The sequence below is a fragment of the Peromyscus californicus genome, unplaced genomic scaffold, assembly GCF_007827085.1.
Source record: "Peromyscus californicus insignis strain IS unplaced genomic scaffold, ASM782708v3 Scaffold_5__1_contigs__length_169319896, whole genome shotgun sequence".
NCBI classification, from domain to species: Eukaryota; Metazoa; Chordata; class Mammalia; order Rodentia; family Cricetidae; genus Peromyscus; species Peromyscus californicus.
In genome coordinates, this window is record NW_026294573.1 from 13218968 (window position 1) to 13289526 (window position 70559).

The 70559-nt window shown below is 51.2% G+C and overlaps 1 protein-coding gene and 1 long non-coding RNA gene across 2 annotated transcripts; one reads left to right on the forward strand and one right to left on the reverse strand.

Annotated features, from left to right (window-relative positions):
* Positions 1 to 1305: 1305 nt before the first annotated feature.
* On the reverse strand, positions 1306 to 45316 carry Padi2 (peptidyl arginine deiminase 2). The gene is made up of 16 exons (XM_052716143.1): positions 45129 to 45316; positions 34618 to 34801; positions 33172 to 33244; positions 25587 to 25648; positions 23711 to 23828; positions 22939 to 23064; positions 17789 to 17967; positions 17131 to 17234; positions 16267 to 16378; positions 14938 to 15045; positions 12979 to 13130; positions 11823 to 11967; positions 11458 to 11551; positions 7147 to 7232; positions 4553 to 4681; positions 1306 to 4174 (listed from the first exon to the last, which is right to left on the reverse strand). The coding sequence occupies exons 1-16, from the start codon at positions 45218 to 45220 to the stop codon at positions 3941 to 3943; spliced, it is 1998 nt and encodes a 665-aa protein (XP_052572103.1). The 5' UTR covers positions 45221 to 45316; the 3' UTR covers positions 1306 to 3940.
* Positions 38001 to 42594, forward strand: LOC128096516 (uncharacterized). The gene is made up of 2 exons (XR_008213663.1): positions 38001 to 38399; positions 41996 to 42594. It is a non-coding gene; the product is annotated as an uncharacterized LOC128096516 (long non-coding RNA).
* Positions 45317 to 70559: the final 25243 nt, after the last annotated feature.

A 70559-nucleotide genomic window follows, 5' to 3' on the forward strand; every position in this document is an offset into this window, starting at 1 on the left:
ACCACCATCTAGCTAGGTCTTTATTATTATTATTATTATTATTATTATTATTATTATTATGCATGTAGACTCATATGCCACAGCATGCATGTGGCAGCCAGAGGCAACTTTGTATAGTCCATTCTTTCCTTCCATCTTTACAGTAGTTCCAGAGAGACAAAATTCAGGTCGCCAGGCTTGCAGTAAGCACCTGTATTTGGTGAGCTATCTCACTGGTCTCACTACATTCTTGTTAAACACGAATTTATCATTTTATTTATTTATTTGTATGTACATGTGTGTATGCAGGTGCCTAAAGGGGCCAGAATTGGTAGTAAGCCACCTTATGCGGGTGCTAGGAACCAAACCCGGGTCGTCTGGAAGAGTAGTAAGTGCTTTGAACCACTGAGCCATCTTCCCAGCCATCCCCCTTCCCCACTCTGTTCTTTTTTTTTTTTTTTTGGTTTTTCGAGACAGGGTTTCTCTGTGTAGCTTTGCGCCTTTCCTGGTACTCGCTTTGGAGACCAGGCTGGCCTCGAACTCACAGAAATCCACCTGCCTCTGCCTCCCGAGTGCTGGGATTAAAGGTGTGCGCCACCACCGCCCGGCCCCACTCTGTTCTTTTTTTTTTTTTTTTTTTTTAAAGATTTATTTATTTATTATGTATACAGTGTTCTGTCTGCATGTATGCCTGCAGGCCAGAAGAGGGCACCAGATCTCATTACAGATGGTTGTGAGCCACCATGTGGTTGCTGGGAATTGAACTCAGGACCTCTGGAAGAGCAGTCGGTGCTCTTAACCTCTGAGCCATCTCTCCAGCCCCCCACTCTGTTCTTAATGCCGCAGATACCTTCTTTAGATTTTGCTGTGGGCTACTGGTGGCTCTGCCCATCAAGTACCAAAAATAACAGATTTAGTGCCCTGTGGGTCAGATGCAGTGGGACCAGGGCTCCATGGGCATCAGCTTCCAGGGGCCATTGGCACACAAGAGCTCACGGAGGGTACTGGGATGAACTAGCCCCTGAAATTACACCCTTGCTCACTTCTTCCTTTCCAATACCCCGTTCCCCTGGTTCCTGGACCCGTTTCTCCTGGAGACACGTTCCTATCAAGTCATTGGCTCCCAAATGCTCACCTCACCGTCTGCATCTAGGGAAACTCACCTTTAAAACATGATTACATCACCGTAGATACTGCTCATGACCTTGGGTAGTGGCACATAGAGATCAACAGTAGGTATTTCGTGACCATGATGGGCCACGTGTGACCCAGATCACTTGTGATTATGTCTAGGAAGTCGAAAAGAATATCACACCCAGAGCCATGGACGGTTCATTTTATTGCTCTTTATTTCGGCTCTTCCCCAAACACTTTACAGTCCCCATCTTGGCTCCTTTTCCAGGAAGCTGAAACTGCCTGGTTCTCGCCATCTTCACGCCATCCCTCTGCCCTTCACAGACTATTTCAAAATCGACACTGAAACAGGAACTAGTACAGCCCAGAAGCACCTAGGCCTATGTTAAAGAAAGTGGGGGTGAGGAAGAGCAAGGAGTCCCCCTGGGGGGTGGGGGGTGGGGAGCATCACACTGGGAGTTGTCACACCGGAGGGGAGTCACACCGGAGGGAGTCACACTGGTGAGTAAGTGTCATGGGACAGGCAGTGTCTGAGTCCTGGAGTTCCAGAAATTTCTGAAACAACCAACGCTGCCAGGGAGAATCATAGCACAATCTACAAAGACAAGCCGCCTCCGAGAGGGAGGCGCTCACTTCCCCTTACCATAGATAAAAATAAAACCCACAAAGCCACTCTAACTGAACACTACACATGTCAAACTCCACATCCCCACAGCGGCTCCCGCGGAGAGGTGCATGTGCTTTCTGCTCTAGAGCTGGAGGCAGGATTTGGGGCTTTACCCCCAAGGGCAGGGACCACTGTCTGCAGAGGCAGAGGATGACAACTTTGGAGGCTCTGTGGCCTGACCAGACATGGTGCTGTAGGCCCAGCTGGATAGAAAGGCCAGGGGTCTGTGTACAGAAGACACACTCTTATTTCTTCAAGGCAGTGACTGGTGTCCTGGGTGCTTTTTCAATACACTGAGGAGTGTTTCTAAAGAGCCCACCACAGCAAGGGCAAAGGGTTTAAATGTGGATCTTGCCTGTCGGGGACAAGCCGAGTCCATGGCTAGCTCGTGTTGTCAGAGCCCAAGTCTGTGCTTGTGGCTCAGTAGCATGCAACCAATGTTGTTTGCATAGCCAAGGGAATAATCCAAGGTAAAAATCCTGTTTCCCTAAGAATGTATGACTGTAACCCTTTCTTCGGTTATACGGGACTGCTTAACCCTTCAAAGTAGAATTAATATTTCCTATATTCCTGCCCCTAAAGGACCTTCTTTATCTAAATAATTTTAAGTTTTAAATATTATTTACTTGTATGTGTGCATGCCTGAGTGTATGTGTACCATCTGTGTGCCGAAGCTCATGGAGGTCAGATAAGAGCATTAGATCCCCCAGAATTGGAGTTATAGGTGGTTGGGAGCCACCATTTGAGTGCTAAGAACTGGACCCAGGTTCTCTGCAAGAGCAGCAAGTGCTCTTAACCAGTGGGCCATCTCTCCATACCCTAAAAAATTTTATTTTTAATTATGTATATGGCTATGTGCACACGTGTGCAGCGCCATCAAGGGCCAGAAAGGGTATTGGCTCCATTGGATCTGGAGTTACAGACAGTTCTGAGTGTTGGGAATTGAACTTGGGTCTTTTTCCTGAGCAGCAAACACTCTTAATTGTGGAGCTCTCCAGCTCCAGGGACTTTTCTAATTGAAGCAGAGGACATATTTACTGTATCTGGATGGAAGGACTATGAAAAGTGTGCTGGGGATTTCCATCTCCCAAGCAGTAGCTGGCTGAGAACTGATTGCTGAGGCTGGAGCCTGACCATTGTGGCCAACATCCAAGAGGAGGGATAGGTTATTTCTCAGGCTCTGGGAAGGCCCAAATCTGGCTAGTGGAAAAGAAACTACGTAGCTGTCTGGAGGAGAGAGTGTCCAGAATAGGAAGGATGGTGGGAAGAGGGGCCCATGGACTGGCTAGAGAATCGAGGACCAGATAAGAAATGGAATAGCATTGACAGGTAAGGGCATCTTTACATACTGAACTTTGGACCACATATGCTGGTCTGGGGAGAGAGCTCCCTAAAGGCGTGTGCCACCACTGCCTGGCTCCGTTTCCAGTGTGGCCTTGAACTCACAGAGATCCAGATGGATCTCTGCCTCCTGAGTGATAGGATTAAGGGTGTGTGCCACCACTGTCTGGCCTCTATGTCTAATCTAGTGGCTGGCTCTGTCCTCCGATCCTCATGCAAGTTTATGAGGGTACACAATATATCACTACAGCACCCCAAATTTGGGCAGCCTGCATCCACAGCGGGTGAAGAACTCTCTTTGGCTAAGATCTATTTCCAGAAGATTCTAAGCAGAACAATTGGACCCTCAGGGAGTGGGGACTCTGTGTCCAGGAAGCCTGGAGAGGGTGAATGAGGAATGAATAGTTGGAGGGAGGCAAATGCGAGATGATGGTGCTGTCCAAGGTACACCAGGACCCTGGGCCCCGTAGTCTACCTATCAGAGAATGGCGCTGGAAGACCCAGTGACCTCAGAGCCTCCCTTCTTTCTCCCTTCATTCTGATCTAGAACAGAGGCTGAGAATTCTTGAGGAGCGGTCTGACTACATGAAGTCTGTTTTACCTGCCAGAGCTCTGCACACTAACCATGAGTCCAGCTATTACCAAGGGGATGGTTGGGCTTCCTGGGGATGACTCCAGTGGACATAGAGGCCCTTAGCCAGGGACAACAAGGCACAAGTACCCCCCCAACCCCACCCACTTCTTGAAGGGGGAGGACTTGGGGGCACAGGAAGGACCTGGAGATTACAGGGGAAGAGGGAGGGCCAGGGCCCTTGCCAGTCAGGGCACCATATGCCACCACTTGAAGGTGAAGGGCTTCCTGCGGACGTTGGTGCCACAGTGCACCTCTCCCAGGAACTTGTGGTAGGCAGAGATGTCGTCAATGAAAGTGCAGGCAAGGCCCAGGGGCTCCAGTAGGCTCCGAACATGTGTCTCCAGGCAGCACTCCTCCTCTATCTGGGGCCCGAAAGGCTTGGGGATGCCCAGGTCCTTGTCCAGCACAATCATGTTCACCTGGGAGGGGAGTGGGTGTTTAGGGAGCAGCCACTGTTTGCCTAGAGGTGTCAAGCCCTCAGATCCCTGTTACTGTCCTATGCGGGAAGTGTTATCAGGATCTTCCTTTAGAGGTGGGGAAACTGAGGCTCGGATTGAGTTAAACCGGGTTTGTGCTGTGACTTTTGTAAAGTACTTGCCTATCTGCTAAAGTAAAGGGTCTGGACACACTTAATGAGAAAGCAAGGTTAAGAATATCGTCACCAACAGGGAATGGAAGACCTCAGAGAGGGCAAGTGCCAGACATGAGGTCACACAGCAACTCAGCTGGGCCTTTCTGGAACTGGCTGCATCCTGCTGGGGGTAGCATAAGCAGGGGCTGGGGCTGGAGGGTCTCACCATGTTAGGGAAGAAAGCCCTGGCCTGGCGGTCTTCATCCATCTTAAACAGAGCGGGCAGGTCAATGATGTCCCTTTCTGTCAGTGCCAGCTCCTTCTTGAGGATGTCACGGTTCCAATCCAGGCAGCGCTGGGGGAGAGGGAGACAGGTAGCATGGAGATTAGGGGAGACATACCTGTCACTTTGCCTGCATTCCAGAGAGATTCCTACTTAGCTGGTGTCCCTAACACCTCTCCAGCATCTCTCCACCAGGGCTAAGGGACAGTAGTAACTTTTTTGTGTGTGTGTGAGATATGGTCTCCCTGTGGAGCCCAGGCTATCCTGAAACTCTCTTTGTAGACCAGGCTGCCCTTGAACTTACAGAGATCTGACTGCCTCTTCGGGCGCTTGGATTAAAAACATGCACCATTATGCCCCCTTAATGGGGCTTGAGGCCCTGCTACAAATGAACAGGAAACACTACACTCCTGCTAATGCCTGCTAGTCCAGCTACCCCCCCCCCCACCAAAGCTCTATTAGCCTAGCGCCCCAACTTAAATTTTACAGTAGAAAATTGCTAGCAGCCGAGCTTGCCTGACAACGGGCAGACTTGACAGTTATGTACCTGACAAACTGTAAAATAAACAGGGTGGAAAACACAGACTGAAGTCCTCAGAGTCCTTGCTGAAAAACAGACAAACTTAAGTGGCAGAGACTCAGGTGACCCTGGAGGGCTGTGTCCCCGATTACTCGGCTAATAAGGAAGATGGGGAGGAGCTGGCCTTGGGATTAAAAGCTCTCTCTGCCGTCAACCACTGCACCTGCCATCTGGGCTTTGCAAAGCTGTAAGATAAACTGCCTGGCTTCCGATACTCGGTCTCCAGAGCTCTTATTACAGAGTGTGGGTGGGTGTGTCTTTGTGTCTCACAGGGATCATGGAGGGATAGTCAGAGGTCAGCATCCAAGCAGCCAATGAGGCGTTGGCACAGCTTCAGTGGGTCCTGTGTAGCTCCCCTGGGACTCTGCTGTCCCCTCGACCCCCACCACACTGCAGAGTGTGGCTGGGTTGTGCCAGATTCTCTGACCTTCTGGTGAGAATTAATTGATAGGCTCTTGCCACGGCTACCCCAGTGATTAGGCCAGGGGTGAACAGTGACTCAGGGTTAGACAAACTGGTGCTTGGAAACTCCCTGTCCACAGTGATCAGTTCAGTTGACCCAAGTCAGAGTGAGATCAAGTTCTTGTTCCAATGCTGTGGGACACCTAAGTCTTCGTAGATGGTGTGCAGTGTCTACGAGAGGCTTTGAACTTCTATAGCCATGAGGGCACCTGCACATACCAATAAACACAGAGCAGGAAGAGCCGGAGCCCTGATCAGCCTGTGCCTGAGATCCACACAACCGCAGGGTTTTGTGTTGGTATAAACTTTAAACAAACTCTGCCCGACTCCAGCCCCTCCCCCTTTTACCACCTTGCTCAACTCTGTTGCCCACTATGACCCACATCCTGGTAGCAAGGGCAAGACAGGTTCCAAAGATAAAACTGCCTTGTCTGGGTTTGCACAGAGCCTCAGAAGCTGCGTTTAACTCCTCACTCCCCAGACTGCCTATATAAACCCCAAGCATCTCCTTCAGCAGATACCCCTTTCCTGCTACGTCTGCCAATCACTGTTTGAAATAAACAGTCCAGTCTGTTGAGACCAGGCTCCAGTCTATTTTCTGTCTCTTTAAATTGCCTCAGAAATCGAACACCTTGAACTTCTTTTCATTTGTGTTTTCTTTTCTTTTCTCTTTTTCTTTTTTTTTTTTTCTTCCAGTTTTTCAAGACAGGGTTTCTCTGTGTAGCTTTGGAGACTGTCCTGGAACTCACTTTGTAAAGCAGGCTGGCCTTGAACTCACAGAGATCCGCCTGGCTCTGCCTCCCGAGTGCTGGGATTAAAGGCGTGCGCCACCACACCCTGCTTTGTTTGTTTTTTCAAGACATGGTTTCTCTACCAATGTGCAACTTTTAAGACTCAGGCACCCAGACTGTCAAGCCCAGATCCAACCCCTCAAAGGTGTGAGGTGCTGAAGCTCCCAAGTGAGGGGTACACTCAGGCCAGCATTGTCCTGGACGGCAAGTCTGAAGCTTTAGTGAGTTTTAAGGGGAGTTCTGTGAGCGCTTGTCTGAGAGAATGCTGGTGCTCTGGACTTGTGCCCACCTTAACGGTTCATTTTCAAAAATGACTCTTGCTAATGCCTGCTAGTCCAGCTACCCCCGACAAACTCTATTAGCCTAGCGCCCCAAGTTAAACTTTACAGTAGAAAATTGCTAGCAGCCGAGCTTGCCTGACAACGGGCAGACTTGCCAGTTATGTACCTGACAAACTGTAAAATAAACAGGGTGGAAAACACAGACTGAAGTCAGCACGATCCTTGCTGCTTTCCCAAGTCTCCTGCTGGGACCTTGAGCCCTCTGTCCCGTCAGTATGTGAACACAGCAAGGAGATCCATCATGGAGGCTCCTCTGGACCAGAAGCCCCAAGCCCCTGACCTTTCTCCACAGAACCAGCACCCCCCACCCCCAGGCAGCCATGTCCCTGTCCCCTCCTGCCCTCCCGCCGCCTGTTCCCGCACCTGGAAGTACTGGTTTTCCTGCGTGAGGCTCTCGTTGGACAGGATCTTGTTGATGGTGATTCGTTTGCTGCTCATGCCCCCCAGGCCTGTGGGGACCAGAGGATGACAGGAAATCTTAGCTAGCGGCTGGGGGTTCCATCTGAGCCACCCAAGGAAGCAGCATACATTTCTCTCTCCATATCCACCATGGCCCTAAGCCAGGAAGGGGGTGTGTGGGGGGTGTTAGGCATCTTGTTCTCTCTGGCAGGAGGAGCAGACACCTGGGTGCCCCATTAGAATGTTAGTAGCTGATCCAATACCGGACCCTGGAGAGAGCCTGCCTTTGACTCCAGCTCCATAGCCTCGAGGTTTTAGTGACACCCAAGTGCCTGCGATTTGTCCTTTGGTCCCACTGCTAGGGATGGAACCCAGGACCTCATATACACTAGATAAGCATTCTGCCATAGAACAACATCTCCCAGGCAAGAAAGCAGTCTTTTGAAAGTTTAATGTGGATTAATTTAGCAGTACCCCTCCCCCTCACTGTGTCCCTATGAGGTACCAGCTGAGGCACAGAGGTTCTGTGAGTCTGAAAATTCCCCTCACGCCGGGCGGTGGTGGCGCATGCCTTTAATCCCAGCACTCAGGAGGCAGAGCTAGGCGGATCTCTGTGAGTTCGAGGCCAGCCTGGGCTACAGAGCGAGAGCCAGGAAAGGTGCAAAGCTACACAGAGAAACCCTGTCTCGAAAAACCAAAAAAAAAAAAAAAAAAAAAAAAAAAAAAAAAAAAGAAAATTCCCTTCACACTACAAGTGGCCACACAGGCAGACTGACTGCAATATATATACATATATATTGGTTTTTTGAGACAGGGTTTCTCTGTGTAGCCTTGGCTGTCCTGGAACTTACTCTGTAGACCAGGCTGCCCTCTAACTCATAAATCTGCCTGCCTTGTATATTTGATTAAGTTTTTTCCTTTTAATTTTTTGTTTATAGAGTCTCTCTATGTAGTGTGGGTTGGCCTGGAACCCACAATCTTCTGCATCAGCCTCCCAGGTGTTAAGATCTGTTATATTTGATTTTTGTTTGATCTAGGAAGAGCATGCCAGCTCTTGGCACATCCCAGACTTGAAGCACCACGGCACCAAAGAGATCAGGGCTATGGGACCTTGCCCCTAGGCTGCCGCCACATCATGGCTCACCTGTATCAGTACCTCTAACCATGGGGTACGTGGGCAGCATTTGAGAGAAATTTAAGATAGAAAAGAAGGTCCTAGAAAGCCAAGCCTCATGCCTGGCAACCCAGGAAGAACTCCCCATCAGGTTGCTAGCACAAAAGGATGGGGGGCTTAAGCGGGTCTATCCTTGACACCAGCAACACTCAGTTGCATTCCTTGGACGAGGAGGATGATAGCATAAGCATTAGCCAGTGGACTTTGAGCAGCAGGATACTAGCCTAAGATGTGGCAAAGAGTCACTTTAAAAAATGCCCAGCGGGACAAAGACCATAGAGGTTATTATTTAACGCTGTAATACATTGGATTCTAAGTGGTGTGTCTATTTTACCACAGTAAGAGAGGGCAGAGGTGCTGTGGCCTCTCTCACCTTGTTGGCTGGCGGGTTTCCCCAGTGGATTCTCTTTCTCATGATTAATTCAAGTGCAAAACTCATCCCCAGGTCTGCCCCACTTAGGAGGGAGATCGAGTCTCTCTCCAGGCCCTGCAGGCACGATGTCAGCTGAAACCACTTCCCTTTCCAACATCAGTGGATTTCTCTCCTCCTCTTTACATTTCTGGGGGAGGGCAGGAGGGGGATGTGGCTTAGCAGTACATGCATGACCATCGAGGGAGGTCCTGGCTTCCATCCCACTGTTTTGAAAACACAAGCTCCTGCGTGCAGATCACATGGCAGTCTGGGGTCCTTTAGTCCCTCTCTAGGTTTGGTGCCCTTTCAAGCACTAGTTCTGAAGACATACTTCACCCTTCTCCCTTTTGGGATGACCTTGAAGTTAGGACCCTTCTGCCTCCACCCCTGGAGAGCTAGGATTACAGGTGAGCACTACCACACTTGGGTCATACACTGCTGGGGATTGAACTCAGGACTTTGTGCATGCTAGGCAAGCACTCTATTAACTGTGCATCCCCAGCGATGCATGATTTTTGGTGGTAGAGCTGGATGCTCAGAGACAAGGTCCTGTTGAGGGCCCCCTGGGGCTTCCAGCTAAGGGCCTATGATCACTCACTGTGGTAGTTTGAATATAATTGGCCCTCATAATATCATAGAGAGTGGCACTATTAGGAGGTGTGGCTTTGTTGGAATGGGTATGGCCTTGTTGGAGGAAGTAGGTTACTGTGGGGGTGGGCTTTGAGGTTTCCTATGCTCAGGATACTGCCCAGTGTGTCAGTTGACTTCCTGTTGCCTGCAAGATGTAGGACTCTCAGTTATACCTGCAGCACTACATCTGCCTGCACACCACCATGTCCCTGTCATGAACCTCTGAAACTGTAAGTGAGTCACCCCAATTAAATGTTTTCTTTATAGGAGTTGTTGTGGTCATGGTGTCTCTTCACAGCAATAAAAACCCTAAGACAGAAGTTGGTACCAGGGACCGGGGTATTGCTGTGATAGGCCTGACCATGCGTTTGTTTGAAGGAATATGGACCTTGGGACTGTGGATTAGAAAAGCAGTTGAATGCTTTAAGTGCTGCTTAATGGGCCAGACTAGTAGGAGCATGGAAGACAGTGGTGCTGAGTGTGATTCCATGAACTGTGGGCTGGCTCAAGAGGTTTCAGAGGAAAGTATTAACATGTGGCCTGGAGATCGTTCTTGTGATATTTTGGTGAAGAAAGTGACTGCTTCTGTCCTGGTCCAAAGAGTTTTCCATTGGCAGAGGAAATCTCAAAAGAGCCTAGTATAGCCTCTGTTTTGTGGTTACTAGTGTTAACTCTAATGAAGATTTATAATGAAAAGGAGCAAGCTGGGCAGGGTAAATTACAAAATGCAAATTTTGAGGGGAAAAGGAGCACCAGGAAGTGGAAGGGAGCTAAGTCTTGAGTTCAAGGAGATAAACGGGTTAAGAGATGGAATAAAGGAACCTCAGGGCAAGATCCCACCCAGCTAAGTTTCCAACTTGTGAAAAGGAACTAAAGAAAAGCTTAGAGTCAGACGTGGTGATGCACACCTTTAATCCCAGCACTGGGAAGGCAGAGGTTGGTAGATCTCTGAGTTTGACACCAACCTGGTCTACAGAGCAAGTTCAAGGACAGCCAAGCTTAGGCAGTGAAGGGAAACAGAAAGCTGGGAAAGACGTAATTAAACAAGGGGGCCATGTTCCAGCCCCAGCAAACAGCAGAACCTGGCAGTTTGGCCATGTGGTTCCGGAGTTAAGGATAGAAGAAAAAAGTTATGGAATAAAGCTGCTGAGGCCAGGCATGTGTCAGAGAGGCCACTGGGTGAAGCTGTGAAGTTGAAGCCTGGATTGCCTTGGAGAACCCAAGATGTTAGAGATGCCAGAGTCGTGGGATACCTGCCGAGGAGAGCTGCTAACAGGGAGTGGATCCAGCCCAAGAGAAAGAAGTGTGTTGCAGCCAACAAAGGTGATCAGAGTTGGAGATCTGCAGAGCATTTTGACATCAGACATGGAGCTGCAGGGTTTGGAGTTTGCCCAGCTGGTTTTTAATCTTGCTTTGGTCCAGTATTTCCTCACTGTGCTCCCTTCCCTATGTATTGGAATGGTAATATATGTCCTATGCCATTATATGTTAGAAGTATGTGATCTGTTTTTTTGTTTTGATTTTATAGGGGATTACAATTAAGAGATTACATGAATCTCAGAAGAGACTTTGAACTTTGGACTTTTAAATGTTGTTGAGACTGTGATAGACTATGGGGACTTTTGAAACTGGACTAAATTCATTTTGCATTATGATATTGTTACAAGCTTATGGGGGCCAGGGAGTGGAATGTGGTAGTTTGAATGTAACTGACCCCCATAACCTCATAGGGAGTGGCACTATTAGGAGGTGTGGCTTTGTTGGAGTGGGTATGGCCTTGGAGGAAGTGCGTCACTGTGGGGGGTGGGCTTTGAGGTTTCCTATGCTCAGGATACTGCCCAGTGTGTCAGTTGACTTCCTGTTTCCTGCAAGACATAGGATTCTCAGCTACACCTGCAGACCACATCTGTCTGCACGCCACCATGTTCTCTGCTGTGATTATAAAGGCCTGAACCTCTGAACTGTAAGTGAGCTACCCCAATTAAATGTTTTCTTTATAAGAGTTGCCATGGTCATGGCATCTCTTCACAGCAACAGAAACCCTAACTAGGACACTCACCCTTGAACATAACGGCCTCCCCATGGCCTTCCTTCTGCTTCTCTCGGAAGAGCTGGTAGCAGGCTGAGGTGCTGGCCATGAGCAGCCGAAATTCCTGCAAGAGACACCCCAGTGGATGGTACTGTCGGGGGGGGGGGTAGCCAGGACGTCAGAGGGACCAGGGCCCTGACTGCAAAGCACTTCATGCCTCCCATGCTGAATGTCTTGGTTTCCTGGGAGGGTCTGTCTGTCTTCAGATTGTGTCTCACATTTCTTCTATCCTGGGCAATAACATCAGGTCAAAGTATGGACCCTCTGCTGGGAAGGCCCGGCAGCACATGGATTCTTGGCTATGCAATTCACTCTAGTCTTGGGGATCAGCTCACCTTTGTGCCTGGGATGGGGACGAAGGTCATAAACTCATCTACGTGGCCTACAGTCAGCCAGTCGGAGTAGAGTTCCACGGGAGCCTGCACCTGCTGGGCCTGCAGGAAGTCTCGCACCACCTTGGTCATCCTCCGGCCTCCGGACCTAGGGCAGGATTGGAGAAGAGGAGACTTTTAGCAGGTTACCCTCGTGGTTATTTCTGCACCAGAGCAGCCCCAGGATGAGACGTTCAGCATCTGGAACCCACACCAGATCTGGGTGTTACCAGCAAGGGCACAGGTGGAAGCCTGAGCTGAGACCCTGGAAGAAGGTACTGGAGCCCCGGGTGGGAAGAGGGCACGTTGGCCACAGTCAAACCGATGTGGAGGGCGTAGAGCTCAGCCTTTGCCCCGGAGTTTGCCAGTGAGCAGCTAAAGTCAGCTTCCATGCTCAGCATGGAACTGACATGTCTGTGACTTTCATTGTTTCCTCTAAGGCAGGGCAAGGGCTCGGTACTCCACTGAGGCACAGGAAGTAGCTGCTGAGCGGATGAGTGACCAGTGGATTAGGGGACGGTGGGCTAATGGTCATTACCCATGTCCCCTAGATAGTAGAACATTCCATGTGGGTCAGAGGGACTTGATACTCAAATCCTGGGTGACCTCAGGTTCCAGGCAGCTCTTCAGAAGTGAGTACCCAAGCTGCTCACTTTCTCCCAGCAACTGTTTAGATCAAGGTAGAATCTGCCTTTCATTGGCTGGGCAGAGAGTACGGTTATTGTGGACAGCCAAAGGAGCCAGGGACTCATGCCTGTGAGGCAGGGCATCCCTTGTCTCTCTTCCCTTTCATTTACAGGCAGCCCCCACTCTCCCACTCTCCTCTGCCAGTGTCCTTCACTAGGCTCCCACGGCCCTGCCCCACCTGACCTACGTCTCACTATACACCTTCCCATTTGTGGAAGACAATTATTGGATTGCATATTAGGTCTTAATTTATACTGAGGTGTAAAGGCTGACTTGGCTTTCTTTCCATCGGCGTCTACTGATTTACAGTGCACTGCATCAGGGGATCTGTCCCCCTTACATTCACTCTAGGCACATACACTCCAGGCCACTCCTAAAGAGACAGTCGTGCTCCTGTGCCTGCCACCCCCAGGCCCACCCCGGGTTATCTTACAGAGGGAAACTGCTCCCGATGAGGATCCGGCCAAGAGGGTATGTCTTGCCATTCACCGTCACGGGGGGGCTGACCTCCAGATTCCCAAAGGAGTCGAGGCTGGTGACATTCTCAAAGAGGGGCTCCCGGGTCACATAGCCGAAATCTGGGCCCTGGGCAGAGAGAGAGGGGGCACATCGGCCTTTAGCCTCCTACAGCCGGGAGCCCTCTTCCTCAGCAGCCATTCTACGGTGACACTCTGTGCCACCTGCAGTCTGGCGCTCTGGGTTCTCAGCCTCAAGGACGGCTGTTACCTGAGGCTAGCTTATTGCCATTGGGGAGTCTGTGAGCACACTGACACAGTGAGGGAGTCAGTGTGGGTGTGATGTGTGTGCACCCCATCTCAGCCTGGGCTCTGCCCCCTAGGCACAGGCACACAATGTGATATCAAGATCTGGCCTCACCCTGGCCATCTCAGAATTTCCCTGGCCCTCGGTTTCCATCTCTGTGAGAGGGGTTTCCAACCAGGAGGCCAGAGGTGAACGGATTATCCCCAGGGATTTGCTAGACTTGCCCAGAGAGTGAACTGTGCATCCGAACCCACTATGAATGACTTCTGGCATCTCCCTGCCAGGAACTGGATTTTAAGATTCCATATATGTGTGTGTGTGTGTATATATATATATATATATATATATATATATATATATATATATATTCTTTTTTTTTGATAAAAATGTAAAGATCTTCTTTGGGAGTTTGTACTAGAGCAGGGAGTAACTTGCTTGACTCAAAAAACCAAACCAACCAACAGAAAGACCCTGTGTGGTAGGCAGCCATGGTTTACTCAGCCTCAGCTAAGAGGCCCCGGGACAGGCGCGCCTGGTGGGGTGGATGGCAGCAGCTTAGCGCTTTCTCGCCTGGGGGCCCTTGTTGGCCATGTGTGAGCTGGCCACAGGTGGCAGCTGGGGCTTTACAGCATCACACAGGGCGGCAGGCACGCAGCACAAAGCCGGGCCTGGCCCGGCCTCTGGGAACAATGCAGCCGGGCCTTGGCACCAGGCCAGCCTGGAGCACTGAAGACAGATGGAGCCCAGGGAAGAGAAAGGACAGGGCAGGGAGCTTGGTTCTTATTCCCGCTGCCTATGGTAGTCCTGGGGTGGTCAATTTGATGGCCCTGTCCCCCAGGGTCAGGGAAAATGGACAGTACCCACATGGAGGGCGACTGAGGGCTGTCTACAGGCTGGGGCAATGAACAGGACCATGATGGCCGCTGATGAGGCATAGTGCCCATGCGTTCTGCATGCCTCAATTGAGTAACAATCTTGGCGACATCTCCCTGTTTTACAGAAGCGCACTGAGGCTTATGAAAGTTCAGAAGCCTGCCCAAGGTTCCCTTTCTGCTATGGGGGTGCTGTTCAAGACCAGGTTCCTCTGTCATCCCAGAGTGGGGCTCACATGCTGCTTCTGCCTCCTCTCCAGAGAAGACTTGGGAAGGGTCACCTCTGAATGGCCTGACATCTACAGCAGGATCTGTCCTACACGTGACTGTGGGAAAGCCAGATCTGCCGGTGTCTCTGTAACATGCTCCACACTGGCTTCCGGCTCAGTGTGAAGAGTGAGGACGCAGAGAGGCGTATTTCAGTCCTCCACATGGCTTGGAGGCCACAAGTGGGGACGACAATGGCTTCCTGGGATGGGAAGGAGCCAAACTGCTTTAATAAACCCCATGACACTGAGAGTCACATCCACAGAGTTCCGATGAGCGGTGACATCTATAGACTTCTGCCTTGCCTTTTTTGAAGCTTACTTAGCTGCAGTTTAGAGATGGCTTTGGACCTCAGGGCCCACTGTCCCATCTTGCAGATGAGAAAACAGAGGCCCCGAGTGGAAGACTAGCTATTCTCGTGTGCCCCACATGACCTGACTGTGCTGTCCTCTATCCCCACTGTCACCCCCAGGTGACCCTCAGCATCTCACCAGGAGCTGCTTAATAGGGAAGTCCTTCAGATTTCCATCTCGAGGGGAGTCCAGCACCACTGGGAAGCCTTTGTGGGGTGCCTCAATGTAGCCAAACTCGATTTCATCCTGTGGAATAGAATAAGGAGGGCTTTCAGCTGTAGTGGTACCTAGGGGTGTCTGGAGCAGGATGGATGGGGGTGCAATCCCAGATCTCAGGAGGCAGAGGAGGAGGCTGGAGAATATGAGGCCAGCCTAGGCTACATAGGAGGAGGCTGGAGAGTATGAGGCCAGCCTGGGCTACATATTGAGACCCTGGTATAACCCAGGCGGTAGAGTGCTTGGCTAACACACATGAAGTCCTGGGTTCAAGCACCATTGCTACATACATCGAGCATGGTGGCACATGCCCGTGTAATCCTAGCACTTGGGAGGTGAATGCAGGAGGATCAGAATTTCGAGGTCATTCTCTATGACACGGTGAGTTCGAGGCCAGCCTGGGATACGGGAGACCTTGTTACAGAACAAACCAACATAAAAAGCACAAACAAACTAGGCATGGCTGCATACCCCTGTAATCAGAGCTCAGAAGGCCGAGGCCAGGAGCCTGAGAGTGTAAGGCCAGCCTGGGCTACATGGTGAGAACCTGGCTCACAAATGAAAACAAAAGAGAGCCAGTGAGATGGCTCAGCTGGTAAAGGATCTCACTGCCAAGCCCGATGACGTGAGTTTGATGCCCCGACCCACACGATGGAAGGAGAGGACTAACTGCTCCAAGCTGCCCTCTGACCTCCTCCACGTGTAGGTTGTGATGTGTGCACCATCCCCAGCGAATCAATGTAATGAGAAGATTTAACACAAAATGAGCACACTTGAGCCCAGCTTGGGAAGTGTGAATCGTTCACCGCCTGCCTCCAGTCCCCAACTCTCCTCCTAACAAGCAAATGATGGCAGGGCATCTTTCCACGGATTGCCCCTCGCAAAAGTCACACAACAATCGCTTAGTGACACCAACCTCATTTAAAAAACATAAACAGCTGTATCGTAAACATATTTCCTTCCAAGTAGCAACTCAAGCGTATTCTGTGTCTTTAGTCACAGACTGGCCTTTTTCTTTTTAATTGCCACATAGTACTCCCCGTGAGGGTATCACCAGCCTCAAAGGATGGATACAGATGGTTTCAGTCTAGGCCTCCACTAGAAGCCACACCTATTCTCGCAAGTCTCTGTGCACATGAGCAGACAGGAATCCACACACACGCAGGCAGCTGGGTACCAGGGTGCACACAGCAAGCCTCTTTGGGCCAGAGCCCTTGCTGTGTCTTTCCCGTGGGCCCGGGCCCCTCTCACCTGGATCCAGCGGTCTCCGCGATTCATGTACTGGAAACAGACTTTCAGTTCACAGTTGGTCTTCTCCACCAGGTTCTTCACCTCTTTCAGGAACAGGTAATTGTCCTTCATGCTGAGGAGCATCAGGAAGAGGCCGAGAGGAAGAGTGAGGGGGAGCAAGTGCCGCCCATCTTGGGTGGTCACAGCCGCTGGCACTCTGGACTGAGTTGTGGTGATGAAGGCCCGTCTGTGTCCACAGCCACTTTGTAAAGCCTGCTGGGGCCATGGGCCACGGAACCCCACCCACTTACGCAGTTTTTATCAAGGTCACACGGATATAAGACAAGGGAGGGACCTACTACCCACACATGCTCTCTGACTCCCCAGATTTTAGACAGTGCTATGCCTGGGATGTGGGAGAGCCTGACATGAAGGTTAAGGGTGGGCAGAGGGTCCCTTCTGGAGCTGTCAGTCATACACTTTAGCTGCTTCTTGCCCTTCCTGCTCGTCTTGCTGTGCTAACCAAGCACACGTTACACACTCAATAGACACCTGCTGGAGCAGTGAGCAAAATGAGCTGGGAACCTAGCCCCACACAGCAGAGGCTGAGAGGGAGAGGAGAAGGGAGAGACATGGTGGCCTTTGCGGCACACAGCCTGAGCCAGGATACGCCGACAGATGCAGAGGCGTCATCTCGATCCTCCCAGCAAGCCTGTGGTATGTGCATTTCAGAGAAACTGAGGCACAGAGAGACCACGAGAACTGCTGCAGGTCATACAGCTGCTCAGTGGCAGAGACGGGAATTGGATTTAGGTCCGTCTGACCCTGAAGGCCAGTGCTTGACCACTTTGCCACACTGCCCTGTGGACCATGCCTGTCCCTTACCAGCACACAAACACCGAGACGGGAGGCAGAATGTTGGGGGTCATAATCCACGGTGCAATCCGGAACATCACCGAGTCTGTGAAGATGGGTGTCAATGGGATGCCCTGGGTGTGGGAGAAGAGGAGCACTGGTGAGCCACATTGGGGTACTTGTGGTCCCCGACTCCCTCTCAGTGGGTGAGACCGACAACAATGCATTTACTGAGCACTTACTGTATGCTAGGAACTGTGACAAGTATTGTTTTTATGTGTATGTGTGGGTTTGTGTTTCTGTGTGTGTACGTGCATGTGTGTGTAATGCCCACGATGGCCAGAAGAGAGCATCAGATTCCCCTAGAGCCAGAGTTACACGCAGTTGTAAGCTGTCCATCACGTGGGTGCTGGGGAATGAACTCCACTCTTCTGGAAGAGCAGCTAAGTGCTCTTAATTGCTAAGCCATCTCTCCAGTTCCATATACCAAGTATTGTTGCCTGTACCAATTCATTCCCAGGAGACAGATGCTACTGGAATCCTTACTTTTCAGATCGGGAGACTAAGAATTGTAAAGTCACATGGTTAGAAAGGCCTCTTTCCTATCCTTCACTCACACTCTGCCCCATCGCAGTTACCAGGTCTGAGCCAGGGGCATGGCTGCACAGGGGAGGCCCGTGGCTCTCACCTCGGCCATATACTCCAGCAGACTGACGTGGATGGAGACCAGGCCTGAGAAGCTCTCATCGGGGAAACGGAGACCTTCCACGAAGAACAGCAACTCCGCAGAACCACCTGTATACTTCACCACGTGGTAGAGCTTCTGCCGCCCCAGGATGTGGATGTAGCGCTGGCCGAAGAATGGGTCTGCAGGGGGTGGGCCCGTGTTAGCACCCTCTCCCTTCAGGAGGTCAGGGAGCTCTCTGATGGGGGAAGGGGCAGGGTGACTTGTCCGTTAGACACAGAGAAACGCACAAGTGGAAAGTAGCACAGGATGGTGCAAACTGGTCATTGTCATAGTCTGGGAGGCTGTGTGGCCAGCTGGCTTCTGGCTTCCTCATCTGGAAAATGAGCTGTTTGGGGAATGAGGGTAGATGGGAACGGCATGGCTAGCATAGCAGTAGGGAGGTGTTATTCCCATTTTACAGAGGAGGAAATGGGCTCAGCAATGGCTCGGTAGGGCCTCCAATCCATGTCTAATTTCAAATGCCAAGTTCCTATTCTCTTTGTATGAATAGAACACCAGTGTGCCATTTGTTTGAGAAATTCTACTCTGTATTGTGGATGTTCCACTGTGTGGGTCTTGGGTAGGAAGGAAGAAACTACTGCCCTATGAAACTCTCAGCCCTTTACAGTGCTATTCCCTTTTCCTGGAAGACTGGTGTCCTTTACCCTTTCAGGGAGTCCTTTGTGGATTCCCAGAGAGCAAGCCAGGGTCCATGTAGACCTTCCGAATCGCAGCCTGTACAAATGCATGCTGCTAGGTGAGAGACAGCCCTGCCAGGCCATCTGCCTGTCTGGCATGTGGTCACGTTTAATAAAACGTCCACTGAATGAAGCAATGGCTCCCATCAGTCCCTGTGGGAGAGGCCCACGTGGGATTCCAGGGCTGGCCCATGAATCGAATTACTTGGGCCAGCATGAGCAAACACCTTCAGGGAGTCAAAAGTCACAGTGCAGCCTCTGTGTCTAAGAGTGATGCTCAGCTGATGATAAGACAGCGGATGTGGGGAGCATCTAACGGCAGTGTCACGGTGGAGATCTTGTCTGTTACTCAGGGCGGGGAAGGGCAGAGAGACAGGGGAGACTTCTGAGCAGAGAGAAGTGGCTTTGAGACGCCCCGGTGGGGCAACAGGGTGGCTGTAAGGATGTAGAGGGAAAGAGATACTTGCATTGGCAAAGGCCTGGAGATAGGACCCTACACAGTTCCCGAAGCACCTTCTTTAGGCCCTGCAAAGCTGGAAGGGCAGATCAGGCTCAGCTTAGCACTTTCAACGACAATACATTGGTTAATGACCAGCGGACCAAGGGTTAGAACATGGATCAGGACCATTCCCAATATACAGGGCTAAAATCTGTCAAGTCCAATGCATCCCAAAACGCAGGCTTGAGACAGCACCTGCTTTAGGACCGTGTGCTCACTGGGACCCTGATTATGAGTGGCACCATGAACAGGTGACCTTCCTGACTTCCCAAGTCAGGTCAGGCATCAGCTGGACTCGGCAAGTTACAAACCTTCTGTGAACTCCATTAACCTATCAAACAGATGACTCAGTTGCTAACTGGGGGACAGCAGTCCCTGTCTTATAGGGTCATTACAGACGACACAGCATCAGTGGCTTCAGTAACCTTGGGGACGCGGGTAACACAGCTGGGACCGAAGGGTCCTGGGAGGAGAAGCCGGGTGTGCCTAGTGTGCCACTCACTGTCACTCACCACTTTGCCATCCAATGCCTTCCAGATGGGAGGCACAGAAGTGGCATTTCAGCCTCCCGGTGGTGGGGCTGAGCGTTGAGATGCATAACCCTGACCCTGCAGGTCCCAAGCACCCTATCAGCATGGAAGGTGATGTCCTTCTCACCCCAAACTGCCAGCAGGTGCCCTGGGACCCAGGCTCTGCTCGGATCCAGTTGGATGTGTATCTATAGTGGCTCCCCTTCCCTACCCACAATATTCACACGACACAGGCTGTACCTCCGCTGATCTCATGGGAGGAATGTCAATCATAGAAGCCACCCTGATTTTACAGAAGCTATAGCTATTGAGTTTACCTAGGCTCTCATGGGTAGAGGGAGGCAGGTCTGGCGGGAGGATGCATTCTGCACAGTGCCTGGCAGCTGGCGCCTTTCTCTTCCCCATGTAGCCTATGCCTTGTGATTCACAATGCGTCTCTATTTGGGGCTGCTTTCTGGCAGTTAGCGCCAGCGCCAGGCAGATTGAATTTCATGCAGGAACAACACAACCCTTGTTTCAAAGAGCCTCCATCGCTGTTCAGGATCTCCAGCTTGGTCCAGATCCCACCACCCCCGGCATGGCTGGCTGTCCTTGCAAGTGCCAACAATGCACTTCTATTGAGTGGCCCCCGCAGCCTTGTGCTGGACCTGCCAGCACCCCTAGCCTCTCCTGAGCTCCAGTCATCTGCCCTGGCTGGCCAGCGCATGGCCTGGTTTGGCACAACCTTTCCAGTGGCAAAGAGACGGATAGTGTAACCGTCGGTCTCGGCTTGCCTGTGATGGAAGGGTGTCTTGGCATGACCGACCTCCAGTGCTAAAAACCAGGGAGGTGCTGGACAAATGGGGGCAGGTTGTTTACTGTGTCCTTGGGGGAGAAGGTAAGTCTCCAGTTTGGGGGGTCCTGGGGAGAGTAAGTTTCTAGGTCCTCCAAGGAACACTGGAGAATTCTGTCATAATAATTACCAGTTCGTATCATTCCAGCCAAAGCAATAGCTACTGTTTTACAGAGCTTTCCATGGGCCAGCACGACAGCGGAGACCCCAGTGCAGTCCATCCCACACCACAGAGGGGCCCTCAGGGATCCCAGAGCCTGGCTCCTGACATTGTGGGGAACTGGACTGTCTGTCTCTCCTAGGACACAGGTCATGACACTGAAGTAACATGACACATTACACACAAGGTACTCAGATTCTGACCAAATCCCCCATCGGCTCACATGAAAGAAAAGGATATTGGACTAAAGAATAAGATTAATTGTCCCTTTTGCTGGGCCCTGGTGACTCAGAGTATTCCCCTGGGCGACTGTCTATTTGATACAATGTAGCCTCCCTTGAGAAGGGAAGTCTCAATGAGGAACTGTCTAGATCGGCCTGTGAGTATTGCCTGTGGACGGTTTTTCTTAATTGGTTAACTGAGGTGAGTTAACGTGTGTGGCAGGCACCGTTTCATGGACTGGACCCTGGACTGAATGAAAAGAAGAATGAGCTAAGCTGCCACTGCGGCCTCCCTGCTATGATGGGCAGTAACCTGGAACGGTGAGATGGATAAATAATAAACCCTTTTTCTTCTAAACTGTTTTTACCAGAGTATTTTATCACAGAAGCAGAAATGCAACCCAGACACCTGGAGTTCATATCTAGAGGGAAACTGACTAGGGAGGTGGTCCCTGACCCAGCAGCCACCCTCCCTATAGGACGGTGGTCCAGCTAAGACATCCAGGGGGATCCTCTCTGCCCACTTGCGGTGGGAGCTTTCTTGCCTGCTCAGGACCCATCTCAATGATCAGTGAAGTGGAGAGGTGAGAATGGACCCAGGCCTGAGTATACCCCAGTTAGCAAAGCAAAGAAGCATCTAGAGAATGCCCGGATGTCGTTATCAGCCACAGGTCAATGCCAAGGCTGAGTCCAAGTCCAGACTGGGTCCTCCTAGTTCCCTTCTGCCGTTGGGCGACTCTCATCTGGACCATGCAAGTATCAACTTCTCAGCCCCCTGGGGCTGCAGAGCCAGCCTGACTTCAACCATCTGTCAGAGCCCAGAGAGGAGCATCATAGGGCTCTGTCCACTAGTGTCCCAGCTAAGTCCCTCCTTGAAGTGAGGGTCCTGTCTGTTTCTAGTGGATTTGTCCAGAAGGGGTCCCAGGGTGAGGCCCAAGGCTCTGGCCTTCAGACAGGAGGTCCCATAACACCTGACAAACTTCAGGATGCTTTACAGAGGGACTCTTCGCATGGGTAGAAAATCTTAACAGTTCTGCCCCAACCCCCCTGGGGGCTGGGGATGCGCTCAGGTGTAGAGTGCTTGCTCAGTGTGTACCAGGCTCTGGTTAGATCCTCAACACCACATAACGGGGCATGATGGTGGCATGTGGCTTTAATCCCAGCACTTGGGAGATGGCCGCAGGAGGGTCAGATGGTCAAGGTCATCCTCCCTTCCCTACATACGGAGTTAGAGACCATGGAACCCTATCTTAACAAACAAACAAAACCAAAACCTCTTAGGTGACTCTCCGATGCACTAAGAATAAAACACAAACTGTGTCTTCGCTCTGACCTGACTCTCTAAGCATCCACCCATCTCTCTTCCTGCTGCCCAGCCTGGTCTTTCTGTTTCTCTGAAGCACTGAACCAGCCCCCTCTTCTGAGCTTGCTGTACATGATGCCCACTCCTTAGCTTGCTCCTCCCCAGCTCCTCCCAGCTCCTCCCAGCTCCTCCCAGCTCCTCCCAGCTCCTCCCAGCTCCTCCCCAGCTCCTCGCAGCTCCTCCCCAGGTCCTTCTCGTTGTTTCCTTTGAGTCTCATCTCAAATGTTACTCCCCACAGAAGCCTCTCTCGACCACCTAACCAACTCAGCCTCTGTGCTAATGCTTCCTGGGTCTTGATCTGTCCCATTTCTTCTGACATGTTTTCCTCACTCAGGGGAGGCTCCCCTAGGGCAGAGGGAGTGAGGGGACAGTTATGTTTACTGTATTGGCACACAGGTGACTCTATAGCATAAGAAGATTAGATGAATATCATCCAAGCTCCAAGATGAATAGAGTATGGTTCATACATAGTGGCACCCAGGACACCCTGTCACCACTAAGAGGAAGAAGGGCAGACATGGTATCATCTCCAGGGACATTTGAGAGTCAGAAATGCCAGACAATACCTGGAGGAAGTATATATCTGGCCTTAGGTATCATGAAGGCAACAGGACCCTGACTTCAAAGGCCCTTCCTCCCCTGGTCCCTGAGAGAAGTATGTGGACACAGGCCATTGAATCTCCCTGGGGGAGGAGAGATGTGTATCTGTGTGTCACTCCATGGGCTCCACAGCCCTGGGCACCTGTGCAGAGAGAAGGGCAGTGGCCGCAAGGGCTCTGGGTGGGCGGGTGGGGCAATGACCACTCACTCTCCACGTAGAACACGCCCACTTTGTCCGAGTCTGACATGGAAATGTAGAGGACTATTTCATAGCCGGCGGGCAGGCGGTCAGGGCCTTTGGTCCGCAGGATCATCTGAGACATGTCCTTGAGGTCTGTGGGTAGATAAAGGAGGTAGGGGGAGGGCCTGTGAGAGCGGGTCTCACCATTGCTTTTACTCTTCCCACCAGGACAAGGCCCCTCCCTCATGCATGCATCATGGGAACTACCCAGAAGCCTAAGGGAAAGGAACTTATCTCCTGCCTGGGAGAACTGGTCAACCCTTTGGGAATTTCCTTTTCTCTAGTCTTTTTTCTCATATGTAGACCAGGCTGGCCTTGAACTTATAGTAATCTGCCTGTCTCATTTGTGTGTGTGTGTGTGTGTGTATGTGTGTGTGTGTGTGTGTGTGTGTGTGTGTGTGTGTGTATGTGTGTGTGTGTTTGTGTGTGTGTGTGTGAGTGTGTATGTATAGGTCAGAGAACAGCTTGCGGGAGTCTATTCTCGCTCTTTATCATGTGGGTTCTAGGAACTGAATTCAAGTCGTCTGGCTTGGTGGCAAGTGACTTTACCTGCTGAGCCATCTTGCTGGCCCCTCCAGGTTTTCCTCTACCCATGCATGTAAAGGTGCAGTTGAACTGTATTTACAGTCATGACTTCTGAGCATTGAACATCTGAATCATTATCTCCTGCCTCGCCCTCTGCCCTGCCCGGGGCAGGACACACATGTTCCCACTGTCCCCCATGTGGCCCCACTGGCACCTTGCTTGCTGTAGACCTTTTCATCACTACAGTCCTCCTTGGGCAACCAGGGCGTGTCTCGGTCACAGTTCACCAGCAGGATGGCCCCCTGGCCCTCAGGACCCCAGGTCCAGGATGCCTGTAACAACAGGGACACAGATCAATGCCTTCCCTGGTTCCATCCAAGTACAGCTTCTGAGGGATAATGAGGGATAGATGTGGTGAAGAGTACCCACTGGGCCAGCAGCTGGGACCTGGAAGGCTTGAAGTGCCCAGAAAGGACTCATATGATCACCCAAGTTCAAGAGGGGAGAGACAGGAAGGCTGAAGAGGGCATGTGGGCCTCAGCTCTGGTGTGAGTTGACCATGCCTGGCAGAGATGGTGGCAGGAACTGACATTCTAGGACAGGCTTGAGGTGACTGATTCCAGACACGCTCTGAGCGCTCCCAAGGGGGCTGCCACCTTACTCTGCTTTCTGTCCTGTGGCCACAGTACCCGGAACAGACTCCAACTGGAGCATGCTGCTTCCCTGTTTGAAGCCCTCACCGTTGACTCAGATAAAGCCTGGAATCTCTGATCTTCCATGAGGCTGGTGAGACCTGTGGCCTCTGCATCCGGTCTCTTCTACCCACATGAATGTCCTTCTGTACCGTCGAAACTCCTAGATCTTTGCCCTGCTGGTCCCTCTTTCCCAGTCAACTCCACCCTTCTTCTTAGACTCAGGGCACCTGGCCCTCCTTGAAGGAGCATTTCTGGTCCCCAGGGCAGCTGCCCTGCTCTGTCCATGGTCCTTTCTTGATATGTTCTTCCAGGTCATAGGATGGTTACAATGGAGTCACCTACACCATTCTTCCTTGAACTTTGGTCTCTCTAGGTTTTTGTTGCTCCTGGGGCCTGACCTAGTCCTAGACTATAAGAGATAAATTTCTTGTTTTGAGACAGGGTCTCACATAGCTCAGGCTGGCCTGTAATTCACCATGTAGCAGAGGATGGCCTTGAACTCCTCCTGCTCTTCCTGCCTCTACCTCCTGAGATCTGGGATTCTGGCATGCATTACCATTACTAGCTAATATAAAAGATATCTGTAGGGTGGGCAAAGGCATTGTGACAATGTCACTGGTCCAGGTATGGAAATTCTCACTAATTCAGGTCTACAGGGGCTGGATGACTTTGCCGTGATTGTCCCAGTATTGATGCCGGGGATCAGACCAGGGTTTCCTGCATTCAAGGGAAGTACTCCGTCAACTGAGGTACAGTCTCAGCTTCCTGAGGATTTTGGGCAGGATTGTCAAGACCTACCGTCTGTTTTTAAGAGCTCTCTCTTAAAAGACAGGATCTGTTCAGGTTGGCCATGAACTCCCAATCCTCTTGTCTCTACCCGCTGAGTGCTGAGATGACAGGTATGGGCCACCTCTCTCAGCCTCCTTTAACTTTATTTGTTTGGATTTTTGAGTCAGGGTCTCACTATATATCCTTGGCTGGCCTAGAACTCTCTACGTAGACCAGGCCTGCCTCTGCCTCCCGAGTGCTGGGATTAAGGGTGTGTGCTACTACAACTCCTTACCCCTTTAATTTTAAAAGAAGAGGCCTAAGGGGAACAAATGCCTTCCCTGGGTGGCCTCTGTCTCAGATGCACTGATTCTTCAGATGCTCTGTGACCTGTGCCGGGGAAGCCGACCCTACCGTGAGCCTGGCTTGTCTGTGGCCCATCCCTGCTGGGTTGCATCTGCACCCAGCTTCCGGCCCTGTGAAGTGGCAGCTGACTGCTTTGGTGGACAGCTCTGACCATATGCACTGTGCAGTCCCTGCAATGCCCTGGAAGTCCCCCCATGTTAGGTGCCCTGGAAGTCCCCCCATGTTAAGGTTGGGACAGCTTCCACCCTCAAGGCCAGTAACCTTCTTAGGGTTGTTCCTCTCCACCTCGCCATCCCGGTCCGCGTCCACATCCAGCGAGATCTCTGCAGGCAAGAGATGAGAGTGAGTTGATGAGTTGAAGAGCCAGTCAGATAATGTGAGGTTGGAGGAGTCCAGTGGGAAACAGGGCAGCTCCCCTCCCCGCCCATTCACTTGGTTGCTGGGAGAGGGCCTTGCCGAGGTCATCATCTCCCACCCTGCTTACATGCTACCACCTCTGGGGAACCTCAGCAGACACATAAAGCTTTGGAAATGGACAGGTCCCTGCAAACCCTGGTGGGGGTGGGAGGCCGATCCTCACTGTACATGTGTGAGAGACACACATGTCCAAGGTCACAAGGTGGTATTAGTAGAATCAGGGGGTCACTATATTTCAGATCCCCTGTCTGTCTGTCTATCTGCCTGGGTTCCTGTCTCGGGCTTTCTCTCTTTTTCCTCTCTCCTCATTTTATTTGTTGAGAAGAAGTCATGTCTCTAGCTCCTGTCCATCTAAGGAGCCTGTGACGCCAGCTTCAGATAGGTGATCCAGGGCAGGGTCCCTGCTGACCCTTTCTCTTGGGGACCTTCAGCATTCCAGAACCTCTCATGGGGAGGCTCTGTGGAGCCTGTGGGGGCAGAGAGAAAGTTCAACATGAGGTGGTCTTAGGTTGGAACTCTGGTTCTCTGGTCAGGAGCTGTGTGACTTGGGCAGGTTCCACCTCTCTCAGCTCCTATTTCCTCACATGCAGCCTGGGGTTCTGGGTTAGCAGTTGTACTAACAGAAACAGCCAGAACTACTGACTTTCAGAGCCACATCACTCCATGTGTGGGGCTGTTCTGGGTTCAGGGTGTTTAGTGGTACCCCTGGTCACCACCTGCAAGATGCCAGTAACATTTCTCATGCCTCCAGCTGCTGTCGAGCAGCCCGGGGAGGTAAAACTGGAGGGAGGTAAAAATGGGGTGTTGCTGGGGAGGTAGGGGGGAGCACACCCAGCATGAGATATGCTGTTTCCAGGCCCTGAGCTGCCCCAGTAAGCTTGCTCATGCTAACTATGACTTCAATCATAGCAGAAGCTGGGTGGAAAGGAATGCACCCCAGCCAGTCCCTTTGGGGGCATCTTTGGGTGGAAGGAGGGTCCTGACACAGGGGGGGTCCTGATGGTACCCACCCCCAGCTGCACCAGCCCAACAGGGTCCAGAGTTACATTCCGGTGCCTCTTCTGTCCACAGTTCAATTCCCACTGACCCGACTATGGCGTTTGTGGGTGCAGAAGGAAATGGAAGATCACGAGGTACCGGGAAGAGGCACTTTCTGGTTTCTCATGCTCCCGGACCTGCCATGAGCCCCGTACTACAAGGCATCCCACTGATGACGATGGCTCCCACTGATGAGGCGCCCCACTGGAGTACCTGCTGCAACTCAGCTCTGGGCGAGTGACACACAGCAGCTGTCGAGCCCCGTACTACAAGGCATCCCACTGATGACGATGGCTCCCACTGATGAGGCGCCCCACTGGAGTACCTGCTGCAACTCAGCTCTGGGCGACTGACACACAGCAGCTGTCTCCAGGAGCCTGTGGCCCCGGAGAGAAATACAATCCCACCCGTTTCATAAAGGAATAAACTCAGGCTTTGTAAAGCCACTCAGCAGCCACCTACATGGCTCATGGTGAGGCTGGAGCTGGCAGAGGATTCCAGTGCAGAGGTGAGGCCCTCTAACCGCAGTGAGAGGCTGAGGTGCAGGGACAATGTTGACTTTGGCTCCCAACTTCACCAGCTTTTAAGCCCGCCACACCCCACTCCATGAACACAGTGCTCTGCCAACTGCAGACACTCTCCAGGGCTGTTCTCCCTCTGAGAGCTCCAGGAAGGAGACCCACACTGCCACACAAACCAGGAGTCTGAGGCCACCCAGCAGGGAGGTGACACTGCACATACCCGAGTTCTTAGAGTGCAGGGTGGTCCTGACTCCAGACATCTGTTCTCTGCTACTCCCCTCACTGGTCCAGTTGACCCCTGGCTGCCCCAGGCTGACATCATACCTGGACAGTGTCCAAAAGCCATTCTCATTTGCTCCCCTGAAGGTCACAGGCCACATCCTCACAGTGGAGCCCTGTGGCTTCATTTCTAGGCCACAAGGGAACATTGAAGTTCCTTATGGTGGGTCTCCTGTGTCTCCCATGCAGGAGGTCATGAGAGATGATGTAGTACTTCAGGCCATACTGAAGGAAGGCTCTCTCTCTCTCTCTCTCTCTCTCTCTCTCTCTCTCTCTCTGACTCTGTGTGTGTCTGTGTTGGGAACAGGGTATGAGCAGCTTCTCTCTCTCTCTCTCTCTCTCTCTCTCTCTCTCTCTCTCTCTCCCTCTCTCCCTCTTTCTTTTTGCTTGTTTTTGTAGCCCTGGCTTGCCTGGCCTGAAACTCATTATGTAGACCAGGCTGGCCCAGAAGTTGCTATGTAGACCAGACTGGGTGCTGGGAATTTAACCAGGATTCTCTGAAAGAACGGCCAGTGCTCTAAACTGCTGAGCCATCTTTCTAGCTCCTATCTCCCTTTCTGATAGGGTCTGGCTATGTAGCCCAGGGTAGCATTCAACCCTCCATCCTCCTGTCTCAGTACTTCTGAGTACTGGGATTGCAGATGTGCCCCATTAAGTCCAGTTGAAATGAATCATTAACTTAAAAAATTTTAAATACACACACACACACACACACACACACACACACACACACACACACACACACACACACACAGAAACCAGAGGACAACTTTTAGGAGTTAGGAGTCTCTCCTAACAGGTGAGTCTCAGGGACCAAAGTTAGGTTGTCACGCTTGATGGCCAGCATCCTTGTCTGCTGAGCCATCTTTCCAGCCCCTTTGAGCTCTGGGCTCACAAGCACTGGGCAGGTGCTCTACGCCCCATTCCCCAGCTCTGTCCCTAGCATTAAGATCTTTATCAGAGTGGTACTTAACTTGTCACAAAGAGATCAATCAAACAGCTACAATCACTTCAGGGCAGTAGTAATCACCTCCCTATAGTCTCCTCACCTCCCTCATGCCACAAAAGGCTTCTTGCTGCTTCCTGAGCTCGCTTGCTCTCTCTCTCTCTCTCTCTCTCTCTCTCTCTCTCTCTCTCTCTCTCTCTCTCTCTCTCTCTCTCTCCCCTTCCCTTCCTTCTTTCCTTCCTTCCCTCCCTCCCTCCTTCCTTCTTTCTTCTTTTTCCTTTTTTTCTCCCCTGAAACGGAGTCTCACTATGTAGCTCTGGCTGTCCTGGAACTCGCTCTGTAGACCAGACTGGCCTTGAACTCACGGAGATCTGCCTGCCTCTGCCTCCTGAGTGCTGGGATTAAAGATGTGAGCCACCACACCCAGCCTGTCTCCTGATTGGTTACTCTCTGAAGGCTCTGCCACCTTCCCATTATGAAATGTGTGCTTGCGTGGTCTCGCTCTCGGCCACCTCCTCTCCATCTTCCACAGGATTTCTCAGTTCTCTTAGGACCTGTTACTGTCCCCACAACTGACTTCTCCACTGCCCTCCAGTCTCCTTAGCTACCAGCTCTCCCCTGGATCTTCTCTCTGGCTCTGATGGGGCCTTGTCCATAGACCAAGAAGGAGAGGCTGGAACAGCCCTTCTGAGCTCTGCCCTCCCCAGGGGGAGGGGAACACACCTGTTTCACAGCTTCTGGACTCCAGACATTTCCCAGAGGCTCTGGGTCCTGCCTCAGCTACCCAGAATAGCCCCAAGGTGTCAGGTGGCGCCCGGGTGCCAGGGCGTGGGGCGGATTCATGGGAAATGTCACTAGGATTGAGTTTGAAGCCATTGCCCTGTGAACCTAGACACCGAGTCTGTGCGCACTTTGGCTGGCTGCCAGCCTTGTGGACTGTGGTGTGCTGGCCTGGCCTTCTGACTTGTCCCAGGAGCTTGGGAAGCAGTGTGAGGAAGGGCTCTGGGGACTGGCAGAGGAATGAGATCCTCAGTGGATGCTGGCAGCTCCAGAGCTGGGGCTGTGTGGGGAGCTCAGGGTATGTGGAGCATTTACCCAAGGTACAAAGGCGAGAAAATGCTGCGGCTCCAGAATGTGTCCTCCCTCTGCCAGGACCCCCAGCAGGAAGGACGGCTGTAGCCTCCCATCTTTCTATCCCCCATCTCCGTTTTCCTCCGAGAAGTCCTAACCACAACCTCAAAGGTTCTTAGAGATGAACTCAAATCCTCATTCTGTAGCTGGGGGAAATTGGAGCCCAGAGAGGGTGATCTACTTGTCAGGGCCACAGGGCAGGGTCAGACAGAGATCTAGGGTCTGATTTGACCAGGGGCTCCGTAGGTTTGTTCCCATATCCAGGATGAAGTCCCTCCAGGCAGAGAGTAAGAGAAAGGGGGGAGGGAGCCTCCGCTCAGCACAGGCCCTTTGCACATGCCACTCCCCCGAATCCTTGGAGGCACCACGCTAGAATGCTCTGCAGAGCCCCCTTTTTGCAGTTGGAGAAACTGAGGTGAGGGTGATGGAGTTGGTGCAAGATCACCATGAGGTGGACAGAGGAGGCAAAGCCACAGCTTATTCCTGCCTGACCCAAGGCTCTTGCTGTTCAGTGTGGGCTTGGGACAGTCCCAGTGAGGTGCACTCAGAACCGCTTCTGCGGGACCAGGTCTAGGGGTGTTTAGAGTGTCCCCTTCCTTTGGGGGACTGCCTCTAATCACTCAGAGTGAAAATGCCGAGGGAGGAGAAGGTCATGTGGGACATGGACCATGGGTGGGCTGCTCGTCCCTGCCAGTGGAACAGAAAACAAAAGTGATTTGAGTGGGATTTCATCCAGGCTGTTTTTTACCATGTGCATGGCTGCCTTTCACTCGGAGAGGATGCCCTGCCTGGGGGAAGTGCTCCACCACTGATCTCAGCTCCTCCCCCTCCTCCTTTACTTTTGGAGACAGGGTCTCCTGAGGTCATCTAGGTTGTCTTCTTAGCCCAGACAAGCATTGGGCTTTCAGTCTCCTGTCTCAGCCTCCGAGGAGCAGGGGTGACAGGTATGTGCCACCAGGCCCTAATTCCCTTTCTTCTTGGTTTGTTGGTTTTTGTTTTTCGAGGAAGGGTTTCTCTGTGTAGCCCTGGCTGTCCTGGAACTCACTCTGTAGACCAGGCTGGCCTTGAACTCAGAGATCCTCCTGCTTCTGCCTCCCGAGTGCTGGGATTAAAGGTGTGCACCACCACCGCCCAGCCTCTTTCTGCTTTTTAAATGTTACACATTTATATATATAGTTTTGAGATGGGGTCTTATGAAGTCCAGGCTGGCCTCGAATTTGCTATGTAACCGAGGCTAGCCTTGAAATCCTGAACCTTCTGCACCTGCCATTGGAGCCCTGGGATTATAGCATGTGCCCCCACACCCAGCCCTTCCTGCTTACTGTGTATGGGAGTGTATGTGCGGAGGTTAGAGGACAGCTTTTGGGCGTTGTCCTCTCTTCCACCGTGAGTTCTAGGGATCCAACTCAGGTTGTCAGGGTTACCCACTGAGCCATCTTGCTCACCCCCTGCCTGCATTTAATGTCAAAATGGATGGCGATAGTTGAAGATAAACTGTTAAATTAATGTGGGTTCGCCCTCTCGTGTAGAAAAGCTTTCTTCCTCCTCATTGTCTCTGGGATGGCCAAGGGACGTTTTACTGTTCCATGAACCTAAACACCTCACGGCAGCTGAGTAGCTGCTGCAGACAGAATCCAGCACATGCCATGGAGGACCGGCAGCCTCTTTGCCTCGGGCATATTAGGTGTCACCAGGACCAAACCTGAGCTATCCTGAGCCCCGAGCTCAGCCTCGAGTCTCAGGTGGAGGACGAGCTGGCCTCCCTCCTTCATTTACCGTCTCTCTGCCTGCATGCCTGCCTTCCTCTCTCTCTCTGGTTTTTCAAGACAGGGTTTCTCTGTGTAGCTCTGGCTGTCTTGGAACTCACTCTGTAGCCCAGGCTGGTCTCAAACTCACAGAGATCCACCTGCTTCTGCCTCCCTAGGGACGGGATTAAAGGCGTGTGCCACCACACCCGGCTGCCTGCAAGCTCTCTTCAGGGCACATCCTGGGTCACCTTTGACAGGTCTCTGGCCTTCCTTCCCTGCCTTCGTCCTCTGGTATCCCTGGCTCTGTGGGATGGGGTTTCCCGGGGACAGTCATCTGAGAGAGGTGGGGGCTGTGTGTCTCATGCCACGGCTTAGCATGCCCAGGAGTCAGGCTACCATCTCCCAAGCCCACCCCCTTCCCCCATCGTTCCAAGCCCCCTCACTCCTGGGCTAAGAAGCCCCTGGTACAGAGGGAGGGACACAGGGACAGCACCCAGGCCCCCCGGGGGAGGGGAGATTAGCTGAGAAGCGAGAGAGAGCACTACCATTGAGAGTCCTCTAGCCTCTAAGAGTCCTCCAGCCTCCTCGAGTCACAGGAGACTGAAGAGAAGGGAAGGTCCTTGCAAAGCAGCTAGCTGTTCGTAGGGGAGGCTTCACAACCCTCAGAAAATGAGAGAGCTGATGTGACTTGGTGCCCTACTAACCATTCTAGATGTAACCCAGGCAACTTTGTTTTGCCTTTTCTGAGCCTCAGTTTTCCCATCTGTTCATGGGCACAGTATCGGTGTCTCTCCTTGCAATAGCTGAAAGGATAGCTGGAAGTCATGGTGGGTAGACATCCAGGTCTGGAGCCTGGCACACTGTGGGTGCTCAAGAAATGTCCCCAGTTTATCTGGCTCCTCTTCTTCTATTCCCTTCTCATCAAAGCACCCAGTGTAGACCTAGACACAGCTCAGTGTGCAGTGAGTGGGGACACCATTGGGATGCCACCGTCCTGTCAATGTTTAACCACAGCTGCATGGACAGAGTGAGCCCCTGGATTCCTTCTAGCATGAAAACTTCAGTAACAGAAAATAGAAGGAAGTCTCCTCTGCAGCAGGGACTGAGTGTTCAGAAGGTCACGTCCCTCGGCCCTGCTCAGCCTACTGTGTCCCTGACACCCAGGGCAGAGTCCTGCAGGGGAAGAAGCCAGGGAATTGCTTCCAGTTTGGAACTCCACCTGCCACACCTGCTGTGTGACTGTGAATGAGTTTCCTAACCTCTCTGGTTCATACCACACCATCGTTTGTGGACCAAATGAAGAGCATGAACTGGATGAGTTAAGAACCCTAGGCTACAGTTCCGTGCCCAGGGCATCTGGGATGGTAGTTAGGACTGTCAGGGACAATGGGAGCTCCTGGAGTCTCTAGGCTGTAGGGTGCGCGTGCGTACGTGCGTACGTGTGTGTGTGTGTGTGTGTGTGTGTGTGTGTGTGTGTGTGTGCACGTGCATGAGAGAGAGAGAGAGAGAGAGAGAGAGAGAGAGAGAGAGAGAGAGAGAGAGAGAGGCTTTCCTCTTTGTAGGTCATCAAGCCTGTGAAGGGGACTTCAGGGCATAATTCCTCTACATGAGTCCCCCACCCCCGAACAAAAGTTCCAGGGCACCGCTCCAAAGTTGGCATTACTTGGAAGTGGCCCCAGGAGCTGGCCTCCCACACTGAAACCTACCCAGCAAATTTCCCCAGGCCCTCCTCAAGGTGAAGGCACCAGACCCCAGCACCAACTCACCAATGGCTGTGAGGAAGAGCCCAGCCTGGTCAATGGGGGCGCTGCCCTCCTCATCATAGTAGTTGACGGTGACCTTGGTGGGGGAGCACACACAGGAACAAGAGAAAAGGGCAGAGGGTCACAGGTTATAGTGAGAAACAAAATATAACAAACGAACAAACAAACAAACAAAACAGAAATAACCCCCTACCTCCCAGCTATCTCTAAATACAGGGCCCCCTCCTCCAGGAAGCACTCCTGGGCTGCTGAGATGCTTCTCACATATAATCTAACAGGACAAGGGGTTATTCTCCCCTACCTGACCTGTGCCCTGGCACATCTCCCCACTTCCTGGGCTGACTATGCTCTGTGTCCAGTTCCAGCTAAGCCCCAGGGGCTCCGCTGTTCCTTTGGATGGTGCCTGGTGCCAACATGGCAACAGGTCTAGAGCAATGTTCACGAGAGAGCCCAGAGTGGGGACCGTCTGGCTTTGGCTACCTCACCTGGCAAATCACTTTGTCTCTAATTGCTCAGTACCACACTTTACAGGCAGGTCTGGGTTGCTATGGATATAATCGCCAATCATTCTATGAGTCTGAGAAACTATTTTTTTTGTTGTTGTTGTTAAAAAAAAACCAACCCAAAACAAAACAAAAAACAGGACTTGCTGCTATATGCCCAAGGCTAACTTCAACACTGTGATGCTCCTGCCTCTTAGGTGCTGAGATTACAAGTGTGCACCCCAAGTCCTGGCTTCTCTTTCCATATGTGCATTTTGAAACATTCTCATTGTGTAGCTCTGGCTAGCCTCGTACCAAGTAGCTGGGGCTGGTCTCAAGCTCACAGCAATCCCCCTGCCTCAGCTTATGCGTCCTTCAACTCTCTGGGTTTTCCTTTCTTTCTTCCTGTACTAGAAATTGAACTCAGGGCTTCACACATGCTAGATACACAACTACTGAGCATTAGTTTCATTAGAGGAATTATTTTATGTGGATTAGGTTTTGCCTGCATGTATTTCTGTGTGTACCACATGCAGGCCTGCTGTCTTTGGAGGCCAGAAGAGGGTGTCAGATCCCCTGGAACTGGAGTTACAGAGGGTTGTGAGCCACCATGTGGGTGCTGGGAATTGAACCAGGGTCCTCTGGAAGAGCAGTCAGTGCTCTAACCACTGAGCCACCTCTTTGGCCTCTAGTTTTCACTTTTTGAGGCAGGGTTTCTTATGTTCCATGCTGGCCAAAGCAGCCCTTGAACTCTTGATCCTCCTGCCTCCTCCACCTCTTAAGTGCTGGGGTTACAGGTGTGCAGTGCCACACCTGGCCATTTCCTTCCCTTTCTTCACTCTGCTGGTGACTGGGAAGGACTCTATGGCTCGCACTGTTTTTATGGCTCAGGCTAGTGTTCCCCCGACTCCACAAGACTCCAGCACCACCCTGGGCTCTCTGGATGTTGACTTCCTGGCCACGGTACCTTGTCGCTGCTGGCCTCTGTGCTGGCCTGGGCCATGCTGAGCCGCAGTGTGGTGCTGGGCGAGAGGGCCCAGCGCTGCTTGCCATTGCTGACTATCTCCTCGGCCTCGCCGTCACGGACCACCTCCACCTTCACGCCCTCCGAGTGCTTCAGGCTGAAGGTTTTGGCTCCAGCAGGGGCTGCACTGTAGGGAGAAAGGACAGAAGGTCAGAGGGAGCCTGGGCTAGGGGGCCAGGGGCCTCGGCAAGAGAGTTCCAGTGGGTAGGGCTCCCAGGCTGTGTGGTCGGGGGACCCAGGCAGACCTGGCTATGATGCCGTGACCTGCTGGTGGCAGGAGACTGTGAAGGGCACAGAGCCCTGGGCCAGTCTTGCACCTGCCGAGTGGGAGTCCAGGAACCTTAAATCTCTCTGTCTTTGTCTCTCTGCTATGCTAGGCAAGTTCTCTGCCACTCAATCATGCCTTTAGCCTTAGGACTGGAAATCGCTTTCCTGTTAGATAGGGTATTTTCATGCCACTCAGGCCGGCCCCAAAGTCATTACCCTTCTACTTCAGCCTCCCCAGTGCTGGGATTTTTAGGCTTGATTTAGGCTCCGATTCATTCATTCATTCATTCATTCATTCATTCATTCATCTATCTATTTACTATTGAGACAGGGTCTCTTGTAGGTCAGGCTGGCCTCAAATTTGCTGAGTGGGTGAGGATAACCTTAAACCTTTGATTCTCCCACATCCACCTCCATAGGCGGAATCATGAGCCTGTGTCGTCGAGACTGGTTTATTCCATGCTGGGACTGAACGCAGAGCCTTGGCCATGCTGGGCAAGTACTTTACCAAGTGGACTACATCCTATTTTAGGCCTTGGATTCTTCCTGGGTTCCTGATGCCTCTGCAGATGGGTGACCAGCTTTGGGAGCACGGGGCTCTATAAGGTGGAGGACAAGCCTAGACCAAAGGATGGTTTTGCTCCAAAGCCTGGGCCTGGAACCCCACCTCCCTGCCTGCTGTCACTGGGGACTTAACAGGATGGAACAGGCCCTGTAGTGGAGGAGAGGACTCTGTCTCAAAGATCCCCGGGCCTGGAATTCCTCACCACTGAAGGTCATGTCTTGGGACTCACACATGGCTTCCTGATGAGAAGGAAATGGTTTGAGAATTGTGAGACCTCACCAAGACTTAGGGCAGGGAGGCTTGCACTGGCTGCTAGGTACAGAAATTTATGTTGCCCCAGATTCATATGCTGACATTTTAACTCCAGCAGGGTGATGTCCGGAGACCTTCAGGAGATGGCGAAGGGCAGCAGGTGACAGGGAAGTGGGGCGGGGATGCCAGGGCTGGCAGTTTGGGTACACCCAGGTTTGAAGGTTCCTAAGGACCGCAGTGGGTCAAGGGGTTCTGGAGGGACTCCTGTGGGATTTGAGATGATGACAGTTCCAGCCTGAGTGTGTCTCAGGGGTACAGCTGCTCCTCTGGGGGCCAGCACTCCAAGTTCCAGGACTCTTAGAAACACTGGGGTGCTTTTTACATTTTCAGGGCATTTTCCTTTCTTTAGTTTTTTGCTTTTGGATCCAGGGTCTCCATATGTAGCTTTGCCTGGAATTCATTATGTAGACCAGGCTGGCCTTGAACCTGAACAACCTTCTTGAGCATTCTTTTTTCTTTTCTTTTTCTTTATTTTTTTCTTTCCTTTCCTTTCCTTTCCCTTCCCTTCCCTTCCCTTTCCTTCCTTCCTTCCTTCCTTCCTTCCTTCCTTCCTTCCTTCTTTCCTTTCTTTCTTTTCCCTACATTTACAGACTTAGGGGGTCCCATCCCCTAAGAGGCTGTCTGTCTGGGCCAGTTGAGACAGGGGTAGCCAGCAATGAAGCAGGGACCCAGCTGAACAAGAGGCTTAAGCTTGTGACTCTCAGATTTAGCAGCAGCAGCAGCAGCAATGTTGGCTAGAGGCTTTGTCCAAACAGAGACTGCTGGGTCCTAAGAATGTACATTCTAGCAACTACCGAGGCCACAGTTTGAGAACCACTGATGTAACTAACCTTCAGCTGCGTGGTCTGGTTGTTCTAGCCTGGGAGTGAGCTATCGTGAGTCTGTAGAGTCTGCCAAGCAATCCATTCTTGGTCTTTTGGCTAAAATAAAGTGGAGGGTGCTAGAGCCCTGCCCTCCTTAACTACTCCATCTGGCTTTATACATCAAGCTTCCGCATGCAGTTCTGAGATAAGGATGCTTTACAAATCACATTGAAAGCACCATCTCCCAGGACCCGGTTAGTCCCCATGCCGGCACCTGCCTCCTTCCCTCTGAGCCAGCAAGAAACCAAAGAAAGGAGCATCTAGTGGGTTAACACTGGGCCACATCAGAGCTCACTGGCCCCAGGCCTCCCACAGCCCCACACCAGCTCTGTTTGAGGCTGAGCAAACAGCTATTCTTGGAGCAGCCCTGGCAGAGGCCACAAAGACGCCATTGTCCCATGTGGATCCTGTTGGCTGCCTCCTCCCCAGGGAAGATCCTGCTAGAATCCCCTGCAGAAACCCAAGAGCCCGGAGCTACAGATGGCTTGGGGTCCCTAGAGGCTGTGGGACAGTATCGAGGGAGGGAAAGGAATGGAGTGGGGTGGCTATGACCTCCTGGCTTATTGGAAAGAGTCTAAAGAGAGCATGCATGGGACAGGAGGCAGGCCCTAAGGACATGTCCACACTGTGTCCCAGCACCCAGGACATGACAGTAAATGAACGAATAATTGCTTCCTGATTGGCTTTGCAAGCTGGTATCAGAGCATTTTTTTTTTTTACGTTTATTAATTTGTGTGTGTGTGTGTGTGTGTGTGTACAAGTGAAGACTAAAGGTTGATGCTGGATGTCTTCCTGTACTGATTTCTACCTTAGCTTTTGAGGTAGGGTCTCTCACTGAACCCAGATCTAATCATTTTGGCTAGTCTAAGCCCCTGGGATCCGCTTGTCTCCATCCCTCAGTATTGGGGTTACAGACCCAGCTGCTGCCTCTGGCTTTGTGTTGGTGCTGGGGATCTGGACCCATGTCCTCAGGCTTGCACACCAGCACTCTATCCTCTGAGCCATCTCCCAGCCCCTCACTGCGCACCACTTTCCCTAATACCCATAATGCTATTCCCTGATTCACTACCTGCCAAATGCCCACCTCTGGATGAATGGGTTTGTGCCTGTGATTATTTTTCCACAGCGATTGCATCTTATTCCTCATTTTGTTTCAGCCCTGGCCTAGTCCAGGCACAAAGTAAATAGAAAGATTTGCTGGAGATGGGGCTGGAGGAGGAGGGCTTGCTCACACAGTCATTTATTCAACACATATCTCCTGAGCATTTACTACACACCAGGCAGAGTTCTGGGTGCTGGGGAAAGACTGGCAAAAAAAAAAAAGCACATCTTTTGACTCATGGAGCTTATATTCTAGTGAAAGAGAAAGGCTTTTTATAGATTATGCAAGTAACTGTGCTGACTGCAACAGAGACACGGGTTGCCAGGCTGGGGGTGTAGCTCGGCAGTGGAGTGCTTGCCTAACATCTGCAAAGTCTTGGGTTCTGAAAATATGGGGTGCATGGTATCTGTGGTTCTCAGATGACTCTCTGAGGAAGTAACATTTGAGCTAAGAGTCTAAACTTTGTTTTCAGAAGAATCAGTTAAGCCCGTGGGTCTGAAACTCCAGCATCAGCTATAGGGTGGCACACTTCTGTCCCAAGAGGATTTCTCTCAAGCTCCAAGCTGCCCTGATGCTGTGGGACCAGGGAGGCCTGAGCCGGAGAAATGGGAAGAAGGTGAGTGTGGCTGGACCTCTCTCTCTCTCTCTCTCTCTCTCTCTCTCTCTCTCTCTCTCTCTCTCTGTGTGTGTGTGTGTGTGTGTGTGTGTGTGTGTGTGTGTGTATGGGGTGTTCACTGATTGGGGAGAGGTCATGGTGGAGCTGGCCTTTCTCCTGAGGGAGGGAAGTCACCAAGGGTCTGCCAGCAGGGAGGGATTTCAGAAGAAAAATAATGGAAGTGCGGGGGAGGGGGTAGTAAGTGAGCAGGTGATGGAGGTGATGGTAATGGCCATGTGTGTGGTGATGATGCCTGGGGCTAGATGGTGGCCATAGAAATGGAAAGATATGGCTAGGCAGACCTTGTCTAGCTCCTCAAATGCTGTGCGGCCTCTGGGGAGCCACCCAACCTGTCTGATCCTCTCTCAGACAATGGGAGAAGGTCTGGGAAATAGCCTGGCAAGGCCAGGGAGGCCCACACAGCCTCACACTTGAGGGCGTGATGTGCCTGGTCTTTGCTGGCCCCTGGCTCTCAGCTTGTCCATCTGGCTTGGACCTCATTAACACCAGCCGGGGTTCATCCTTGGAATGACCCCAGCTCTTGGCAGCTGGGGTGTGACATCCTGCCCTTAGGTCTTTGGAGGAGTTGGAAGGGGGAGTTGTGGGTGCTAGCCTGGTGAGCACCCTCAGAGACAGAGATAAGGGGAGGGAGGAAGATCTCAGTCCAGGCCTCACACCCGATGCTCACTATGGTGGTAGCCAGAGTCCCAATGGCTGGCACTGGCCTAGGCAGGACTGGTAGAGGCAAACCTTGGCATGTGTGTATAGCTGGCCTTCTCTACCTGGCGGCCCCAGCGGCCTCCATCACAGGGTGCCGGCCTCTGGCTCCTCTACAGGGAAGAAACAATTTAATCTCTGACGACTCCTTTCGTCAGAAGCCTTTCAGGACTCCCTCCTACCCACAGAATGACGTCCAGTCCCTGAGCAAAGCCTTCAAAGCCCCAGTTCTTGCTCTCTGGCCCTCAGGCTTATAATCCAGGCCACTGAAATGACTCCCTTCCTGCCTCCATGGGTCCCACTTTCCTGCCAGGTGGGTTTGCTCCCATGGGAATTATCCTCAGTTGCGTGCTGAACCCTTGTCTGTCTTACAAGACCCAGCTCACTTGCCACCTCTTCCAGGAAGTCTTCCCTGATCCCATCAGCCAGATCACCTTTCTCCCTCCCTTAGCTAGGGCCTCAAATACTAACTTGTTCAATATGTTTCTCCCAAGAGTCTCACGAACACTTTGAAGGCAACAATCATGGTTCATTGTGATGGGTGATACAATAATAAACCCAATCTGATTCACAACAATGAATTTACAGTCATTTACTTTTACAAAGCATTTACCAGGTGGCAGCCTGCAAATCACAGACTCTCAGTCCACACTTTACACGACCTAATGAGGCCTGACCAACCCATCCCATTTCACAGATGAGCACACCAAGACCCATACAGAATGAGCCCTTGCTCTAAAGAGGTCTCAGGACCGTCACGGCAGGGTGTGAGTGAACTATGCTCTGTGAGTCCCAGGCCTGGGAGAGTCCACCAGTCCTCACCATGGTCCTCTAGGTAAGGACCCAGAGAAGAAGATCAAGTGAGAGTCTCTTAGGAACCTCAAGACTCATCCCGCCCCCAGTTATTTGCAGATAGGGATCAGAGGCCCAGAGAGGGGACAGCCAAGCGTGGCTTCCTGTTCTGGAGTCTTGGGTAAATGATTGAAATGAGCAGGCTTGGGCCTGTCAAGCCCCTGGGCTCAGGGTCCAGCATGGCTATGGCTGGTCACAAGGGGTCACTTCTAAACACTGGGGTTTGGAGGTGTGAGGCCCTGCAAATACATTATCACCCTAACTCAGGGACCTGTGGTCAGCAAGGAAGAGCCTCACGGACCCCCACTACAGGAAGGGGCCGTGCGTGGGCTTAGCACACACGGTGCCAGGTCCTTCCTCAGCCCTCCCATCCCTGGGCACCAGCCTGAAACCTGAGTCCTAAGCAGCTCCTGGCAGCGCCTCCTGTCCAGGGCCCAGAGCTCTGGGTGTTGTTCTAATTTATGGGGCCACGGGACCTGGCCTGATGTCTTCCTTCGTCAGTCTCTCGGCATCGAGTGTTGCTGCTCTGCCAAACTCTGCCACACACCCTTGACCTTCTGTGGACCCATCCAACGGGGTCTGTCTGTTGAGGTCGGAGGTGGGAAGTGCTGCCCCATGCTAGCAAGCTAGTCAGTCTGCAGCTATCAATGGCTGTGCTCACTCACTCACTCACCCACTCCATGGCCCATAATGATTCTGCAAGGAAATGAGCAGAGAGAGGAGCCATGCCCCAAACACGAAGGAAGACAGGTTGAGAGAGCCCCTGGCAGCCTGGCCCTTGCTCCTCCAGCACTCCTCAGCTGTGCAGTCTGACTTTGGGCTCCCCAAGGGTGAAAGGGACTATAGCAGCACATATCTTATGAAGTCGGTATGAGCGCTGAGTGTATGCAAATGATCACATGCATATGGAATGAGTATGTAAATGTTAGGGAGGCTGCTGGGTGTTCAATAAATGTTAGGGAACAATATTAAGTAAATAATGGCAAATCTCTCTTTCTTGTGTGTGTGTGTGTGTGTTGTATATTCACACATGTATGCAGGTGTATGTGCTTATATGTGCATACTCACAGAGGCCAGAGGACAGCACTGGGTGACCTGCTCTATCTGCCTTAATTTCTCTCTGTCTCTGTCTCTGTCTCTGAAACAGCCTCACTATGCAGCCTGGCTGTGCTGGAACTCACGGAGATCCACCTGCCTCTGCCTTCCAAGTGCTGGGATTAAAGGTGTTCGCCCTGCCTCATTTCTTTGAGTCAGGGTCTCTCACTGACCTTGGAGCTAGGCTGCTAGCCAGTTAGCTCCAGTGAGCCTCCTCTCTGTGCTGCCTAAGCACTGGGGTTATGGTGATTTTTATGTGGGTGCTGGCATTTAAACTCAGGTCCCACCCACTGAGCAATCTCTCAAGCATGATAAAAAGATCTTTGAAAACCAAAACAAAATAAAAAAATAGTCTGTTTCTACCGTGCCAACAGCTTCTAAGTTCCTCAAAGCAGCCTGCATCCAGAGACCACTCACCTCACGTGAAAGAATGGTGGGGCCTGGCATTGGACTGGCAGGGCAGGTCCTACCCGGGTCACATGGTCTGGAAGGAAGAGGGTTCTCCTTCACCCTCCGCCCTTGATGGGAAGTGGGGCTTGTTCATTCACCTTTGTGACTTGATGAAAGAATAATGGGCCCCCACTCTCCTTCCTACATAACTGGGCACACTACCTACAGGCCCTGCTGTGTGGAATCTACTTAGAGGTCCTGGGGGGTGACAGCATCACTCAGGGTCCTGAGCCAGGACCAAGGGAGACTTGGTGAGAAGTAGAGGGCTGGGTGGGGGTAATAATGTTTTAGGGGCAGAGGACTCCCATCCAGGGTGGAGGGTGGCCAGGGGTCACACGGGGTGGAGTGGAGGAAGAAGCCCTGAGCTGTACAGACTTATACCTGGGTGCTGGTTGTCACCAGACAAGTGGCTTCCTCTTTCTGAGCCTCGTTTTCTTCATCAGGATGCACAAAGAGCATCTTCCAGGTCTCACACAGAACGAAGGGGACAGTGCACTGTTTCCTAGTGTCGAGTGGTCATTGACCCTTCCTGCTCCTGTCTGCCTGAGAGGAGCCTTGTCCCTGCAGATACATGTCCCGATGGAGGAGGCTCCTTTCTGCCTGACACATGATCTCAGCTGACAGTGACTTTGCTTCCCTGGGGACCGCTGACATTGTCTGGAGGCGTTTTTGGTTGTATATTGTGATGGGGTCGGGGGGGGGGGAGGAGACTGCTACTGACATCGGGTAAGCTGAGGCAGGAATACCACTCATCATGCTACACTGTACAGAATAGTCCCCTCAATAAAGAATCACCCAGAGAGGCTGTGGGTCTCTGTCCCAGATACATGCTGTCCAGGACGGTGACTGCCAGCATAGGTGATGGCAGGGCCTTTGCAGAGTGACCAGCCACCCCACTCCAGATGAACTTTGAGTTTAACAAAGTCTCACAGGGGAAAGAATGTCAGCTTTCTCATGAATCATCTTTACGTTATCATGTATTCCAATGATGGCATTTTGGATATGTTGAGCTTAACAAAATATAGCATGAGTATTAATTACATCTCTTCAACTTTTGTGTGTGTGTTGTACATGCACATATGTGTGTGTGTGTGTGGGGGAGTGAGTGCCCATGAATGTCACAGGAGGGCGTTGGTCATCCTGCTCTGATGCTCTCTGCCTGGGCCTCTCACTGAACCTAGGCTGGTACAGCAAGCCCCCAGTGACCTTCTTGTCTCTGTCCTCCACAGAGCACAGGAGCACACAGCCACACCTGGTTTTTTACATGGGGCCTGAGGATTCGAACTGAGATCTTCACACTTGCAAAGCAACACTTTGACTCTCAGAGACGTTTCTCCAGCCCTAACTTTCATTTTTGTTGTTTTGAGGCAGGGTCTTAATATGTAGCACTGACTGGCCTGGGAGTTGCCACGTGGACCAGGCTGGTCTCAAACTCACAGAGGTCCATACTTGCCTCTGCCTCCCGAGTGCTGGGATTAAAGAATTAAAGGCCTGAACAACTACTCCCAGCTTCCATCCTAACTTAAAAAAATACTTTTTATTAGTTTTTTTCTTTTTCGTTTTCTTTGTTTTGTTTTGGAGACAGGGTCTCTGTGTAGCCTTGGCTATCCTGGAACTCGCTATGTAGATCAGGCTGGCCTTGAACACACATCGATCCCTCTGTCTCTGCCTCCCCAGTGCTCAGACTAAAGGCCATTTTTAAAATTTTTTTGAGGTGTGCATGCATGTGTTGGAGGGAGGTTGAGAAAGGGTCATGCTGGTAGCCCAAGCTGACCTGGAACTCACTATGTAGTCTAAATGAGCTCTGGACTCGTGGTTCTCTGGTGTTGAGATTACAGGTGTGAACCACCAACCCCATGCCTGGTTAACTTATTTTAAACATAGACTACTACAGCACTTAAAGCGACGGCTGTGGCATGCATTCAGCCTCTTTTGGGCAGGTACTGGTCTAGGCTGTGCTGACCCTTGGTGTTGGGGAACTCTCAATACCGTGAACTGAGTCCTGGCTGAGGCTGATGGAACTAACAAGAGCTGGCACCTGCCCTCTTGTTCCCCACCGGACTCGGCTTCTCTCCCTCTTGTTCCCCACCGGACTCGGCTTCTCTCTGCTAGAGTAGAGCACAGACAAGGACCTGGGCATGGGCCCCTTTTGCGCCCTAGCCCCCAGAAGAGGCAGTGTGCCAGCCTTTCAGACAGTACCCACAGTGACCCAGCAAGCAGACGGGCATAGTGACAGCTGTGGCTTAGGGACCTGAGCGCCCTGGATCCTGGCTTACCCCTTGGCAGTGCCCAATTCAGAGTTGGACAGGGGGAGAGATGGGCATTCTCCCAGGCCACTGGCGCCTAGACCATACTCTACCCTGTGTTACAATTCTCAGGGCCCATCCAGTCCTCCTTTGGGGTCTATATGCAGGACCCCCGAGGTCCAGGCCCGGGTGATGTGGAAGCTGGGCAGAGGCCTAGGAGTAAAGGAGAAGAGAGGGGCCTGGTCACAGGCTTGCTGGGATCAGCAGGGCCAGTGCCTCCTGTAGAAGTGGCTGGGCAGCTGGGAAGGAACTGGAGTGTGTGTGTGTGGGGGTGTGTGTGTGTGTGGGAGGGTGGACTTAGCAGGAGACACACAGGTGGGCTCGGGAGGGCTGGGTGCTTTAGTGTTAGAATGATTTGGGAACAAGGCACACAGAGGAGGTACCCACCCAGGTCACCAGCACAGCGCACTCACAGTCCTGCACATCCCTCCTTCCATCATGAAGTCCTCCCACCCTAGCAATGGAGAACATTTAGAATGCTTGGAGCAGAGAACTACATATCAGACCGTCCTCGAACACCTTTCCTAGGTCCCACACCATACTCTACCCATTTCCTTAGGGCATAGAACAGTGTTAGCACCATCCCTTCACCCTGTGTCTCGGTTACCCCAAACCCCATCAAGTGTGTGGACAGAGAAGATGGGCAGGGGGGAACAGATCCTGGCTCAGTGGGTGGAAAGTGACCCCATTCTGATCTCAGGGTGAAGTCAGGAAAGGCATTTTGGTGACACAGCTCACAGCCAGTGCCTGGGGACAAGCAACCACCAGCAGCCCCCGGAGGGTGAAATCGGATAAGTCCCAGGCCAGATTCCACCTGGGCAGCTCCCCTTGGAGCAAGCTAGTCCCTAGCACATCCAGGGAGTTTCTGCTTGCTGGGAGTAGGAAGTCCACTGGTGAAGGAGCCTGGGGTGAAAGGTAAATCAGAAGGGGTAGGGGAAGTGAAAGGGGCGTGTTATAGAGAGCCCGTGTGTGCTGAGGTCACCAGGGAGGGGGCTGAAGAGACCGGGTAAGGGAAGACTAGCGTAAAGAGGAGCAGTCCGGTAGGATAAGGAGGGGGCTGCGACTGCGTGTCTTGGAGGGCCTCAGGATTGCGTGGAAGTGGGCACTGATCTGGGCGTTATCAGGTTTCTGAGAGTTCTCGGGATTTCTAAAGATCTCGAATTGAAGGGAACTGAAGGACAACTTGGGTACGGAGCCAGGTTGTCCTGGTCCAGGGTCTCAGGGTTTGTGAAGGGTGAGTCGGAGGGAGAGACTCGCCCACTGGACTCACCTGTAGACATCGGTCCAGAGGTGCGTGCCCAGCACGTACACCGCCTCCACGCGGCTCCCGTACAGCAGCCGCACCGTCCGCTCCCGCAGCATCTTATCACCCCGCAGAGCCCGCTGTCTTCCCCGCTGCTCCCGGTTCTGAGCACCTGCTACAGGTGAGCGCGCCGCTGCGCCTGCGCCCGCTGCTGTGCTGCGGGCGGCCTTAAACCACAGCCGGGGGGCTGGGCTGGGCGGGGCTGTCCACCGGACTCCTCTTGGAGTGGGCCTGCGGCCTGTCCATCAGGCCTGGCCCCGCCCTCCTAGCTCCCCCAACCGCAAGCTGTCAATTCCTGCTTCTCCTGTTTGCCTTGCTCATTCTTTTATTCAATAATCCCCCCTTTCGCAGAAAAATGCGAGCAGGGGCAACCGAAGGGACAGGGCAGCAGTGGGTGGGAGCACAAAGGGGGCGACCAGACCCAGTCTGGGGCCAGGGAAGGCTTCTCAGAGGAGACCTCTGAGGTTTCTTAAAGAAGATCTTGGCAACACAAGGGGAGGAGAGGAGCCTCCGGGACACCTTCGGGAAGCTGGGCACCCCCACATCAGATCTACATTGCTGTGGGAAATAGGGAGTGGGGGGAACTCTGCCCCTGGCAGGGACCAGGATGCTAACTAAGCCCAGGCATGAGAGGGGCTGCAGGAGCCTGGAATGGCTCTTCCTCAGGGGTGATCTGGGAGTGTATTCTGGCTGCTCCAAACCACGGTGAGCAGGCTGAGCTGGGGCCAGCAGTGAAGACCCCGGGTGGAACGTGAGAGGGCTGGAGAGGGGAGGATTGGTCCCAGTAGTGTTTATGGATGGAGATTTGGGTGGCTCCCGGTGGCTGAGAGGGTGTGCCTGTTTGAAGGACAGGGACCCGGCAGAGGATTAGGGCCCCAGCCTGGGACACCAAAAGGTGTGCCAAGGTAGAGGTCAGTGTGTGTTCTGGAAGGCCAGGGTGCATGTGATATCTAGTGGGGGGTCTGAACCATTGTGAACTCCATCCAGGCACTTTCTCTCTGATCCCAAGCCTGAGACTATGCCATAAACAGCAGCATTTGAGGAAGTGGCTTCGTGTCGTGGGAATGGAAATTGAAGGGCGGATGGAGGGGATGCATATTGGGGAGGGAGGTGGGCTGATGGGAGACCAGGGAGGGGGTGCACTGAATTAAACAGGGCTGTTGATAGGTACCTAATGCCCAGGCACACCCAGCTAGTCCTTGACTCCAATCTTCTCAGATGCCCAAATTAGGAGATGGTAAGGACCCCAGCTGTTCCTGGGTGTCAAGGATCTGGAAGGAATGTGGGTGGAGAAGGGAGAGAGCTAGAGTCTCTGCCAGAGGGGTCATTGTCCCCCTCAAAGGCTTCCTGTTCAGATCCTGGGAGAAGCTGGTAACTTCTGATTGGTCCCTGGCAGAGTTTTCTCCAATCAGCAGGCAGCATGTCGAGGGCCATCTGCCTAAGTGGGGAGCGAATCCAGGTAGCACCAGGTAGCTGATAGAAGCCCTCCCCTTCAGAGGTAAGCTTGGGTCTGAGCACCCCTCTGCATGTAAGCCAGAGGGAGTGCTTCCTACCTCCAAGGGAGGCAGAATACGAGTCTTTGATGTCACCCCCTCCACCAAGTAAGTGGGGTCCAGTGTGGGGCAAGGACACATCTCTTAACCAAGTCCCAAGTGGGTCACAACAGAGCCAGGGTTCTGATGACTCAGGCAAAGGCCATGGTTACCCAGCTGAGCAGAAGTCACAGTTTGGACTCATTGCTTGTGTGGTTTCTGCACCCCCACACTGCTCTCAAGTGGCACTTTCCAATGTATTAGATTATTTTATCTTTCCAGGAACCCTGCCACTTCGGAGATGAAGAAAGAGAGCACAGAGAAGGTGAAAACCAAACCTGGGCATGCACAGCTCCTGGCAGTGGCAGAGTAGGAACCCGGGTGGGGACACAGGGTGTGCAGGCAGGGCCTTAGTGGGCAAGGATGGCTCACCCTACCCGAGTAAGCTCACAGGCAACCCCTCATTTGAAATGACACTAAGTGAGACAATATTCAGAAAATGCCGGCAGAGTCTGGTCCAAGGCTCAGGACACAAAGCCCCCTCTCCTTACGTAATCCACCCCTGTCTGGTCACCCACACTTAGGCCTCTGACCTGCTTCTGGCTCACCCCATTGGGCCCAGTGCCTGGCTTGATGGGGTAGGAGCTTTCGGAGCCCAAGGGTTTAAAATAGCTGAAGTGGTCACAGCTGTTGGTGGATTGAGGGCCGGAGGTCTCACACATTACGGCTGCTCCTGCTGCTCCCACGGAGCCTAGAAAATCCACATGGCATCTCTCAGTGCCTTTTGGAGAGTGCCAGCAAAGGGTAGGCTCAGATCTGACCAGTTCCCAGCACTGACGGTCCTGGACCCCTCCTCCAATACAACCCCTGCCAAACACGGGGCCAGAGAGCCTGAGCCCGGAGGGGCCTCCTCTGCCAGGCGCTCTGCCCTGTTGTGGGGTTGCTCTGTGCCTGGCTTTGGGAGGTGACTTAAAACATCCATGAGCCTGCTTTGAGATGGGCAGCTCACCAAGGGTATTTTTAAAAAATGGAAAAAGGAAAGAAAAAAGCTGGTTACTGGGGAAATTTAAAAAATCACGACATCCAGGGCCTAGCAGCAAAGATCAATGCGGACATCTTTGTGGTAGGACCTCCCCACTTTCAGGTGTGTGCATGCATGTATGTGGGTGTGCTTACCCGTGCACGCATGTGCGGAGGCCAGAGGTCAATGTCAGGTATCTTCCTGTCTCACCTTCTACCTTAGTTTCTCAATGTTACATGTTCAGTGTATGGATGTTTTGCTTCCACGTACGCCTGTGCACTGTGTGTGTGTGCCTGGTGCCCTGGGAGGCCAGAAGTGGGCATTGGGTCCCCTGGAGCTGGAGTTACAGACAGCTGAGGGCCACCACGTGGGTGCTGGTCCTCTGGAAGAGTAGCCAGTGCTCTTAACCACGGAGCTGAGTCATCTCTATGCTCCAGTCCTTCCACCTTAGTTTGTGAGGCAGGGTCTCTCCCTGAACCTGGAACTCAACATTTTAGCAAGAGCAGGGGACCGGCAAGGCCACCCACCCCATCCATCTGAGAAAGCAAGCCCTTGGCCGTGCTTTGAGTCTCGGCATAAAGGTCCCGCCCAGGGGCAACCGCCATGACATAGAGTCCCGAGGCTGCGCCAGGAACTGCTCTAACATTTTCCCACATCTGAGCTCACTTCACCCCCACGACAGCCCGGTGCAGTGGACAGCATTGTCACCCCATTTGAACAGAGGCCCCAACCCTCCCAGCAGAAAAGACATCGGCCTTTGGACATGACAGACTGGGCTCTGCTGGGGCCCTCTCTGGCCTCTGTGTCTTCCTCTATGAAAGAAAACACTCATAGTACCAAGCCTGCGTGATTGCAGATGGTAAAAATGATGGGTGGCAAACGGCTCCGCCTATGGTGGCCTGGCACAGAGCCAAGTCCCGCTGCTAGCTCATAGTTATTTTCTCTGCAGATGACCCTTGTCTGACGGTTTTGCAAGAGGGGCTTCTGACTGTGCTATTTTTTTAGACGCTTGGAATGCCCACAGTGTGAGGACAGCCTGGCTCCACCTTGTGAGTCCTGCGAAAGGACTTGGGCTCTATCTTAAGGTCATGGGAAGTCACGGAAAGCTCTGGAATGTGATGATGGCATGACCTCACTTGAGGAGACTCCCTGTGGAGACAGGAATCCTGGCGGGAGACCAGAGTGCACTTGAGATGGAGGCGGGCGCCCTCCCTCTGTGGCTGACCACGGGACCTGCAGGCCTGGCCTGGCCTCACTCCCTCACATCGCCCCTGTTCCCAGGAGAGTCCTGCTTCTTCTCTTTCTTAGGGGTGGGTAACCGCCTGGCTGGTGAAAGAGGGGCAGCTGGGGATGGCGGTGATGGTGGGGGAGGTTGACACAACACTTGGTGGAGTGAGCCAGATTCTGCAGTTCGCCAGGCTTCCATGGTTAGAAGGCACTCTGAGATTCCGGGAAGGCTGGAAGAGGTGATGACCACCAGGGGGCACCAGGTCCCCATTTTCGAGGCACAGGAAACTAGTGTTCTGAGTGGGGTTGGGTCACCTCACAAACTAGGGTGGAAGGGCTGGAGCACAGAGATGACTCAGCTCCGTGGTTAAGAGCACTGGCTACTCTTCCAGAGGACCAGCACCCGCATGGTGGCCCTCAGCTGTCTGTAACTCCAGCTCCAGGGGACCCAATGCCCACTTCTGGCCTCCCAGGGCACCAGGCACACACACACAGTGCACAGGCATACCCTGGGACAGCTTGTTGCTGCCCAGGCTTGCTTCGCACCTTCTTTTAGCACCCAGGACCCTCTTGCTCCCCAGAGCTTGGGTTGCGATCCAGGGACTCCACTTGCATCAGGCCAGGTCAATGCCAGGTCCCCCGGATGAGACAGGCTCTCTGGTCAGAGGAAGAACTGAAACCCCAAACGGGGCCCCAGTGCCCTGGCTGACATCACAGAGCACTTTGGGCAGTAGAGGCGGGTCCTCTAGGCCCATCTTATTACTTTAATGTGTTTGTTCAGTGAACCTGGGCCATCGACTCATTTTTAAAGTTTAACTTTTTTTTTTTTTAAAGGTTTGTTTATTTATTATGCATACAGGCTCTGCCTGCATGTATCCCTGCAGGTCAGAAGAGGGCACCAGATCTCATTACAGATGGTTGCTGGGAATTGAACTCAGGACCTTTGGAAGAGCAGCCAGTGCTCTTAACCTCTGAGCCATCTCTCCAGCCCTAAAGTTTAACTTTTTAAAATTTTGTGTTCATGTGTGGATATACATGTGTGTCTGGGTGCCCATGGAGGCCAGAAGTGTCCAGGTCCCTGGAGCTGGAGTCACAGGCAATGGTCAACCACCTGACGTACAGGTGGGAGGTGGTGCTTCAGGTGACGGTTGGATGAGCTTACAGAGGCAGAGTGGAGATGAAAGAACTTTCTGGAACAGTTCCTGGAGACTTTGGAGCCCTGAGCCCTCTCTGTCCCTTCACTGAGCAGAAGCTTCAGGCTATGGACCTTGCTGCCAGCAGGAGGCGCCAGGAACCCAAGGAACCGAGCCTCAGCCCTTGGGAGACCGGTGTAATGGCTCCTGGGAGCAGGATAGTCCCAGGATTCCTTCCTCAGAGACAGAGGAGCAGAGCTTAAGATCCAGCATGACAAGGCCTAGGATCTCAAAGTCAGAAGAGCCTGGATTTGAAGCCCCGGACCAAATATGCCTTCCTGTGCCTCCGTTTCCCTGCTTATAAAGGTAAGTGGTGAAAGTTCTATACATGATCGTTACAAGAGCGAAGTGAGCCGACGCGGTTGTGCATGTTTTTAGTCCTGGCATTCAGGAGGCAGATCTTTGAGTTTGAGACCAGCCTGGTGTACAGAGTTCTAGGACAGCCAGGGCTACACATACAGGTAGCCAGGGCTACCCTGTCTTAAAAAACCAGAGAGAGAGACAGAGACAGAGAAAAAGACACAGAGAGAGAGAGACAGGGAGAGAGAGAGAGACAGAGAGAGAGAGAGGAGAGAGGAGAGACAGAGACAGAGAGAGATAGGGAGAGACAGAGAGAGACAGAGACAGAGAGAGACACAGAGAGAGGAGAGAGAGAGACGGGGGAGAGAGAGAGGGAGAGAGAGAGAGAGAGAGAGAGAGAGAGAGAGAGAGAGAGAGAGAGAGAGAGAGAGAGACAGAGAGAGAGAGAGACAGAGAGAGAGACAGAGAGAGAGACAGAGAGAGGATGAAATGAACCAGGGCACATACAGGACTGAGTGCAGCCCACGCAGGCCCAGTGCAGCCTGGTCCCTCGGGTCATGTGGCACCGCCTTCCTTGAGTCAGCAGGAAGGTAGGAGTGGGCGACTCCACTTCAGTTTCCACAGCTGTTGTCTCATGGACATCGGGGTGCAGTTTTGACTCCCTTGAGGTTTTCGTGCTGAGAATAGATGGTCAGTTTCCTTTGGTTTTCAAAATGAATAGTCAGTTTATCAAAGCCACACACCCACCAAAACCCTCTAAGCCAGCGGTTCTCAATCTGTGGGTCACGACGCCTCTGGGGTTGCATATCAGATATCCTGCTTATCAGATATTTACATTAAAATTCATAACAGCAAAATTGCAGTTATAAAGTAGCGATGGAATCATTTTTTGGTTGGGGGTCACCATAGCATGAGGAATTGTACTCAATGGTGGCAGCGTGAGGAAGGTTGAGAAGCACTACTTTACGCTGTGAGTTCAGGTTAAACATCTTTTCTGAACATTGTCTTCTCCCAGGCATGTGAGGCACCCCGAGGAGTCAGACTGATGGCGGAGGCAGGAGAACGGTGGCAGGAATGAGGTTCCTGAAGAGTAGCTCTGTGCCCTCCCTTTGGCTGTCGGAGTACTGATGCAGCTCCCTGGAGGAACTGCGAAGTCCCCGGAGTCTCAGGCTGGGAGAAGGAAAAGGGGGAAACCTGGTCCCAGCCAGAGGAGGAACATTTCCAGGGGAAGATGTTTCACTCGGTTCTGGCAGCCTGTCAGACCACCTTCGGAAGAGACAGAAACGGAGATAATGATCAGCCAGTGACTAGCAGGGCCACACCTTGACAGGGAGTGCTTGGTTATACACACCTCCTACCCTCCATTTAAACCTGAGCCTCGTGTCAGGGGTCAGGACCCAGAGGATGGACTTTGCGGGGAGGGGCCCCTGGACATCTCTGTGTCTCTTCTCAGTGCTGGGGCGTGGGGAGGGCACGCAGGCTCTGGCCTTAACAGCTCTGGCACCCCCAGCTCCCTTCCAGTCAGTCCTATTTCATCTCGTCTTCTCAGAACTTTGCATGAAAACACCCGGGCATTACGGTTTTTCTGGGTTTTCTTTGGCTCATGAAGACTCTAGTGTTACATACAATTTTCATGCTTTTTTCCTTTTGTTAATTTGTATGTTGAGGCGGGGGCCCCTTAGTTTGAGAACCTAAAAAGTTAAAGGAAAAAAAAAATCTTTCAAACAGGGTCTCTCTGTGTAGCCCTGGCTAGCCTGGAACTTGCTATGTAGGCCAGGCTGGCCTGGAACTCACAGAGATCCTCCTGCCTCTAAAGGTGTGCACCACCATGCCTGGCCTTTCCACTCTTTTACGCTGAGTTACAGAGGAGGAAGCAGGCTCAGAGAGGAGCTGTAACCTGCCCAAGGGCACACAGCAGGCAAATAGGAGGGTTTGGATTCAGACCCAGGTCCACTTGTGTTCCACTATGAGTCAAGGATGGACCTTGGCATGGACCAGACTAATGAGTGTCGAGGGTTTAACACACAGCACCACGCCAACAGTGAGCGCTCACCAAACACACCACGCTTCTCCTTAGAGGCTTCCTTGACTTTCTTTCTGAGCAAAGGCCTTAGACACTAGCAGGCTGGATGACTGACACCCCCCACCCCAATGATGCCAGTACGGAGGGGGTGGGAGTTATGGACTGACCTCATGGCACAAAGGGGCTGCCCGACAGCAGAAAGTGCACTCAGTCCTCTTTCTGGGAATTCCCTGGCGTGCTGCCAGCTGCATATCATATCATCCGTTCTTCCTGGGCTTAGGTCCAGCCCCTCCTTCTCCTGGCCCTGCACTATGTGGGAGACCACGTGCCTGCTGTGACTAGCCAGGGCTCAGTTTTGGGGGCTCCTGAGGATCTTGTTGATCCCTTCTGTACCTGTCTCTGGGTTGAGTGTGTCCTCACCCCATTCTACAACTGCTCTTGAAGGGATGCTTATTCTCCCCATTTATTGGATGCCCAAACTGAGGCTCTTTGACATGAACTGACATGTAGGTTTGAAATGGCCTTGTGTTAGGGAGGCTGTGGCCAGTCCTCACGAGATGAAGGACACAGGCTGGGTTGTGTGGAGGAATGGGGGGGGGGGTTGGGGGAGCTTGATAAGTGCCTTCATGTGGTGAGGGGGAGAAGGAGGCTCCAGGTGGAAGAGGAGCTCTTGATGGTGATTCTGGGAGGCAGGACAGGCTCCAACTTAAGATGGGCAAAGGGTGTGATGGGACCCAGAGTCTGACTGTGGGACACCGGGGCTTCAGCCAGAGCTGGGGACCATGTTCAGCTGCCAAGAGGTGGGCAGTATGTGGGGCCTGTTCATCTGCCTGAAGATCAGGCAGGGAGAGAAGGCAATGGGGTCAGGAAGGACTCAGACCCAGGTATGAGGTGTGTCCCAGTGGGGGGATGCCCAAGGGTTACTGCTCTTGCAAAGGACATGAGTTCAGCACCCATGACAGATGACTCACACAAGCCTGTAACTCCTGTTTCAGGGGATCCAATGCCCCTTTCTGGTCTCTGTGAGTACCCACTCACACGTGCATGCAACACACACACACACACACACACACACACACACACACACACACACACACACACACACAAAATAAAATAAAATAAAATAAAATAAAATAAACCTTAAAAAAAGAAAAGGAGTGTCCCTGACATCCAGGTGTTCCCTCCCACCCAGCCCTTCAACATTCTACTGTCCCTCAGGACCCAGCTGAAACAATTATAGCATTTAAACGCTTTTGTGGGTATTTTGAACCCTTCCTCACACTGAGATAGATCCCTCATCAGATCATCTCCAGGGTCCCAGATCCAGCATTTCTTCTATTCTAAGATTCTCCATAATTCTCTGTAGTTCACAGGTACTGAGTCTTGTCTCAGGCTCTAGAATGTGGAGATTCTGTGGTTACATTCAGGAAGGTAGCCAGCGCCTGGGTGGGCGAGTCAGGGCCAGGTCTCTGGGTATAGCCTGGGGCCTCCCTTCTAAGGTATCATTTCTCAGGGGCCTAGTCATAAATGGTTGACTGTTGGGCTGTCCCAGGAAACAAAGGAGAGGGTGGCTTTGGCTAGGGTGGGGTCTGAGTGTTCTGGGCCAGTGCAGGATTGGTAAAGGGGAGAGGCAATGGTCAGGTGCCCACATGAACCTGCAGAGGAGCGTGTGATGGACATGGGATCATGTGGCAGCAACTAGATGGGAGGTGGGTTGCTGAATGGAAGTTATAACTTCTCAAGAGGTTGAGGCAGGAGGATTGCTGTTGAATGTGAGGCCAGCCTGGGCTACATAGTGAGTTCTAGGCTAGCCTGAGCTTCAGAGCAAGACTCAATGTCTTAACAGTCCTATTCCCAGGGACTGGAGAGATGGCTCAGTGGTTAAGAGCACTGGACCTGAGTTCAAATTCCAGCAACCACATGGTGGTTCACAACCATCTACAGTAAGACCTGGTGCCCTCTTGTGGCCTGCAGGAACACATCCTGGAGGCAGAACACTCTATACATAATAAAAAAATAAATCTTTAAAACAAAAAACCAAAAACCCCAGTTCTATTCCTGATAAAAGGTATTTTTGTCACGTGCCACAGTGCAGGTGAAACTTGACATTATGCTAAGAGAAGTCTGACACAAAAGGGAAATGCCAGTTGGTCCCGTTCATGCGCGGTGGTACTGAGAGTTACCAGGTTCACAGACCATGGGCTGGAAGTGTAGCTACAGGGCTTGCCTGCTGTGCGCGATGCCCTGGGTTCAAGCTGCACCACTACATAAAATTGGGTGCAATGTTATAACCTCAGCATGCTGGAGGTGTAGGCAGGAGGTTCAGAAGTTCACGATCATTCTGAGCTACAGGAGACCCTGCCTCAAAAACCAAAAAAAAAAAAAAAAAAAAAAATCAGATTCATAGGCAGCACCTAGGAACAATGATGTTGGGGGCAGAGAAGTCAGTGCTCTATGAAGACAGTGTTCCCTGCTGCTGCTGCTCCTCCTTTTTCTTCTCCTCCTTTTTTGGTTTTTCAAGATAGGGTTTCTCTGTGCAGCCCTAGCTGTACTGGGACTTGCTCTGTTGACCAGGCTGGCCTTGAACTCAGAGATCCACATGCCACTACCACCCTGCTGTGTTCACTTCTTCAAGATAAAACCAGTTCTTGGATGGTTGGTGGCAGTGGTTGCACAATAAAGCTATTGAACTGCACCATTAAAAACAGTTAAGGCAGTAAAATGTACGCTATATGCGTGTACGTGGGTGTACATGGTCATTTATGTGTGTGCACATTTCCTTTGAGTGTACACATGTATGTGTGAACACATGTGGAAGTCAGAAGTTGACATCAGCTGTCTTCTTCAATGCTCTCTACCTTATTTTTTATTTTATTTTAGTTTTAGTTTTCCAAGACAGGGTTTCTCTGTGTAGCCCTGGCTGTCCTGGATCTCTCTCTATAGTCCAGGCTGGCTGTGAACTCAGAGATCTGCCTGCCTCTGTCTCTTGAGTGCTGGGATTAAAGGTGTGCACCACCACCTCCTGGCCACCTTATGTATGTAGGTATGTATGTATGTATGTATGTATGTATGTATGTATGTATGTATGTAGATGAATTGGAGCTCACTGGTTTGGTCAGACCGACTGGCCAGCGAGCCCTGGGGATCCTCCTGTCTCTGTCTCTCTGGCATTGAGGGTGCACATTTTGTCGTGTGCCTGGCTTTTATGTGGGGATGGAACTCGGGTTGCCAGGGTTGTTGGCAATTGCTTTCACTCACATTGTTGGCCCCAACCTTGGTTTTTAAGGCAGGGTCTCTCATTGGCACCTGAAACTCACCTGATTATGAGGCCTGGTGAGCCTCAGGGATCCTCCTGACAGGCTCCACTTCCCCAGTGTTGGCATGACAAGTGGTTGACACCACTGCCAGCATTTTACTTGGGTGCTGGCCAGTCAAACTCAGGTCTAAACTCATTTTTGTACGGCAAGCACTTTACTAACGGTAAAATCTCTAGCCCCTGTGATTTTTAAGACAGGGTCTCACTATGAAGCCCAGGCTGGCCTAGAAGTTTGGGTCTTTCTGCCTTGGCCTCTAGTTTGCTCAGATTACAGACACATGCTACAACTTCCTGCCAAGTGTTTTTTAATAGTGGGTAATACTGAGATATTGAGATGAAACACTCTCCTTACCAAATACCCCACGAGAAAATGTCAACATGGGGCTAGAGAGACAGATCAGCAGTTAAGAGCACTGTCTGCTCTTGCAGAGGACCTGGGTTTGATTCCCAGCACCCACATGGCAGGTCACAACTGTGTGTAACTCCAGTCTCAGGAGATCTGGCACCCTCGTAAGACATATATGCTGGCAAAACACCAATGCACAAAGAAATAAATAAACCTTAAAAATAAATTAATTAGAAAAAAGAGAGAAATTATGGACATGATTATGCTGGAAGTAAGTTATAGTGGATTTACAACCTGTCAACCAAAATTTTAAAGATTTATGGAAAGTACACGGAGTCGGTTACTATTTATGCACCTCGTTATCTTTACTAGTCACATAAACATTTTATTTATTTTTGTTTGTGTGTGAACGTGCATGCAGTGGAGGCCCGAAGAGGGCGTCATATCTCTGAAGCTGGAGTTACAGGTAGTTGTGAGCTTCCTGACTTGGGTGCTGGAAACTGAACTGAAGACCTCTGGAAAAGCAGCGAGTACTTTTAACCACAGTGCCATCTCTCAGCTCCTCAGTACCTTCCTTCCTTCCTTCCTTCCTTCCTTCCTTCCTTCCTTCCTTCCTTCCTTCCTTCCTTCCTTTCCTTCCTTCCTTCCTTCCTTTCCTTCCTTCCTTCCTTCCTTCTTCCCTCCCTCCCTCCCTCTCTCCCCCCTCCCTCCTCCCTCCCTCCCTCCCTCCCTCCCTGCCTCCCTCCCTCCCTTCTTTTCTTTCTGTTTTTGAGACAATTTCACTCTGTAGCCCAGACCTGAAATTGTGCTCTGCCTTCCTGTGCTGGGCTTATACATATGTGCCACCACACCTACCAGAAGTTTCCTTTTTCTTATGGTCCTGGGAATACACCCAGGGTCTTGTGTATGTTAGGAAAATGCTCTGCCACTGAGACGCTTCCCAGTCCCACATGTCTGTTCTTGACTAGCCAGTTTCAGAGAGTCTTGAGCAGATTCTAGAGGCTTCTCCCGAAACACAGCTTAAGCATGTTGTTATTTAAGAATTTCTGTTCAGATGTGTCTGGCCCATTTCTGTCCCTATCCATAGATGCTGCCAGGACACCAGAACTCCTGCATGTACACACTGGGTACTGTGTGGGATCCCGGGACTCGATGCATAGGAGCAGGTTCTGACTCCAAGGAGTGCCAGGTTTTGTGGGGAAACCCATACAGGCTGCAGCATCGTGCTCATGACAACAGAGGGCGTGTTGGGAGGGAGCACTCAAGACCAGATATTGAACGCCTTCCCAACATGAGTTCCATCTCTGGGACCCACATGGTGGAAAGGGGTGGCCTTTGAACTGGGTCTTGAAGGCCAGATGGAAGTAAGCCAGGTGGGAGACACAGAAGAATGCTGTGGGACCGAAGACTGAAGAGATTGGATCAGCTGTTAAAAGCTTTTGCAGGGCTACGGTGGTGCACGCCTTCAATCCCAGCACTCAGAAGGCAGGGGCAGGTGGATCTCTGTGAGTTCAGCCTGGTCTACAGAGCGAGTTCCAGGACAGCCCAGGCTACGGAATTCTGTTTAAAAAAAAAAAAAAGAAAAAGAAAAAGAAAGAAAGAAAGAAAGAAAGAAAGAAAGAAAGAAAGAAAGAAAGAAAGAAAGAAAGAAAGAACAAATGAGCCTAATTGGTTGGACTGAAAAGCTTAGATTCTGTGGCAGCTGACTGTTGTTCCTGGGAGGACCAGCTTCTGAAGCTCAGGGATTGAGGGGATCCATGGAATCAGCAAACTAATCCCTCAACTTTGACTTTTCACTCTGGGGCCAGTGAAAAAGGGAAACACACACACACACACACACACACACACACACACACACACACACACACACACACACACATACACACACACACTTTTAGTGTTTCTCTATATTCTCTCTCATCTCTTTATTTCTTTTCTTACTTCTATCCAGATGTATCCCTTCTGTCTCTCTCTTCATGTCTTTCTTCTAGCTAACTTTATTTTTTTCTCTTATATCTTATATATTCCAGCAAAATCTTTCAAGCGGTATAAAAATTACAGTGTGGTTACATTTTTTAAGTGGATGGTCACAGTGACAAGTAAAACACAACATGTTTTCCATATCCCTTATTAAACATTTTACTGTTACAGGTGAAAAACAAGTTGTCCCAAGAACCCACATACATCCATACTCAATCAACCTGTTATTGATTAACAGAGTGTAAGCAAGCAAGGTATTTTTCTCAGCCAGTTCTTTTACTGGCAGGCTGCATTTTGCGGTTACAAAGAAAGGACCAATCGCTTTATTATTTATCTCAAAAGGTAGCTTTATAAGAAATCTTAGAAGAATCACAAATCTAAACTTTTATATATGAAAAACAATCAGTCAGCTCTACTTTAAATCCTTAGGGTGCATACCCACTCATCAACAGTTTTTATATCAGGAAGCTGAGGGCAGAAATGGGCACAAGGAATTAATCATCATCTTTGATCCCCAACCCATCCTAACAAGAAAAGCAGCTAATAATAACCGGGCTGCTTTGTTCCTGTTCCTTGACCTCAACAAGTCTCTCACTTAACTACATGCTTTTTTAAACTTTAGATTGTTTCCTTGGGTTTTTCACCTCAAAGCTATTCACAAAAACAGCTCAATTTAACCTCAAGTCATATTTAAAGCTTTGTTTTACTATGACACACACCGAAACTTGTGAACACATCTCTCAACGTTAAGATTTAAAGAACTTGAGCTAACTTAGCTTCCTGGCACTCAACTGTTTTTCTTTTTTTTTTTTTTTTTTTTTTTTTTGGTTTTTCGAGACAGGGTTTCTCTGTGTAGCTTTGCGCCTTTCCTGGGACTCACTTGGTAGTCCAGGCTGGCCTCGAACTCACAGAGATCCGCCTGGCTCTGCCTCCCGAGTGCTGGGATTAAAGGCGTGCGCCACCACCGCCCGGCCGTCAACTGTTTTTCTTAATCACTAATCTGAGCCACAGTCTACATGGTTCCTCAAGAGAAACTAGCTGTGTGACATTTCCTCGTTCTTCTTTTCTATCCTCTGCAGCCCCTGTTTTATCAGGGGCAGAGGCAACACCACATCTTTCTTTGACCTATATTAGTTTTTCCAGTAAGCTAACCTCTATCATAATCCCTTACTGTATTTATTAAAGACCCTCAATCATCAACATCCCATTTAAACTACCACTACTATTGTATAAAATCATTGCTTCAGTTAAACAGTACAGCTTAGGAGGAAATCATCTTCATAATAATCCACAGATCAAAATGCCCAGTAGAATGGGATATTTCCATGAGATAATCACACTATATTAAAGGCAGTGGGGATACCCCCCCTGCCACACACTTATTTACACCATGCCATATACCAGAGAAAAATGGCAGTGGCAAACATATAAAGGAATAGCAGTAGCAAGAGACATTCTGGAGCCGGAGCCCTCAGGGCCTTACCTATCTGAGATTCATCCATCAGAGCTTTGCTTCCCGGTGGACCAACCTCCTGAACTTCAATTGCCACCTGTTGCTCCTCTGACATGGCCACTAGCAGTTGACAATGATGGACACTTAAGGAAAGCCCATAATCTTTGAATTCTGATTGGTGAAAATTTGTAACTGTAGCTTGACATGGATGTTTGTGATTTTTGTGCTTAAATTCTTGCTTCAACTGACATTCAGGGTCACAGTTGAACTCCTGAGTCTGTTCTGTGGCCCTGATTGGTCAGTAGGGGCTTGACTACAATAAATTTTTGTCATGCGTTGACTTGGTGTATGAGTTGTGTGGGCTCCACACAGACTCCATAGCACAACTCACCTGGACTCACCTTGTCATCCAGGCCTTGAAATGCAAAGCCAAGAAATTGTCCAGCTACAAAGTTACAGAAGAAATGTCATTATTGAATGTTGCATGAGCTGGGTTTGTCTTTGGCTTACAGTGAGACTATGCTGAGAATTACCAAAATAGTTCTGTGGATAGAAGAGTGCACCCATCTTAACTTCCTCTGGTTTCATAATAGAATCCTGTTGTGGAATATTACAGTAACTAGGCAAAGATATGTTACATTTGTTTATGCTGAGCAATCTTACTTTAACAATGTGAAGGTGTGTTATATTTGTTTATGCTGCATCTGTTTAACTATGTAAAGATGGGTTGCATCTGTTTCACTTTGCCTGCCTAAGGCACCTGATTGGTCTAATAAAAAGCTGAATGTCCAATAGCGAGGCAGGAGAGGGATGGGCGGGGCTGGTGGCCAGAGAGAATGAGCAGGAGGAGAAATCTAGGAAAGGGAGAAGAAGGAGAGAACAAGGGAGAAAGAGGGACATGTCCAGGGCCAGAAGCTAGGCAGCCACCGGCCAGCTAGACACAAGAAACAGTGAAAGTAAGATAGAAAGAGAGAGAGAGAGAGAGAGAGAGAGAGAGAGAGAGAGAGAGAGAGAGAGCAAGGTAAAAAGCCCTGAGGCAAACCATAGATGAAGAGAAACATAGTTATAAGAGCTAGTGGGACAAGCATAAGATAAGGTCAAGCATTCATAAATAATAAGAAGTCTGTGTGTTATGATCTGGGAGCTGGTTGGTGGCCTAAAAGAAGAAGCTGATTACAGAATCCTTCCTGATTTTAATTCATGCAGCTGTCATGGCTGCAACTTACTAGTAGGTGGTTTGGGTTAATATATAGGAGATACAAAACATAAATATCTCAGTCATCTTTTTACTACTGTGATAAAACACCATGACCAAGACAACTTATAGAAGAGTTTATTTGGGGCTTAGGGTTTCAGAGGGTAAGTCCATGACTATTGTGGCAGGGAGCATGGCAGAGCTCACTTTCTGAGACACAGCTATCAGGCAGAGAGAGAGGGAGAGAGAGCAAGAAAGAGAGACTGGAAATGGCTAACAATGCCACACCTCCTAATCCTTCCCAAACAGTTCCACCAAGTGGAGATCAACTATTCAAACATAGGAGCCTATGGGGCCATTCTCAATCAAACCATCACAATAAAGATATATGATTTATTAAAAACATACTGTGTATGAAATGTTAAATATGAATATAGACAGAGAGTGGAAGGAGAAAGGCAGAGGGAGGAAGAGAGAAAGAGGAAAATGGAGAGGGAAAATGTAAAAGAGGGGTATGGAGAAAGGGAGAGGAAGAAAGCTAATGTTAGAATCTGGGGAATCTGGAGATGTGAGTGGGGGTAACTGGGACGCTGTTGTATAATTCTTGCACTTTGGGGTACATCTGAAACTGTGTCAGGAAAATCTTTACGGCAAAGTATAGACTTGATCATGACTATTTTGCAGTGAGTACTAGAGATTGAACCCAGAGCCTGTTGCATGTGAGGAAAGAGCTGTCCCATGGAACCATGCCCCCAGGCACTATACCACTGAACCACACCCCCAGGGTCTGTCCCACCGAGTCACACTCCCAAGTGCTGTGCCAAGTGCTGTCCCCAGCTCTGTTCCATGGAGCCATTCCCCCAGGGTCTGTTTCACTAAGCCACACCCCCGACACTGTGCCAGGGAGCCACTTCTCCAGGGTCTGGGCTGTGTCTGCATTCTTCCCTCTTTGTAAGCAGGGATGTGCAGCTGGCCAGGGCCCGATGTGCTGGGATCTCCTATGCTTAGAAACTCCAGGGAGGGAATCCCAGCTGTGCTTCCCTGAGGCAGCCGATGAAAGAGAGTGCTTCAAGGAGCAGGGAGGGCCACCTTCCAGAGTTTTCAACAGGACTTGCAAGGACAGAGGAGTGGTGATGAGATCTAGAGCAGGCAGGTCACAGCCTTAGCAGAGGTTGGCATGGGAGCCACTTGAAATGGGTGGAGCAGATGAAGGGAGAGCGTTGGGAAGACACAGACCTCCCCACTCAGTCAGGAAGTTTGTGGAGAAACAGGGCAGGAATCAGCTGTCTCGTGTGTGTGTGTGTGTGTGTGTGTGTGTGTGTGTGTGTGTGTGTGTGTGTGTGTGTGTATATGTATGTGTGTGTGTGTGTGTGTGTCTGTCTGTATATGTATGTGTCTGTGTCTGTCTGTCTGTCTCTGTGTGTGTATGTGTGTCTGTCTCTGTGTGTGTGTGTCTGTCTGTGTTTATCTGTGTGTCTGTATGTATCTGTGTGTAGGTGTATATCTATGTGTGTCTGTGTGTCTGTCTGTGTGTATCTCTGTTTGTGTGTCTGTCTATGTGTGTCTATGTGTATCTGTGTGTGTCTGCATGTGGGGATGATTCAGAACAGAAACTGGTGATGCCTGAGAGAGCAGGCACAAGAGAGGGAGTGTCACATTCTCCTTAGGTAACCCGGACCAATCCTATGGTGTCAATCTATCTAAGCACCAGGCACCCCACCACACAGCTCCTGTCACGTTCATATGCCTGCCTGTCCCATATCACCCTGCCAATGGTCACTATACTCTCAAAAACAAAAAGACCTCCCAACTGTGGATAGCTATGCACAGGCCTCAGTTTCCTCACCTGTTCAATGGGGACAATCAAAGGAATCACCCTTTCAGTGGCTGTGAGGGTTCTGTGAGAGAATGCTTGTACAGCGGTGATCTAGGCCTGGAAGGTTCCTCCCAAGGGGCCACATGGTAGGGTCCAGAGAGACCTAGGATTGACCATTTGGGGACTGTGTATACGTGTGTATTTGTGTGTGTGTGCACTTGTATGCACTCGTGTGTGTGCTACTGGCATCCGATGAGTAAGAGACCAGGGGATAGTGCTCAATATCCTACAATACACAAAAATGGTCTCTCTACCCTGGAGCACCCTACTGGACTCTTGAGCTGTGTGTGGTGGTGTGCAGTGGTAATCTTAGCACCTAGGCTGAGGCAGGAGGGTCATGGGTTCAAGACCAGCCTGAGCTCATAGCAGGATTCTGTCTTAAAGAACAAAGAGGAGGAGGAGGAGGAGGAGGCTGGAGAGGAGGAGGAGGAGGGGGAGGAAGAGGAGAGAGGGAGGTGTTGACATTTGCCAACCCATGCAGATCTGTTTGGGAGACCTGGGATTTGAGGAACTTAAAAAATGGGGCAGACTACAGCCCAATATAGACAACTTTACTTTGATACATGAATGTAACAAAGAAAGCAGTGATCCAAGGTAGGTTGTTTGAGTTCAGAAAAATATGATCAGAAAAACGTGTAAATAAATGTCATAAGCACGTACTAAATATTCACAGAGCAGCCCTTTCCAGAACTTTCTCAGGACAGACCAATTCAAACACAATGCCCGACATGTGCTGTGGATTCTGTTTGGGAAAGCATGACAGCCAGGCAGAGGCCATGTCCAGATTCAGCCCATTGACCAGATTGGGTTCTGTAGCTGCGCCCTGACATCCAACAAGAATAAACGTGTCTTATAAATTGAACATAAATGTTTGTCACAGGTGGCGTGAAATCACATCCAAGAACATTCCAGAGAACAAAATACACTTGAGGTCAAAGGCCCTCTGCCTTTTTTTTTTCCTGGAGCCTCTTTCACAGTCCCCAAGGCATTGTTCACCATGGATCATCCTTGTGACTGACAGAAGGGAGGAAGAGAGAGGAGAGAGAGAGAGAGAGAGAGAGAGAGAGAGACAGACAGACAGACAGACAGACAGACAGAGAGAGAGACAGACAGAGAGAGAGAGAGAGAGAGAGGAGAGAGACAGAGAGAGAGACAGACAGAGAGAGACAGAGAGAGACAGAGAGACAGAGAGACAGAGAGAGAGAGGAGAGAGAGACAGAGAGAGACAGAGAGACAGAGAGAGAGAAGAGAGAGAGATTTCTGAGGAGGAGAGACACTGCTGTCAGCATGACCAGCTCAGAGGGAACTCTCAGCAGCTGGAGCTCCACTGGCAGCTCTGGCTGAAGCTGGCCCTACAGGTTGGAGCCAACCAGACATGGGAAGGATCAATTCAGTGATATTCAATGTAGCGTCAGGACCATGGCACCGAAAGCCCTCCTTAGAGATGTAGTTCAATTAGGCTGAAACAAAACACAGACCTGAGTTCAAATCTCAACACTACCTCTGTCCAGCCTTGCTTGGGCAGATGTACCACCTCTTCTCTTTACCGAGGAAACAAGGATAATGTCTGCATCTTGTAGGAGTAAACACACTATGCAAACAAATTGCCAGCCCAGGGCTCACATGGAAAATTGATTTCATTCCCGAAGTGAGAGGAAAATAATGAAGAGGCTGGACAGACAGCTCAGCAGTTAAGAACTCAAACTGCTCTTACACAGGACTTGAGTTCGGTTCTCAGTACCCAGGTGGGTGGGCTCACAACCCTCTGTAACTCCATTTCCAGGGCATCTCATGCCCTCTTCTCGATATGTGGGTACTGTACTCACAAAGTGTCCATACCCACAGACTACCCATACACATAATTAAAAACAAAAACCCCAAATCTTTTAAAAAATGAAAAAGGAGTTCCATAAACACCAAGGGCTGTAGAGCCTTCTTCAAATTCCAAAATATTCTACCCCTCACTTTTAAGTCTTTAGACCGCAATCTTTCCTGTTTTACCAGTTCGCTGTAGGTTTCTGGATTGTCCTTCAAAGGGCCAGCTTCATTTATTTGACACTCAGTGAATGCTGGGATCCAGCACACGCCTAAATTGTAAGGCTTGAGTTTGGTCCCTAGAACACCCCTCTAGTCTCTAGCAGAAGAGGGAGACCAGCCAGCCAGCCAACTCTCCAGGGCTTCTGCAGGGAGAGCGGCTTTGCCAACCACGGGGAAGTTCCTTCCTCCCGGGCCTTGGTTTTCCCCATGTGACCTGGGAATGATGTCATTCTTGCTATGGCGTAGTGTGGGTAGGGACAGGGCCTCCCTTTTGAAGTCCTGGGATTTGGGAGGGGGATTCACATGGTGTGGGTGGGACAAGTCACGTGCACTCGGCCCTGTGGTGACTGTGACGATCACCAGTGGCATGAGCTGGCAGTAGTACTCAGCGGGGATTGAGAGGATCAAGGTTGGCTGTGAGCTTGGTGGTGACTCATGCCATCATTCTAGTCCAGGGAGGGGACCTGTAGGAGAGCAGGCTTGCATGGCAGTGGTCCTCCAAGGAAAGCAGTGCTTCCCAGCCCCAAACACCCCCCTAGTGGGCGTGCAACCATCCTACACAGACTCGGGTTCCAATCACTTCCATCCCCTGGGCTCCACAAGTTGAACTCTCCTTACAAGATCCAGGTAAATCTCATCTTTCAGCACAACAGTCACAGGATCGCAGTAGAGTAACAGAGCACCTGCCTAGCATTCACCAGGCCCTGGGTTTGATCCCCCAGCCCCGCCAGGAAGTGAAGTTGAGCAGTGAATGGGCTCGGTGGAGAGCATGGGCACTCCAACAAGTGTGGTCCTCTGAGGACCAGCATCCTACATCCCCACAGAGTGACCTGGCTGGAGGTGCAGCCTCAGGAGCCCTGCAAGACCTGTAGAGCCAGACTGCATCTTAACCAGATCCTCAAGGCTGAGGAACACAGTGTGCGTGCTGGAGTCCCAAGTCCCAGGCTCTGGCTTCTGATTCCTTCTGGGTCAGTCTGGGTTATACTGGGGTGTGGCTTCCTCCTTTGGAAAGTAGAGATGAATAATAGTTTGTGTGCCCACACAATACACACACACACACACACACACACACACACACACACACACACACACACACATACACACACATTTTTATATATATATGGGGTCAGCAAGCTGATGGGCTAATACAACCTAAAAATGGAAAAACTACAAAGAGTGTTGGGTCCAAAGTGGGGACTTCATAAATAACTCTGGGGCCAAGGGGCCCTGGTCACCCAGTTCTGCTTGCCCTGTTCAACTTTCCCTCCCTTCCCCTCTCCCTGGTGGCCAAGGCAGAGAAAGGACTGGTGTGTGCTAGGGCTTTACATGGTACCCCGAGTGGTCAGAGTGGATAGCAGTGTGCAGGTGGGACTCGCAGAGCTGATGACAGCCTTCCTGGAGTCCTTAGCACACTCCTGGCTTTCTAACCCTCGATAACTATTTCTTTCTTTCTTTTCTTTTTTTGAGATGGGGTCTCTCTGCGTAGCCCTGGCTGTCCTGGAACTTGCTCTGTAGACCAGGCTGACCTCGAACTCACAGAGCTCCACCTGCCTCTGCCTCCTGAGTGCTGGGATTAAAGGCATTTGCCACCACCATCTGGCTAAGGTACTGGAGTCTTAATCCCAATCACAAAATCCCCTTTGTAGGCTTCAAAGATTCTAGGAATTGGGAGGTAGACAGTTTTTTGGGGGGTAAGAGTGGGGAGAAGGATCTCATGTAGCCCAGGCTGGCCTTGAACTCCATATGTAACCAAGGATGATCTTGAACTTCTGACCCTCCCACTGGCACCTTCCAAACTCTGACATCTGTGGCATGGACTACCAGGTCCAGCAGAAGTGCTGCTTAGGTTCGAATCCAGGGCTTCATTTATGCTAGGCATGAATTAGATGGGCCATTATTCTGCCCAGGACAGAGAGGTTAAGCAATCTGACCCCTGCCTCCCCAGGCTAGAAATACTACAGGCAGCCGTCCCTTCCTCACATTCTTCCACTCTGGTTCTGATATCTACAGACTGGGTCAGGGCTCACAGGAAAGCGGTCACAGGAGTCTTCTAACTTGACAGTTAAACTTCAGAAAACTGAGACATCGTCATAGGTGTCCAGGAGAGAGGAGAGACGGGCTGAAGACAGAGAGGAGCCCAACTGCCTGAGAGCCGCAGAGAGTCTGTCTCTACCAGGCTAGCCAAAGGCAGGGGGTCCTTTGTGAGAGAGAAGTGGTTCCTTGCAGGTGGCAGTGGGAGGCCTGGCCCACTCCCCCAGCCAGTGTGCCACCCAGGGCTTTGGAAACTGACATCTGAGGTGTAACCCTGAGGTTGTTGCTCTGAGCTGTGGAAGGAGGTGGCGGTGTAAATGGAGCTGGTGGAAAGGGGGTCCCCCTTCTGTTCTTTTACCTTGTATTCAGACAATAAGAGGAATCCTGAGACCCCTGTAAGACCCCTGTGTTTAGCGGAGACAGGCTTGAAGCCCCTCAGGTTTGGTAGGATATGTTCAGCAGTACTCGGGTTGAGAAAACCCTGCTCAACTCAGGGGGTACTTATTGTCTCATGGTACTGAAAAGCCAGAGTTTCAGGCACAGCTTGACCCAGCAGCTCATCCAGACCCAAGTTTATGACTTCACTGTCAGCTTTTTTCCCCAGGTGGAATCTCTCTTGGGTTCCCAAGACAGCTGCAAGAAGCGCTGAGATTCAAACTTAAAAAAAGGTTTGGTGGCTCAAAAAATTTTGGAACGAGACCTTGTTGGTCCCATTGAGCCTATGTCCTGCTTCAGGACATCTCTTCATTTCCCGATGGATACCTGACTCCAGAAGGACCCGGATATGTGGCTTGGCTTGATTTGAGTCGATCCGCACTGGGGCTGAAGTTGAGGGGTGGGTTCACACCTCACAAAATACTAGGCTGGTGAATTCAGGATCCGCTTGTAAGATAGAATGGGTGGCTACATATCCTTCCAGGCATCATTTCCCTTGGGGGAAGTCATCCAGCTTTGCTCCTTCTAAGCAGGGAAATTTTGGATGTTGAATGTCACCAAAGGCTTGTGTGCTGACAGCTTGGTTTCTAGGGTGACACTCTTGGGAGAAATGAGTTCTTCAGGTCCTTAGGTGTGTGCACCTGCAGCCACAGTAGGCCCTGCCTCTTCATGAGTGGTTTTCTTGGCTTCTTGATTATGAGGAGACATGACTGACAGAACCCGTGGACACTGGCATGTGAGTTCAGACAGTAAGGAAATTAGGGGAGGGAACATGGAGATAAGGAAGATAAAACTGAGGAGAGCCCGTTCATGCTAACTAGCGAATGCCCGTGTCTGGACTGAACCTATTTCCTCATCTATAAAATGAGGATTCAAATCCCTGGAGCGTGAAACCACGAGGAGAGGTTTGTAAAAGTAAATAGAAGCAAACAGCTGATCGTTCAATACCATTTCTTAAGGTGCCCACTGTTTGCCAGGCCCCATCCTGAGGACCCAGCGATAGGCCAGGCAGACACAGGTCCTTGGATCTGGGGACCTAAAGGGATTGTCACAGTAACTGAAAGACACTGGTGCCATAGGAACATCTGCCGCTGCCACAGATGGGTGATGGCCTTCCCAAAGAAGCTTAAAGGTGGAAGACCTGGGACTTGAAGAGCCCAGAAGCCCCGAGGGCCCTTGGGTGGGTCCCACAGCCTCTCCCTTCACACATAGTAGCACAGTAGCTGCCTCTTGGTTAAAGGGTTGCATTTCCTTGTGGTTTTCATTTGAAGTTGCTCTTCCTGGCTCCAGGAGAAACAAGCCCTTCCCAGATTGCTCCGGGTAATTGGGGCAGAGGGTGAGTCAGGGCTCTGTGGCTCCTACTTTCTCTGCCAGCTGCCTTCCAGGGAGGCAGGCAGAGGATGAGGGCCACGTAATGATTTTTGCATTCTGGGACGAAGTCACAAGGAACGGAAAGGCCAGTTTTGCTGTGGCTGTTTGCTTCTGTGACATGCCGTGTGGGCAGGTTGTGTAAGATGGTCTGTGACCTCTCTCCATTGTGCCCCAACTTCTCTAAAGCTGAGCTCCCTTCTTTCTGGGCCTCAGTTTCCCTCCCTGTACATGGGAGCCTCTTTGCCTCATCCGTTCCTTGATTTCCTTATGAGGAAGAGGTCTGCTAATACTGAAGTACAGAAGGGTGAAGCAGGATAGGGCGGGACACCGGGGCGGGGGCAGATGGCCACAAGATTTGGGTGCCGATGCCTCTGTTCTGGTTCCAGCTGCCTGTCCCGAGTCAAAGGCGTATGGCTGTAAGAATAGTGTGAGAATCCAGCTGTGGATCAGGCCACCTGCAGCCCTTCCCGTCTCACAACACTGACAGGCACCTACTGAGACACTAAATATTGGTGGGCACACACTGTGTTCCCCACCCCATTCCTGCTTCCTACCTGGGAACCAGAGAACCTGGCTGCAGGCCTGTGCTGTGAAACCTCCACTCGTCTCAGAAGAGACCCCCACCCCACACCTGCTTCTGCCATGTGGACCCCGGTTTCCTCTTCTCAGAGTCCCCACTGTGCTATCTGTCTATCATGGCATTAACAACCCCCCTTAGTCCCGAGGACCTGCATCAGTGTCCCCCCACCTTTTTTTCTTTTTCTTTTTCTTCCTTTCTTTTCTTTTTCTTTGGTTTTTTTTTTTTTTTTTTTTTTTTTTTTTGGTTTTTCGAGACAGGGTTTCTCTGTGTAGCTTTGCGCCTTTCCTGGGACTCACTTGGTAGCCCAGGCTGGCCTCGAACTCACAGAGATCCGCCTGGCTCTGCCTCCCGAGTGCTGGGATTAAAGGCGTGCGCCACCACCGCCCGGCTTTCTTTGGTTTTTTGAGACAGGTTTTCTCTGTGTAGCCCTGGCTGTCCTGGAACTCGCTCTGTAGACCAGGCTGGCCTCAAACTTACAGAGATCTGCCTGCCTCTGTCTCTCCAGTGCTGGGATTAAAGGCGTGCATCACCAACACCCAGCCATCAGTGTTCTCTTGAACCTGCATCTGAGACCTTTCAATGACTTGGATTTTGCCTCTCTGGGCCTTAGTTTCCTTGTTTGCAAAGTGTGAAGATGGAGAAGGCAGCATTCCACCAAGTCTAACACCTACCAGTCTACACACACCACTATTTTAAGTACAAGTAAGGAAGCCAGCTGGGGATGCAGCTCAGGTGGTAGAGAGATTGCCTAGCATGCACAAAAACTGGAGCTTAATCCCAGGTGGTGGTGCATGCCTGTGATCCCAGCACTTAGAGATGGAAGCAGGAAGATAAACTGTTCAAGGTCATCCTTGGCTATGTAGTAAGTTTGAACCAGCCTGGGCTACACAATGTAAGTATTACAGCCCTGCAGGGCAAGGTATCCTGGCCGTTGGAAGTCAAGGAATACATACACCTCTGCAGGGAAAGGCATCCCAACAGAAGTGTTACACCACTATTACAGTGGGGACAGTTTCCCCATCCAATGTTAAAGTTCTTGCTCAGGGCAAGGTTTCCCTAATGCAAGTGTGTAACAGCTCTGCTTCAGCAGGGGAGGATTTCCCCAGGGAGGTTGTTACAGCTCTGCTCCACTCTCCTCAGGAGAAATGTTACAGCTCTGCTCAGCTTCCCTGGAGTGTAACACTTTGCTCCAGCAAGGGAAAGTTTCCCCAGCCGAAGTGTTACAGCTCTGCTCTACTCCAGCCAAAGTTGTTACTGCTTTGCTCTGCTAAGGGAGCTTCCTCACAGAAATGTAGCAATTCTGCTCTGCTCTGGCAAAAGTTGTTACATCTCTGCTCCATTGGGGGAAAGAAAGTCATTACAAAAACCTCACTCAAGAGATTTATTGGGAGGGAGGAATCCAGGGGAGTGACTGCCTCTGCCAGGGTGGAAAAAGGGCAGTCCCAAACTAAACAGGTACAGAGCTTATATAGGGTTTCTTAG

Excerpts from the sequence above, each read along its gene's own strand:
- Padi2 (XM_052716143.1), bottom strand. The coding sequence starts at position 45,220 with ATGCTGCGGGAGCGGACGGTGCGGCTGCTGTACGGGAGCCGCGTGGAG. Across the intron at positions 13,131-14,937 it reads TCCCTATTAAGCAGCTCCTG|GGCCCAGATTTCGGCTATGT; the intron begins GTGAGATGCTGA and ends CTCTCTGCCCAG. Across the intron at positions 11,552-11,822 it reads TCCCCATCCCAGGCACAAAG|GAATTTCGGCTGCTCATGGC; the intron begins GTGAGCTGATCC and ends TGTCTCTTGCAG.